Source organism: Benincasa hispida, chromosome 11 (genome assembly GCF_027475165.1).
Source record: "Benincasa hispida cultivar pf3 chromosome 11, pf3_genome.v1.1, whole genome shotgun sequence".
Lineage (NCBI taxonomy): Eukaryota > Viridiplantae > Streptophyta > Magnoliopsida > Cucurbitales > Cucurbitaceae > Benincasa > Benincasa hispida.
The window spans coordinates 35,399,007-35,470,372 of NC_143488.1; the positions used below are offsets into that span (position 1 = coordinate 35,399,007).

Below are 71,366 nucleotides of genomic sequence, written 5' to 3' on the forward strand. Positions count from 1 at the left end.
GTTTACGAACAACAAATAAATGAAAGAGTGAAACGAGCCAGAGTCAAACAATGCCAAGGCACAGTGCCCCAAGATTGGGAGCGTACCTGTCACTACTTTTCCTGAGTGCTCAGTTTCCCGACAACTGGTGGCATAGACTCAACCCTGCTGCTACTGTCGGTTTGAAATACCCTGATGCAAACTCGGGAGCTGTCCCCCAGCACTTTCAGAACCACTACTAGGGCATTGGTTCGTTGTATACCGTATCTGCTTACATCTGAAACAAGTCTCTGTGCCAATCAGACAACGTCCCCAATGACGCTTCCTATACGACTTGCACACCGATCTTTCCCTCCAAACTCCTCCTAAAGTAGTAGCTTGCCGTTGGATGTGCCCTACCGATCTACTTGTACTCTGGACCTTCTACGGAGGTCCTGGAGCTTTCTGCTCAACTTTTCTCTTCTAGCTGGGGGCCGGTTCCTACGTCAAGGACTTCAGAAACTTTATCCCTGAAGGACAGCCCAATCGTGCTACCGCTTGGAAAGCTGCGGCATAGGTAGGAGGTTCCAAAGCTTGCACAATACCTTGCACCCCGTCTCGGAGTCGTTGCATAAATCTTTCAGCCATCTTTGCTTCAGTAGACACCAGATCAGGGGCGAAGCAAGACAACTTGTCGAACTCCTACTCATACTTCAATACTCTCATGGTCCCTTGCTTCAGATTAATGAACTCAGCCTGCTTATTGTACCTCATGTGAGCAAAGAAGTACTTCTCCTAAAACCGCTCCTTAAATTGGTCCCACGTGGCTTGGCCTCCACTAGATTCTATCATTCTCTCAGCCGAACGCCACCAATGGTTGGCATTATTGATGAGAACGAAAGCAGCACACTGCAGCTTTTGCTTCTCTAGACACCTCATGTACTGAAAAATCCCCTCAACAGTGGACAACCACAATTCTGCATTTGTGGGGTCTTTCAGGGACCCGTTAAATGTCGAGAGATCATACTTCTTGAAATCTTGTAGATAACCGGCCTCCAAGGAAGGGCCCGCCACGAACCGATTCGCGACCCTATCCTGATTCTGAACTGATGGTAACGGGATTGACGAGGACAGTGCCTGCTGTGACTGAGCGTGTTAAGCTATCTACTCAGCCACCATACCCCTTAGCTATCCTACTATGGCTTAATGACGACATTCCCAATGGCTGTAGCCATAGCCATATATTCTACTGGAATTTCTGAGGATGACGGTCCTGGTGGGGGCACAGTCGAAGCTTAAGGCCCGCTTCTTGGTCTAACCTTCTGCCAAGTTGACCCAGAAGGGTCACGAGGTGGTGGGTCTCGTACCTCTTGGCTCTGCACCTCGGGTTCTTGCAGGTCAGGGTCCCACTCCCCAACTACTTTTTTACCTTGACTGCCCCTTCCTCTAGTTCGTGGCGCCATACTTGGTGACCACACACAATACTTTAATATACGCTAGTAGGGTAAACCATCAAACGACTGCACAACAGGTAAGATTTCATATATATTTCCCTAAAGGACTTTAAACAACATACTTGGCGATGAAGAAAGATCCATTTGTGGCCATAAGGAACAGATTGGACTCACGATGTAAGTCAGTCTACAGAACCTAAAACTTAGGCTCTAATACCAACTGTAATGACCCTACTTTCCTACCTATTTCTAGGACACTACTTCATGCATGCATAGGCTTGATGTACATTTCTTTTTTTTTTTTTCTAATCAAATAAATAAAAGAGCTGAAATTTTATTTAATAATGCTCAAATGAGCAAAGGTAAGAAAACATAAATAAATAATAATAGATAAACTAAAACAAAAATAAAATTTATTGTCGGGGTACTCCTAACCCAACTTTAAAATGGAAAACAATTAAATAGTCAAATAATAAAATTAATGAATATTGCATGAGAGTTTAAAACGCCTAACTCCTAAACTAGACTCCAAAACATGACACTAAGTGCAGAAGTAGTAAGTCGTCCTAATGGCCAAGTCATGGATCTATCTTGTCATGCGCCGATCTATCATTACTCTTACCTGAAAAATAGGGAAAAAAAAAGGTGAGTATAAAAGTATACTCAGTAAGCGGCCCATTATTGGGCCCACTCAGTGATCTGTTAGTCTTTCCATTGGACCAAAGTGCACAAGGACATCATAGGCGTAGGCATAGGCATAGGCATAAGGGGCGAACCCGAAGGCACGCTTTCATAAGTAGTGACAGTAAAGGTCACAGGCATAAACATAAGTGTTGATCCCAAAAGGACACCGTACATAAGCATAGGGTGTGGGCCCGAAGGCTCACAACATGCGATGTGCATAACCCAATGACAACACTAACAACCACTAAAATCTCAAATAGACATAAGCATACAATCAAGGCCATGAATCCTGGCACTAACAGTCATTAAAATCTCAGACAGACATAAGCATGCAATCAACGCCATGAATCAGCATCAAATTTATCACAGTTACCCAAACATCAAACTTCAGCATAGTTACCCATACATCAAACTTTATCACAGTTACCTATACATCAAACTTTAGCACATTTTACTCATACATACAGTGACATAAGAATTTTCCTTCTGACTAGCAGGCTTATCAAGATCTTAGGGCAATACCGGCAGTAAACCACTTACCTTGGGATAACGAACTATCCCAAAACAAACCCTTACTCCGTCAAAAACTTCCTTCACTGCCACACGTTCCTGAAATCAACCACAAATTCCATGGTTGAAGATTAGCTTAGGCCCAAGAATTCCAAATGATGATGGGCTGCCAAAAGGGGAAATCAAAACTTACACCAACAGACAGATCGAACGGAACCACCACGATCCGTGGTAACCAGAACCGACCACGCCAAGACTGACGAACGACACTTGGGTTTAGACCGGCGGCTGGCGGACGGGGAAGACGATGCATCAGAGAGAGAGAGAGAGATGCGGCTCTGAGTCGCGACTTCGACTGTTCGATCGTCGTTTCGGGTCGACGGACTGGTGAGAGCACAGCTAGATCGCTACTTCAGCGGCTTCGACGGGCGTGGGCTTGGTCGATGACGAAGATGAGCACGACTCCTCGCGCGGCTGGAAGCAAGAGGTCGGCCGGAAAAGAAGAGAAAAGAAAACCCTGAAGGGCGCGACTGATGAGGAAGAGGAGGCAGCGGCAGAAAAGCACTGTGAAGGGGATCGTGAGGGTTAGAAGGAAGAAGAAGAAAAGGAAAAAGAAAAAAAATCTTTCTTGCATGCAAACCGAGGTTCCCTAAGCTCTAATTTATAATCCTACTTCTCCTTCTCTTTTCCTTAATTTAACTATTAACCCTCTCTTTTTTTTTCTTTTTTTTTTTAATAAACATATTTGTGAATAAATCTTTGGGGCATCACATATACAGTATGTTTCATTCTTGCTCCAATATAATATTCCATGTTTATTTTGAGCTTATATAAATTATATATTGGTAACAAGCATATCATAATATATATTGACTTTAATATGTAGCACAAATGCTTTAATATATGTTTTATGCTATTTAGGTATCTCTTGCGTGCCAATTTTCATATATTAAATTAGAGCTATTATATTTGAAGAATCTAAATTGGTTAGCCATAAGTACTTTTAGGACTATTTATTAAAAAAAAATTCTATATTTTCGAAGGTTAATCAATGTTGGAAAGAAATTTTGCTCAAACATATTAAATTAGAGTTTTTCTAATATATTACATTAGAGTTATTATATTTGAAGAATCCGAATTGGTTAGTCGGAAGTACTTTTGGGGCTATTTATTAGATTTTTTCTATATTTTCGAAGGTTAATAAAAGTTGGAAAGAGATTTTGCTCAAATATATTAAATGGGAGCCATTATATTGGTTAGCAGTAGTGTCATTTATTATAGATTCTAAACTGTTTTAAGATTGCAACCATTTCACAATCAATGGTTCGGTATTCTTTATTCCATCTTCATGGTTGCTGCACTTCACATCCTCCATTTATATATTTCGTGTTACATGAACCATCATTATCGTTAAGTTATATTTTAAAGTATACTAATAAAAATGTCTGTTCATTAGATGATTATTTTTTAATATACTTTGGAACATTGTGTTAGGTGTACGAAATGTTCTCACTAATATATAAAATATACTAAGATTTGTTATATAATGAAATATAAAACATCATATTATGATGTCTTTTTGGCACTAAAATAGTTTCATTTGAAAGTATATTTGAAATATACTAAGATGAATGGTTGTCTCATTCGAAAGTTTTGTTAAATGGTTGTTTTTTGGCACTATGTTGTCATTAAGTTATTCTTTAAAGTTTATAGTACTTATCATCGTTGTCATTAAGTTATATTTTAATGTGAACTTGACATGTACCACATCAATCAGTATTAAATTAAGCAAAAATAATCATTATACTTGAAGATTAATAATCTATTGAAATACATTACGAAACATTATAATATATAGTATGTTTTTAAAGAACTTATATCTAGGAATTGAAATTTAAGAGTTTAAACTTCCTCTTTTCATATTGTTTCTTGGAGTCCTACTTACTTGAAGAACCAAAAATAATTTCATTTCGTCTCTGTTCTGCTTTTTCACCCGAAATTTTTACACGAACCGTTTTTCTATAACATGCTACAATATTGCAATATTTGAATATTATTTTAGATAACCCACACTATATGATATATTACTGTTGACATTATTTTTTATGTTTCAATTTTAAGCACACGCACTACGATATATGTTGCGATGATATGCGATACTACTTTTAGATGTATGCGTTATTAATGGAATGTTTGTAGTATGCTATGTGTTGTCACAAGTTTCCTTGTGTTGAAACCAAGTATAATTTCACCGCAAGTTTCTCGGAGTGATCTGAGGTCGCACACAAGGATTGCATAGTTAATGTGTTACATTTGTGATATATGCGACCGGAGGTTTTTCAATTAATAAAAGTTGTGTTTATACAGGTATTAAAAATTGCGGTAAAGTAAAATATGTGGTAAAGCAAAGTGTGGAGTAAAATAAAGTGCGATAAAAGTAAACCTAAGCTATTATGATACAAGATACAAGATACTGATACATGATACCGAGATTGAGACTGACTGTGAAGATTATACAAAGGGTCGTGTTATGCAATGACAAGTCTTTATGTATGAAACAAAAATAGAAAGGGTAATTGTTATAAACATCGCAAGTTCATTAATTGTGTTAAAGATTTAACTATGGTTTCGCTTTCTTTTGGCGTACACCTCTCAGTGATCGGCCACGTTCCCACATCTCTGTGGTGAGACAACGATGAACATAATGAACGCAAGGTTGCTTCCATCTCTGGAAGTACTTCTCGCTTTAGTTAACACATTCTTCTAACATTCTCTCGACAGACAGAATGGCATCTTCACTTCTGCTCTCACAGGTGAAGATGTCGTCTACCATGCTTTAACTAAACATATTTATTTCTTTAGCAAGATTAATTTACTTGTTTAATTCATTCTAATTACCAAGGGATTAAGAAAACATCATGGAGAAAGCGATTAATGGAGGAACGGAAATAGACAGAAAGATGGATATGAAAGTGATCATGACATTCAATACTATTATTTAGCGTCTGATACATGGTGTGAATGATTTAGACTAAGAAGATGAGATACAATTGATGATAGAGATAGAAACAAATATAGAAGACTGCCAATGTCTTGACACAAATCTGGATGGAGAAATCCCTTGCCGGTGTATTGAGTGAATGGAAGGATGAGCGTCCCTCTCAGGCTTGCTCAACCGGTAGAGTTGATATAGGTACAGAGCTTCACGGCGGGGATTTGGAATGATTCGCCCTGAGACTCACCTCTCAGCCTTGCCTCTTTTCTTCTCAGATCTTCTCCGATCAGCACTCAGATCAGCCTCTCTCTCAATATACAAATATCAAAATAGCCTCGTATCAAGTATATTTTTCAGTGAATTCTCTGAGGGTATTTATAGATGAATGCTCTGACTCTCTGTCATGTGGTCCCCACTTTATTGTTATGGAAATTTCGAAAATGGTGGAATAAATATTTCTTCTGTTATGTAATCAATCCGTCGAAAATGCACAACGGTTAGTTGTACACGTGTCAAAATCCTCTACGATTGCATTGCTCATTTGCATCTTTCGATCGTGTGCTCACATGCGGTGTTTTTTTTTATTACCGCATGTGATTGAAGTTGCGTTGATCGTAAATCTCTTGATCGATTGTCGCATCCGCCGTCATTGTGTTGATCGTCTATTCATTCCTGAATGATGGGCGCAATGCGACGTAGATGCGTTGATCTTTTTCTCTTGAGCCATGAATGCATACGGTGACTTGATTTCCTGCAAAACAGATTTGAAATATTCTTTTCTACCATTGCAATAGTATTAGGGGGTGTATTGACGAAAATTTATAATTCTTGTATTTCTTAGCTAATTTCTCTACAATGACGCAACTTTCCTCTCTTTTAAATGCAATATCTAAATAAAGCAGTATAAATAACTTGTATTTCTACAAGTTATCACACCCCCAAATTTAGATATATGCTTGTCCTCAAGCATATCTTCTACTAAGGTAATAATGCTCAATTCCTATCCTAAATTTTGCGTCGATTGGTTGTTTCGAATGCTCCACTTAGGCACATTACTTGATAACGCAATTTCCTTCTATCCTTGCTAATTCATATCAAAGCCCTACTTTATTCTTCTATACTACAAAATTCTGCTAAAAAATGATTTTCTAGTTTTAAAAAGAATGTTTACCTCTTCTTGTAAAACAACTTGATGAGTCTGGATGCGGTGGTCAAACTTTGCGTCATTTATAAGAGACTGTTGATCATGGTTACACCCTTCGTTTTGGCTTGTTCCCACGGGTGTCATGTGAACATCCAACTACGGTTGTGTGCCAATCTCAACTTTAACTCATGAATTTCAGAGAGTTGTCTCTTGTTTTCTTTTCTTTTTCTTTCTCATTTTTTCTTTTCATGTTGCATTGTTCTTAGAAACCCATCTTCGTTTTGGATTGCTCCCACGGGTGTCATGCGAACATCCAACTACGAGCAGGCTCTATTCACACTTAACTCTTATCAGGTTGGGATTGTTTTTGAGGTTTCCCTTCCGCTGACATTGGAATTTATATGAAAAATATATATATATATTTTTAAAGTGAGCGCATTTTTCTTAATGACCGCATACTCTTGATCTCATATGCTCAGACCTTCCCCACCTACAAATTTAGAGATGTGCAAGGTCCTCATTGCGTTGTTTGGACAAAATAGACAAACACTTAGACAAAATTTCAAAAAGAATGTTTGCGCAGAATTTTGAAGGATAAAAGGTAAAGTACTGTTGAGCTACGAATTAACTAAATGTTAGTCAGAAAATACAGAGTGTGGAAAATGTTTCTAAGTGTATGCATATTATACATCATGGCAACGCAATGAATAATGCAAAAAGAAAGATTAAGAATATCGCATAGTTGACAAAGGATGATAAAGAAGAGGCACAGGCATATGGATAGAATTGCTACTCAGTTGTATTGAAAATTAACTAAGTATACAAGTAATTACAAATTATGCAATACAAAAATTCGTTGCCTGTACAAAGAATCAAAGAATTTAATTAAATACAAAAATAATGAATTGAAATTATCTTTGAATTTGATTCAGATGGGTGCACGATTAAAAATTAACACCGTGCTTTCATTAACGCAAATGCATTTTTGTTGAGGACGGGCAACAACGCATGCATCCCCGCAACACACCCCTTAATTCAACGCATTTCTGGAGGATCGGGTGCACGATATTTCTACTAGCACAACACTACCTCAACATACTGCAATTTCACTAAGGACGGGCAAAGGACACATACCCGCACAACACACCCCTCAACGCAGAGTGTAATGGATGCAAGGTGTCTCTTGTTATCCCACAATGCACCCATCATTGCATTACATACCAATTTTTATTTTTCTTTTTAATTCATCAATAACAAGTCAAAAAGACTTTGCGATGTTCAATGTTTCATCTAGTCATTCACAAAAGTTAAGAACAACGCTACTAATGCATACAAATTAAAGAAATTAAACATGACATGGAAATAATCAACTGAATTAAATTGAAGGTAAATACAGAAAGCATTAAAAGCTAATTCTAATAAGTAGTAAATAACGTAATTTAGAAAGAAGTAAAGGAAAGTTGTAAAGAAAGCAAGTAAACATAGATAGGGATGTTGAATGAAAGAAGTTCTCAGAATTACCGCAATCACATCCCCTGCAAGCGGTTAATCCTGCTTGCCTAAGTCAATGGTATCTATGCGTCGATCTATGTCGCCTCCATAGTAAAGCTTAATACGTTGACCATTGACTTTAAATGCGTTGTTCCCGTCTAAAGTTGTTAGTTCCACTGCGCCGTGAGGAAAGATAGTCTTGATTCGGAACGACCCAGACCAGCAAGACTTCAACTTTCCTGGGAACAATCACAAACGTGCATTAAATAATAATACCTATTGACCTTCGACAAATGTCCGATCATTTATGCAGTTGTCATGCCACTTCTTGGTTTTCTCCTTATAGATCTTGGTATTTTCATAGGCTTCCCTTCGCCATTCGACCAACTGGTTCAATTGCAGCTTCCGGACTTTCCCCGCACTTGCTAAATCAAACTTCAGCTTCTTGCATGCCCACATCGCCTTATGTTCCAACTCGAGCGGCAGATGACAAGCTTTTCCAAAGACCAGGGCATACGGGGACATGCCAATTGGTGTTTTATAGGCAGTCTTGTATGCTCATAGTGCTTCATCAAGCTTAGGCGACCAATCCTTCCTAGAGGTATTGACATTCAATACTATTATTTAGCGTCTGATACATGGTGTGAATGATTTAGACTAAGAAGATGAGATACAATTGATGATAGAGATAGAAACAAATATAAAAGACTGCCAATGTCTTGACACAAATCTGGATGGAGAAATCCCTTACCGGCGTATGGAGTGAATGGAAGGATGAGCGTCCCTCTCAGGCTTACTCAACCGGTAGAGTTGATATAGGTACAGAGCTTCACGGCGGGAATTTGGAATGATTCGCCCTGAGACTCACCTCTCGGCCTTGCCTCTTTTCTTCTCAGATCTTCTCCGATCAACACTCAGATCAGCCTCTCTCTCAATATACAAATATCAAAATAGCCTCGTATCAAGTATATTTTTCAGTGAATTCTCTGAAGGTATTTATAGATGAATGCTCTGACTCTCTGTCATGTGGTCCCCACTTTATTGTTATGGAAATTCCGAAAATGGTGGAATAAATATTCCTTCTGTTATGCAATCAATCCGTCGAAAATGCACAACAGTTAGTTGTACACGTGTCAAAATCCTCCGAGATTGCATTGATCATTTGCATCTTTCTATCGTGTGCTCGCATGCGGTGTTGTTTTTTATTACCACATGCGGTTGAAGTTGCGTTGATCGCAAAGCTCTTGATCGATTATCGCATGCACCGTCATTGCATTGATCGTCTATTCATTCCTGAATGATGGGCGCAATGCGACGTACATGTGTTGATCTTTTTCTCTTGAGCCATGAACACATATGGTGACTTGATTTCCTGCAAAACAGATTTGAAATATTCTTTTCTACCATTGCAATGGTGTTAGTGGGTGTATTGACGACAATTTATAATTCTTGCATTTCTTAGCTAATTTCTCTACAACTGATGCAACTTTCCTCTCTTTTAATCGCAATATCTAAATAAAGCAGTATAACTTGTATTTCTACAAGTTATCAATTACATAATTCACATTACATGTAATATAGATGTCCTCCAGTATATAACAATATAATATATAAATTAAGAGTATATATTATTTAACCAAATTTCTTTATCAGTCATACTATAATATATAAATCGCAGATTGACTTAATGTTCAACATAAAACATATATGTCAAAGTTTAACAAATACACTTTATTCAATATAAAACATAATTGCAAAGTATATATGCATAAATCCCACATTCACAACCCATATTTTTCAGATTAAACCACAATATAGATTATAAACCTAAATTAAATTATGTCATAAATATTGATACTTTCAAAAACAATTGAGTACATATCACCAAAAGCTATTAGTTTATACTAATAAGTATGGAAATAGGATTTAAAAAAAAAAATTGAACGATTTACATACTATATATGGAATAGATGAAGACTACGCAGTTAAAAAGTTACCAGATTTTAACCTTCAATCAACCAGAAATGGTTTGAGTGTCAGCTACTCTAAGGTTTCAGAAGTTTCACTTTGCTATTATAAAATAGAGAAGAAATATGGAGATCTTTCAATCCACAATTTGTTATTTACAAAATACGAAAGCGATAAACAAGGGTTGATAAAAGAGAAACCTATTGGAAGTTTTATTAAATCGGTAAAAGATAATATCACAATCGATAGTCTAAATATATCTTCATTGATGAGGAGACTTTTCAATTTCCTTTTTTGAAAATTGTGATAGATGGTTTAGGGACTAAAATGTAATTAGGCCCTAATATTTATGAAATTAAGAAATTCACTTAGACATTATTTTAAATAATAGAAATTTGGACACCAATGAAATATAGACACTTTATTTGGGTCTTCTGTGTTGATATATATATATTGGTCCAACTGAATTTTTATTATATATTTTTTTTTTTCAAAACCCCCTTAACATAAGGGGAACTATGCTGACAAATGAAATATTGGGTATCCTTGGAGAACATATTTGTGGGAGGTCCAACCTAAGAAACCAATGGTCATATTTCGGTTATGAGATTATTACGGATTCAATCCCTTTTCAAAACTTATTTTTCATAAATGTCCAAATTTTTTTATATCTTTGTATATAAGATTGAATGAATTTTTCTTGGACTAAAATACGCTTGAGTGTGTTAAGCGACTGGAGAGAAAATGTGACATAGGGAAAAAAAATCCATATTTACGGAACATCCTTAATGTAGGAGAGAGAAAATGTATTTATTTATTAAGATTTTATTCCTTTTGTTTAATTAGAGAGGGAAAATACATTTATCTGTTGAGATTTTGTTCATTTTGTTTAATTGGAGAGAAAAGATATATTTAATCAAATTTTATTTTCTATTTACGTTGGTTTCATGTATCAACTTATTGGTTTATCTGGCGGATTTATGGATACTTTAAATATACATTATAACATTTTGTTAGGTATTTGAAAATATCCTAACGAATATATGAAATATACCACAGTATATAAGAGTTTGACTCAATGCTTGACATAAATCACACTATAAACCAATATATGAAATTTATCACGGTATATAAACCATATATTGGTTTAATATTTGACATAAATCACAGTATATGTCATAAATTTCATTTATTTCATAGTATATATATCATAAATACCATTTAGATAGTAAAAAATCTCAACAAATCAAAATGTGTATATATATATATATATATATATATATATATATATATATATATATATATCATAATACATAAATTCTAAATAATAATAGTAATAATAAATAAACTCTCATTCATATCAAATAAACGAATACATATATCACAATATATATTTCCTATAAATGCTAAAAAAAATTAGAAAAACAGTGCATATATCACAATATATATCAAATATGTATATCACAGTGTATATATATATATGAGGGTTTAAGAGAGAAGTTGAAGAATATGGGAAGTTGTGTGTAACACTCCATATATTTTTTAGTAATAATGTAATTTCAGTAATTTTTTATTATTTGGAATTTCAGTAATTTTTATTAGTTGGAGGGCATTTTCTTGGGATTATGGACTTCAAGTGTAAGTTCGGGAATTTAATTGTTGGCGTGAAATATTCAATTTGGAAATTGATGACAGGAATTAATTTCTTTTTTGAGAAGGAAAGAAATTTAATAGTATAAAGTGGAATAAGGAAAAGAATAAAATATAATTTATATTTACTTCCTTTTTAGTTTATTATTATTATTATTATTTTATAAACCTCCCCTCCAAATCCCTTTCTCCCTCATGCGCGCGACCAAGCCTTTCCCCCTCCCTTTTTTAATCTTTCGCCAGCCGTCGTCCTTCTCGTCGCCGACCTCAACCAGCAGTTTTGATCTCCCTGCCGCTTGCCGCTGACCTTGACCGCCAGCCCAGATCCGAGCCGCAAACAACCCAGATTCGACTTCGGCCTCTTCGCACCTCAACCTTTTGCACCGCCCAGATCCGACTTCAGTCTCCCACGCTGAAGCCACCCGTATTCGAGTCGCTTCGTCCGAACCGACCAGCGCCGCTCCAGACGCATCTACATCAGAGCCGCCGCCAGTGCCGCTCCTCTTTTTCAATCGATCGGATCTGCGTCGGATTCCTCTTGTCGCCACCGTCGTTGCTTGTGCCGTCATCAGATTTATCAACTTGGGTAAGATTTCTACTGTTTGGGGTTGTTTTTAATTGATTCTTGACTACCCATTTACTTTTGGCACCAATCGATTGAGGCCTTTATGTGTCAACTTTGGATTCATGTTCTTGAAGGAATTAAGGTGTTGTTTGGTGAAATTGGAATTATTTTAGCAGATTTGGTGTGCCTCATATCACACCTTGGGTGAGTTTACCCAGATTTTTGGCAGTACTTGAAATATGTGTGATTAGGCCTTGGTTTTAATTTTAAAACTTGGTTGCGTTCTTATGTCAGGGTTTTACTTGGAGTTGCTGGTTTCGTTGGCTGTCTGAGATTGTCTGCGGATTTTCGATTTAGGTAAAGTTAAATTGAAGATCTTTAAATAATTTAGTTAATTGGATTTAGACCCCAAAGATGAGTTTAGAACTTTGGATTTGTTATTTTCTGACCATGGGTGCTAAATTAATATTTGTAATGTATGTTATATGGTGGATTCAAAGCCTTCCAAGAGTTGTAAGAGGGTTAATTACTTGGATTAAATTGCGACCAAATTTAAGGTAAGTAATCTTACTACTAGAACTGCCCAGGGGCCAGTCACTGGATGTATGACAACATGATGAACTGATAGTTTAGTATATGTTACGGTAGAATGACAGCATGATGAACTGATAGTTTAGTATAACCGTTGTACGTTTTTGCTTGAGGATATGAAAGATGTATTTGTGCACATGGATACTTGAATGCTAGCATGAGATAATATTTGATTCCATGAGGTTGTATGTGATCTATAAATATTGAGGCATGTGTGTTTGTTGTAGAGCCATGATGTTGAAGCATATATGTATGTCATAGAGTTATTGTGATAAATATGGTGTCGAGCGTATGCTAGTGATTTTATTGATTAGTTAGAATGCCCACTAGGTTTGTGTTTCCTTTGAGATTCACCAGTTTGTGTTTCTTTCGGGATTCACCAGGTTTGTGTCTCCTTCGAGATTCACCAGTTTGTGTTTCCTTCGGGATTCACCAGATTGGTTTTCTTCAGGATTCACCAAAGATAGCGGGCATATTTAGCTACAGTAGGATAGAACTCAATTTTTCACGTATGTATGTGTCCCTTGAGGACTCGAACAATTTATATGTTCTACCAGAGATAGGCATCTAGGGGACATAGATGTCTAACCTGACCCTAGTAGTGGGGTTACTTACTGAGTATTTTGTACTCATTCTTTCTCATGTTGTTGTTTCAGGTAATGGTAGAGATGCATCGGCGATGGACAAACGAAATTCGTGATCGAGCCACTGGGACTAGTTTTTACGCTTCTGCTCATGAGATTTAGAGTTCTTTTCATGTTTCTCTTCTCTTTTGTTTTGATGTTTAAAACTTACTATTAAGAATCGTTTTTCAGACTTATTTATTATCCTTTATGATTTATGGGTACCCTACTGTTGTTTTAATATTTGAATTTAATGAAAGTCTTTTGAACTTGCCTTATTTAATTAGCATTTATTTCGCCATAACAGAGTGTCGTTTTGAGTTACATGCATGCATATATTTAGTAACGGCCTAACTTAAGTCCTAGAGGGTCAGGTTGTTACAGTTGGTATCAGAGCCCATGTTTTGGATTTGTAGACTGACTTACTACGTAAGTCTAAATAGTCCCTATGGCCCAATAACGGATCCTTCGTCATCACCAGGTATGTCCTACTAATGAAAGTTTCAATGCATGTATGAGATTAGTGATGTAGTATTTTAAAAACATGATTTCTGAGAAAGACCCAAAGATAGATAGTTAATTTATGAGTTCATGACAGAACATGGCACCTAAACCTAGAACAAGAAAGACAGTTAAAGAAGGAGCGCAAGCAGAGGGAGCTGAGAGTAGCCAGACTGCCTCGGTAGCTCCAAATCCGCCTATGACCCGAATTGATGAAAAGGCAATGGAAGCCAGAATTAGTGAAGTTGTTGCATCCTCCCTAATGGGAAAGCTGTAGGAGCTTATTCGTAGCACAATGGCAAGACAGATTGCCCAGACCCAGGCTCAAGAGAAACCGGTGCTACCCGAGCAGTTACAACAGACTCGACCGCAGGATAGAGACATGCAGGTCCTGTCTTTTGAGGCTAAACATCTGAGAGATTTCAGGAAGTATGACCCTCGCTCCTTTGATGGATTGTTAGGGGACCCCACCAAAGCAGAGATGTGGTTGTCATCTATTGAGACGATATTCCGTTTTATGAGATGTCCAGAAGAGTACAGGCTTCAATGCGCAGTCTTCATATTGACTAGTAACGTGAAAATCTGGTGGCATTCAGCAGAGAAGATGATTGATATTGGTGGTGAACTTACAACCTGGGAACAGTTCAAGGAGCGCTTTTATGAGAAGTACTTTTCGGCCAACACCCGATACAACAAACAGACAGAATTCTTAACCTTGAGGCAGAGAGTTATGTCGGTAGAGAAGTATGAGCAGAAATTTGATAAGTTGTCTCGCTTTGCTCTTGAACTAGTAGCCACCGAGGCAGCGAGGATAGAGAGATTCATCCAGGGCCTGAGGAGTGGACTGCAAGGTATGGTGCATACCTTGGACTTCAAGACGTATGTTGCGGCACTACAGCTCACCATAAGGATTGATCCTGACTCTCAGGTGGGAGAGGAATACAGGAGGTCGCTCGGGATATGGACCTCCGCAGGTCAAAAAAGGAAGGCTGAGCCCAGGGCTCCTGAGCATCAACAGAGGAACCAGAACATAGTGAATGCCCCACGTCAGTGGGGATAGTAGGGTTCCCAAGTTGTGACTGGCAGGGAGGATAGGCCGATATGTACTACTTGTGGTAAGCGACACTGGGGATGTTGTCTAGCTGGCTCTGAGGTCTGTTTTCGATGTGCCTAGAAGGGGCATATGTCAGAGAAATGTCCAAGGAGGAACACGCCTGAACATGGGGCCAGCCCATAAGCTCGTTTCAGAGGGGCCCGAGTCATCAGCAACAGCAGGGTAGGGTGTTCTCTACCACTCGACGTAAGGCCGAAAAGTCAGGCACCATGGTGACTGGTACGCTTCCCATTTTGGGGCACCATGCTTTAGTTTTTTTTTACTCTGGCTCTTCGCATTCGTTTATATCTATTGTATTTGTGAGGCATGCCATGTTAGACTCAGAACCTTTGCCATTTGCATTGTCTATTTCCATTCCATCAGAAGAGATCATGTTAGCTATAGAAAAGATAAAAGCATATCAGGTAGAGGTAGAAAATCGCACATTAGATGTAACCTTGATAATTTTAGATATGCGTGATTTTGATGTGATATTGGCATGGATTGGTTAGCTGCTAATCATGCCAGCATAGATTGCTCCCATAAGGAGGTCATCTTTAACCATCCTACAGGAGCCAGTTTTAAGTTTAAAGGGGTTGGGACCGTAGTCCTACCCAAAGTGAATTCAGCATTGAAGGCTAGACTATTTGACCAAGGAGCTTGGGGCTTTATGGCCAGTGTGGTGGACACTAAAGAGACTGAAGTTACCTTGACTTTGGAGCCAGTAGTGAGGGATTTTCCAGACGTTTTTCCAGAGGATCTTCCCGGACTGCCCCCCCAGCGGTAGATAGATTTTGCTATTGAGTTGGAGCCAGACACAACCTCTATTTCGAAGGCTCCATACAGGATGGCCCCGACAGAGTTGAAGAAATTGAAGGTCCAATTGCAAGAGTTGTTGAACAAGGGTTTCATACGCCCTAGCGTGTCACCATGGGGTGCACCTGTTTTGTTTATGAAAAAGAAGGATGGATCGTTACGTCTATGCATTGATTATAGAGAGATGAACAAGGTGACCGTCAAGAATAAGTATCCCCTCCCCAGGATTGATGATTTTTTCGACCAGTTGCAGGGAGCTACAGTATTCTCAAAGATTGATCTCCGATCAGGATACCATCAGTTGAGAATAAAAGATAGTGACATAACCAAGACAGCTTTTCGTTTGAGGTATGGACATTATGAGTTCATAGTAATGTCGTTCGGTCTAACGAATGCACCAGCAGTGTTCATGGATTTGATGAATAGGGTGTTCAAGGAATTCCTCAACACCTTTGTGATTGTTTTTATTGATGATATCTTGGTATATTCCAAGACAGAGACCAAACATGAGGAGCATTTGTGGAAAGTTTTGGAAATGTTGAGGGCCAATAAGCTATATGCTAAGTTTTCTAAATGTGCATTTTGGTTGAGGCAGGTGTCCTTTCTAGGGCATGTAATATCGAAGGAAGGTGTCTCTGTGGACCCTGCAAAAATTAAGGCAGTTTCCTAGGGTTAGCAGGCTGCTATAGACGATTTGTAAAGGATTTCTCTCGCATAGCCGCCCCATTGACCTAGTTGACCCGGAAGGGAGCGGCTTTTGTTTGGAATGAGGCTTGTAAAAACAGTTTCCAAGACCTCAAGCAGAGGTTGGTTTCAGCCCCAGTCCTTATAGTATCAGATGAATCAGGTGGTTTTGTCATTTATAGTGACGTGTCCAAGAAGGGGTTGGGATGCGTATTGATGCAACAGGGCAGAGTAGTTGCTTACGCTTCACGTCAGTTAAAGAAGCTGAACAGAATTATCCCACTCACGACTTGAAATTAGCAGCAGTGGTTTTTGCTCTCAAGATCTGGAGGCATTACTTGTATAGAAAGAAGTTACAGATCTTTACCGACCATAAGAGTTTAAAGTACTTTTTCACTCATAAAGAGTTGAACATGAGGCAAAGAAGGTGGTTGGAGCTGGTGAAGGATTATGACTGTGAAATTTTGTACCACCCAAGAAAGGCAAATGTAGTGGCAGATGCTCTAAGCAGAAGGGTGGCTCATTCAGTAGCCCTTATTACTAGACATACTCATTTGTGCAGGGAGCTAGAGAGGGCAGAGATTGCAGTGGCAGTGGGAAAGGTCATGACACAGTTAGCACTGTTGTCAGTGCGATCGAGTCTAAGGCAGAAGATTATTGATGCGCAGCAAGGTGACCCTCATCTGGAGGAGAGACTTCATAGGGTGGAGTCAAGCCAGGATGGTGAATTCTCAGTATCAGTGGAAGGTGGCCTCCTTTATCAGGGACATTTGTACGTGCCAGCAGTTAGTGATATTAAAAATAAGTTGTTGTTAGAGGCTTATAGTTCCTTATTTTCGATTCACCCCGACAGCACCAAGATGTATGAGGACTTGAAACGTTACTACTGGTGGATGATATGAAAAGAGAGATTGCAAAGTTCGTTAGTAAGTACTTGGTGTGCCAGCAGGTGAAAACCCTGAGGCAGAAACCAGCAGGCTTGTTATAGCCATTGGGTGTACCAGAATGGAAGTGGGAGCATGTGTCTATGGACTTCATCGTGGGGTTGCCACAGACAGTCAAAGGTTTCAATGTGGTATGGGTGGTGGTGGACAGACTTACAAAGTTTGCACATTTCATACCTGGGAAGTCCACTTTTTCAATAAATAATTGGGCACAGATATACATGAAGGAGGTGGTGAGATTGCACGGAGTGCCTGTGTCCATCGTGTAGGACAGAGATCCTCGTTTCACGTCTAACTTCTAGAAAAGTCTTCAGACAGCTTTGGGGACCCGGTTAGATTTAAGTACAGCTTTCCACCCACAGACTGATGGGTAGACAGAGCGATTGAATCAGATATTGGAAGACATGTTGCGTGCCTATACCTTAGAGTTTTCAGGAAGCTGGGATGCTCACTTGCATTTAATGGAGTTTGCTTATAATAAAAACTACTAATCCACTATTGGGATGTCACCATTTGAGGCCCTATATGGGAAGAGTTGCAGGTCCCCTGTGTGTTGGGATGAGGTAGGAAAGAGGAAATTGTTAGGACTTGAATTAGTTCAAGCCACGAATGAGGCAATACAGAATATCAGGGCTCGTATGCAAACAACTCAGAGAAAACAGAAGAGTTATGCCGATGTAAGACGTAAGGACCTGGAATTTGAGATTGGTGTGAAAGTGTTCTTATAAGTGGCACCCATGAAAGATATTCTGAGGTTTGGTAGGAAAGGGAAGTTGAGTCCGAGATTCATTGGACATTTCGAGGTCTTGGAGCGAGTTGGCCCTATAGCTTACCGATTGGCATTTCCCCCAGCATTGTCTTCCGTTCATAATGTCTTCCATGTTTGATGCTAAAGAAGTTTGTGACAGACCCATCCCATATAGTTGACTTCGAGCCCTTGCAGTTGAATGACAACTTGAGCTATGAAGAGAAGCCTATAGAGATCCTCGTCATAGAGGTGAAGACATTGCACTGCAGGAAAATTGCTTTTGTGAAAGTCCTGTGGCAGAATCACTAGTTCAAGGAGGCTACCTGGGAGTGAGAGGATGAGATGAAGGCCCAGTACCCGGAGCTTTTTCAAGAATGAACTTTCGAGGACGAAAGTTCTTTGAGGAAGGAAGTATGTAATACCCCGTATATTTTTTAGTAATCATGTAATTTCAATAATTTTTTATTATTTGAAATTTTAATAATATTTATTAGTTGGAGGCCATTTTCTTGGGATTTTGGACTTCAAGTGTAAGTTCGGAAATTTAATTGTTGGCGTGAAATTATTCAATTTGGGAATTAATGATAGGAATTAATTTCTTTTTTGAGAAGGAAAGGAATTTAATAGTATAAAATGGAATAAGGAAAAGAATAAAATATATATTATATTTATTTCCTTTTTAGTTTATTATTACCATTATTATTATTATTATTTTATAACCCCCCCCCCCCCAAATCCCTTTCTCCCTCATGCAACCAAGCCTTTCCCCCTCCATTTTTTTCTTTTGCCAGCCGTTGTCCTTCTCGCCACCGACCTCGACCAACAGTTCTAATCTCCCCGTCGCTCATCGCTGACCTTGACCGCCAGCCCAGATCTGAGCCGCGAACAACCCAGATTCGACTTTGGCCTCTTCGCGCCTCAACCGTTCACTCCGCCCAGATCCGACTTCGGTCTCCCACGCCGAAGCCGCCCGCATTCGAGCCGCTTCGTCCGAACCGACCAGCGTCGCTCCAGACGCGTCTGCACCAGAGCCGCCATTGCCAGCGCCGCTTCTCTTTTTCAATCAACCAGATCTGTGCCAGATTCCTCATGTCGCCGTCGTCGTTGCTTGTGCCGTCATCAGATTTATCAACAATTGATTCTTGACTACCCATTTACTTTTGGCATCAATCGATTGAGGCCTTTATGTGTCAACTTTGGATTCATGTTCTTGAAGTTATTACGGTGTTGTTTGGTGAATTTGGAATTGTTTTAGTAGATTTAGGCGCCTTATATCACACCTTGGGTGAGTTTACCCAGATTTTTGGCAGTACTTAGAGTATGTGTGATTAGGCCTTGGTTTTAATTTTAAAACTTGGTTGCATTCTTATGTCATGGTTTTACTTGGAGTTGCTGGTTTCGTTGGTTGTCTGAGATTGTCTGCGGATTTTCGATTTAGGTAAAGTTAAATTGAAGATCTTTAAATTATTTAGCTAATTGGATTTAGACCCCAAAGATGAGTTTAGAACTTTGGATTTGTTATTTTTTGACCATAGGTGCTAAATTAATATTTGTAATGTATATTATAGGGTGGATTCAAAGCCTTCCAAGAGTTGTAAGAAGGTTAATTACTTGGATTAAATTGTGACCAAATTTAAGGTAAGTAATCTTACTACTAGAACTGCCCACAGGCCAGTCACTGAATGTATGACAACATGATGAACTGATAGTTTAGTATATGTTACGGTAGAATGACAACATGATGAACTGATAGTTTAGTATAACCGTTGTACGTTTTTGCTTGAGGATATGAAAGATATATTTGTGCACATGGATACTTGAATTCTAGCATGAGATGATATTTGATTCCATGAGGTTGTATATGATCTATGAACATTTATTATCTAACAATCGTTCAACGCAAGAAGAAAGGTGGAAGGGTTTAATGGAAAAAGATCTTCACTTCAAGAGAAGAAATACCTTCTCGAAAGCTTCAAGCGCTTGACCTTCGACATTAAAGCTCCTTCAAGACAGCTTCAAACGGCAGCTTTAAAGGACTTTTGCACACTATCGTCTCCACGGTATTGAATCTAAATACTTGCTTCTAACCCTTTTAAGCGCCTACTTTAAGTTCTTCACTAATTGCAAACTGCTTAAATTTTCTTGAATGCAATCTGCTTAGGTTTAGAATCTGCTTAAATTTTATAATTTCGAAAAACATTGTGATTCCCAAATTTCTTTTAATCCATGCATTGCAATCTAGTCTACCTCTTGTTTGCACATTGAATAAATAATAACAATGCTAACCAAAACTGTTTATATGTAATATATAAATATTCCATTATTTTTTCAAAAATAAACAAAGATTTAATATTGGTTTTACTGTTAAATATATAGATTCAAATCTTTTGGGATATAAAATAACGCCCTTTTTTTAGGAGTTGAAAACAGAAATGATTAAATAAAATGATATAAAATCTCGCACTTTGGTTGTTTGTATAAAACTGATAAGTCTACGATTAATCAAACATTACAAGCTATGAAAAAAGAGAAAGCCGAAGGAAGAAGCAGAGCCAACGAAAGATTAAGAGCAGCTGGAATAACTGATGGAAAAAAACAAACAAGCAAAGGGCCAATAGTTCTCAACAGTGACGACGAGGTATGTTTTTATTTTTATTTTAATGTATTTGAAAACATCAAACTGTTCATGTCTGTAAAACAGGGAAAAATGAAGATAATGGCAGGTGGATCAGACATAAAACTTGCAACTCCAATAATTAGCAACAAACGAAAGCGCGATGCTTCTACACTAGAGGTCAAAGTTCAAGCAAACAAACCAATGATAAAGAGCAAGGTCAAGATTATTTGAAAAAAGAAAAAGAAAAGCAAGGTCAACAAGAAATGTTAAGGGTTGAAAATCTTATAGATCCAAATTGCGATGCAGGCTGTGAAAAAAAACATAAAACCAAACAAGAAAGGGAGAAAGGACGTAGTAGAAGAAGAAGAGCAACATGAACTACATGAGGGAAAGGTATGATAATGTAGATTTTATGAAATAATCTATTAATTCCAGTGTATTTATTAAATTATATACATAATATAATTACTAAATAATGAAACAGGATGAACAAAATAGTAATGAGTATAAAAAGGAAGAAGAGAAGCTTGAAGGGACATGTGAAAACGTGCATGATGAAAGCAAAGACAATGAAGAAAAAAAGTCACAAAGTCGAGGGGAAACAACACTATCAAAAAAAAGATTATCTAGCGGACAGTCAGACAAGAGGATGGAAACAAAGAAAGGAAAAAGGTAATCATCTATGGACTGGATATATGTGAGGTATTCTTACTTAAATATTTACTGATAGTTGTAAATATTAGGTAATAACTAGGTCAAATAAAGGAAAAGGCAAAGTAACAACATGCCAAAAGGGAAAAACAATCGAAATGATTGAACCACGTGAGGTATTTTTACTTAAATACTTTGTACTTGTATTTCCTATAACATATTATTAAGCTTGTGTTTTTGGTTTATTTCAAATGTGTTAGGACTCTTTATATCTGATGGATAGTGCAAGGAGAAATGAACCACTGAAAATAAACTTCCAAACAAAGACTTCTATAATTGATAAAATCAAGGAGAATTTAAATGAGGAGTTACAACAGAGATTTAGAGAAACTATTTTTGGACATTTTCTTGATTTTTCCATTACAAATCAATCTTCCCAGTTGTTGTTACACCTAATACAAAGACAGTGTAAACCAAAGTCATCATCCCAGTTGAATTTCTTCATAGCGGGTCGAGTACTGAAATTTGGTTTGAGAGAGTTTGCATTGATAACTGGTCTAAAGTGTGGTGAATTACCAATCATTGATAAAAGTGGGATAAGGGGAGGAGGTAATATAAGAAAAATGTACTTCGAGAATATGAAAGTTGTGACTATGTATTTTCTTAACATAGCTTTTAATGTTAGCAAGGCAGGATGTGAAAGTGACAGGATAAAAATGGCGAAGTTGTATTTCTTGGAAAGTTTTCTTCTCCTAAAACAAGATTCAGTGAATGTGAATATAGACCACATCCTGATGGTCGATGACAATGACGTCTTTGATAACTACCCATAGGGAAGGGTTGCTTTTAATTTACTCATTGATGTTATGCATAGAGAAATACACAGCAAAGGTAAATCAGGAATATCAATGGGGGGATTCATATTCCCAATCTTAGCATGGGCATACGAGGTCATACCCACCTTGAGCTCGTCATAAAGTTTCTTTGTGATGAAGGTTTCTAACAATGTTCAAAGGATAGTAAATTGGGTTGCAGACAATCAACCCAAATGGAAGGATCTCAAGCGAAAAGTATTTAATTCAAAAGAGGTATAAATATCTATACAAACGAAATAGACGTAGAGTTTTAAATTCTAAACTATAAACTAACATCTTATTTCCTTATTTACTTGATAGCTTGAAATTTGTCCATTACTTGCAACCCCACAGAAAATGACTATGCCATATTTTGCTCCATTCATTGAGGAGGAAAAAGGGTGTTGCAAGAGGTAAAAGAAGAAATAAGCAGATATAGGCCGAGAGAGAGTGGTTGAACTATCCTTGAATAGAAGACTTGGTTTATCAGGTTTATCATATGAAAAAGATGAAATGGAACAAAGGTTTGAAGGAATAGAGAAAATACAATAATCAATGAACACAATGATGAATGAAAACTTTGTTGCCATGAAGAATAGTCAGCAAATCTTAAAGAAGAAAATAGATGACTTGGTGGAGTCGTTAAACAAACCGATTGACTACATAAAGACTACACAAGCTGTTCAATCACACGCATCAACAAGCAATATGTTTATGGTATGTAAACTAACTACACTATATTTCTTATTTTCATAGTACAAACCTATTATGAATTATATGGAAGCAGCCTGCATCCCAGTGCGAAAAGGAACTAGATGGTATTGAGAAAGAACAAGAAGAAAAAGAAGAAAAGAATGAGTTGGTTGATGCTTCTGATGCTCCCACAATATTTCAAAGAAAAGATGGCGACGAGGACGAAGAAGGTCAATGAAACAAAGATCATGGATTGAAAAAACCATCAGTAGTACACAAAGAAGCATGCCATGGAGATAAAAACAAGGAGTCTGAAGAAAAAGGAAGTAAAGAACCAGAGGTCAAGGTGAGTTGATATAAGCATGTTGCATATGATACCTTTTAACAATACATGGAAATTGACTAGCAAAATTGATTGAGATAGGACAATCAAGAAGCTAATGAAGAAATCAACGAAGTGATTCGATCAATTGATGAACGAGAGATTTACAAGAAGCTGGAGATGTCAAACAAGCAAAAGACAACAATATTAGTATATTTCTTTAAAACTGTAGAATCCTGGTAATTATTAATTTTAACTCCATATTAAATAAATTGTTTGAACTTTTTAACTTGTTAACAGAATCACACTCCAAAAACTTCAACAACTAAGATCCTTCAAAAGGTACAACCATTGTGGTGCACGGGTCAACCCCAACAACCAAAAAAGTAAGAGGTATAATACTACAACTAATGTAGATCTTAAACATATAATGTGTATTTCTATATATCTATAACAAATTTGGTCTCTTTAATAACTAATAAAAGGTCAAAAGGAAGTTGAAAATGACTGATAAGTTGTACAACATTGATGAAAATAACCCTGCTACAAGGATCATACTCAAACATATAAGAACAATTGATCTTGTAAGTTTGATCACTATTATAATTCGTTGAGTCCTAGCAACTAATTAGTCATTAAATATTGTTAGTAAACGTAACCAAGCAAGAATTGATCATGATGGCTAACCAAGAGAAGGAGAGAAGATCAAGGCAATAGGAACTAAAAATGAAACTGCCAAAAATGAATGATGCGAGTCCACTAATGACAGACATATGGATAGATGCAGCAAGAGGGATAATATGAAAACCTCAAACCATGGATGAAAATACACCCCTGGATGGCCCATCATTCGACTTGCACCTAAGCCAAGCCTGATCTTGCAATGAATGAACCAAGTGATTTTAGCCTTTTATGTCATTCTTGTTTTGGATTTTGAAAGTAGAATACATTCAGATTTTGTGTCAGATATATGGGCAAATTCTATAATCTTGTTTTGGTATATGTTTTAAACTTTAGAACTTTTTAGTATTCTTGGTTCCTGCATTGAATGAAGGGAATGATTTGGATATGTTGATATAGTTTCTGTTTTGGTATACAATTTAACTATTTTGGATTTTGAAAATATAATAGCTTTAGATTTGGTGCAGCTGTTTTATTCAAGTTTGTCTGGCCAGCCCTATACTAAATAACCTCGATAAAATGGGCTTTTTAAAGTCTCAACCATCCAAAGAGCATATACATAAATTATTTGTTAGTGAATTGAACTTTTCACATTGCACATACATAAAGTTTAATAATAATAAACACACTGTAATTATAAAGCATGCAACTCAATTTCCAACCCTCAATAACATAAATGAACAATGAATATATCAAGTGATTTGGAATAGTTATCATTACTATTTTGGTATATCAATAAATAGTTTGGATTGATTTCACAAGCACACTGTAATTCTAAAACGTTTAGCTCAATTTCCAATTATGAAAAATACACATGACTGAACAACCAACATAAATTAGTAATATTTAACTTTCAATCCCATACCATATAATCTGAATATTTTGAATTGATTTCACAAACACACTGTAATTCTAGAACGTTTAGCCCAATTTCCCATTATGAATAATACAAATGACTGAACAACCAACATAAATTAGTAATATTTAACTTTCAGTTCCATGTACAATCATTATTATATCATTACTATTTTGGTATGCAATTTAAATATTTTGGATTTATTTCACAAACACACTATAATTCTAAAACATTTAGTTCAATTATGCCCATTCTGAATAATACAATGGTTGAATTATCAACATAAATTACGATTAAGTATTACACAAATGACTAAACTACCTACATAAAAGTAAGATAACAAACCGCAATATTAATGCAAATAACAATTCCTTTCATAAACGACATTAAGTTTGAACATTAAAGAACTGTTTGAAGAGGGAAACAAACTGCAGAGTAAAGAAAAACAATATTAAAAGATATAACAATGTAGGTGCAGACAATGTCGTATGGGATCCTTGAAAGACCTACAATTATGACCCTTCTTACCGCACTGACTACAACGAACTATAACTTTGTTTTCTAAACAAGACATGATTTTTTTTTTCTTAGGCCTCCCAACCGGATGTTTGACATTAAGAGAAAGAACTAGATCATTGCCGACTGCATGACTTGCAGTGAATTATTGAATATTGCGAACAGGTCGTGTTTCCTTTATGTATAACAAACGTAGATTGGAAATACGATAGAAATCATGTGCATATGACTGTAGTTGAAGGTTCCTATGAGACAATGCAATGCATGCATGAGAGCACGGAATCATGTCTAGGTCCCAACGCCGACATGAGCAAGTACGATTCAAAATGTTAACAACAATTGGTTAGAGCGATCATGCACTTCAATTTCATACTGGTTAATGGGGTACAACTCCGAAAAAAAAGGAACAATAAACTTACAATTTTACTATTAATAATAGGCTCAATCAAATACAATTACTATATAATTAAAAAAACACTTACATCCATTGACCTGCTGTCCCTTAAGGCTGATCGAATAATGTTCTCTGCATGCGATGACAATTCAGAATGCTAGAAACTCCAATGACTACGACGTTTGTAAAACCATTTTTGAACCAAACTATGGATAGATTCAAGGAGACCAATAACGGGTAATTCGAGTGCTTCCTTTAAAGCTGAATTCATGCATTCAGATATATTGGTTGTCATTAAGGAATATCTTTTCCTCCGACAAAATGCCCTAGCCCATTTGGATTTGCCAACTTCCTCTAATTCAAGCCTAATGGACGGAGCAACCTCATCCATATGCCTTATGTAATACTCAAATTCACCAATTGTATATGCTCTTACACACATATGGAAAGTATCTTCAATTGAACGTGACTTATGGATCTTAACAAGGTTTTTATACAAATGAAATGCACACAACTCGTGTTCAGCAAAATCATAAACAGAACTAACACTCTTGGCTATACTTTTATGATCATCAGACACAACAACATGGTCGTTAGAATCCCCAAAAACAACTTTAAGATTACGAAAAAACCAAGACCATGATGCATCATTCTCATAATCGACAATGACAAATACAAGAGGTACAATATGTGAATTGCCATCAAATGTGCAAGCAGACAATAATATCCCAAAAACTTTATTCTTAGACTAGCATCATCAACTGACATAATAGGAAAACAAAATTTCCATGCTTCTATGGAAGCAGCAAGGGCCATAAAGTAATACTTAATCCTACCTTCATCATCAGATTCTTGTGTTGTACACGTTACTGTAAGGAATAAACATTTAGATTGATTATACAAGACAAAATAGACTGTATATAATTGTTTAAACTAAATATAGACGAGAAACATACCAGGATTATTTTCAATCAACGCAGCTAAAAATGGTGACAAACCGGCGTATGAGGACTCAAGAGTCCCCCTGAGGGAATTGAGGGCAATCTCACAACCTTTCCAAGCTTTATCATAACTTATATTTACACCATATAGCTTACAACATCACACGGTCAACATAGGACTTTGTCATTCATTTTAAAAAATGACCTTATACACTCAGCAACAATCCAAGATGTTGCTTGTCGATGACCATCTTTAACAATGTCAATGGAGCATTTTATGGATATTGATGTATTTCCAAACCATCTACACACCACCCTCTCTATATACAGATGCACATAGATACCACCCACAAGACATCCTTGCAACAAATTTCAAATGAAGTTTTGTTTGACCTAGTAGTAGTAAGTTTGAAACTGTTTTTAAGAGCAAGAAAATAAACTGCTTTCTTCAATACAGACTTGCTACTAAAATGTAAACCTACTCTAATGGGAATACCAGATTGAAAGACATCGAAATCTTGGAAATCAACTATTTCAATGTTGCCCACGGGATGTCGAAAATATTGATCAATGTTTGTTGATTCGTTATTCAAATACAACATATTTTGAGTGTTTAGGGCAACAGATGAGACATGGTCAACTATTACACATAAATCAATTTGAGGGGGAATCTGATAATACTGACATCAACCACAAAATATCTTTATCTTCGACAATACAAACAAGATTCGAATTGGCATAACCAATCTGGTACATTGTCAAACGAGATATAGTTAACTCACTGAAGGGAAAAAGTTTACCTTGGATATATTCCACAAATTGTTGGAATGATTAATCTGATGGAATATGCACCTCACAATCTCGAAAATCATGATACTGAGAATTCTCATCCCATCGACCATCAAATATGAGTCTGGCCCGTTGTAAAGTCATAGCAAAAATATTAGCAAAAGTTAATGAATTAACAAGAAAACCTAAATCAATGAAACCTTTTGTGTACGTAACAAAAGTTATGGCAATGGATGGAGCAACAATCCAGTTGATTCTTGTGCAATCAACACATGGTCATTTTTTTAGGAACTGATATTTCTTTTCCCAAAATATTAAAATAATATAAAAAATAGCATATACACCTAATTTATTAAAAATGTGAGAAAAACAATATAGAGATTTGAAAAAAAATATATGGATAAAAAAAGGTCTAATAATATATAGATGTTTCAAATATAGGTTTGGTTTCAAATTATGGATATTTTATTAAGGTGAGAAAAATTCGAAAAATTGTTAAACATAATCTAACATAATAATAAAATATAGAGATTGTGTTATCTATATGAGAAAAATTAGGAAAGAAGTTTTAATAATATATGGATATTTCAAATATAAATTTGGTTTTAAAATCTGGATATTTTATTAAGGTGAGATAAATTCGAAAGGTAGTTAACAAGAATCTAAAATAATAATAAAATATAGAGATTATGTTAACTGAGCAAAATTAGGAAGGCTGTTGTCCTATCAACAATTACCTTGCACATATATCTCAACCATATATATCTCGACCATGTTTTCTCTTTTGAAATTATCCGGTATTTGTAGTTTCGTCAACAATAATATCTACGAACAAGTCAAAGACAAATCAGGAATTTTGAAATTTGCTATGTCACATGAGTTGCCATAATTCTTATTCTTGGACGATTTTGCCATTTTTCATAATGAAGCCTAAAAAACCGCCCTACACTCCAATTCCCCTTGCAATTTCTCAAAAAAGTATGGCCCAATCAATGGTTCCAATGTTCGGCAGTATTGGGCCTGGGCCTTAAATCGCCTCATCAGAGATCTGCTCTCATCTTCCTCCCCAGTCGGTCCGAAGGTCTCCACTGTAGCTCGCTTCAGTTGAGATCATCTTCAAGCTCACCTACTAGGTAAGTTCCATCGCTTGCTCGATTCTGTTTGGTCGCCATGTAAAGGAATTAGAAGAACTAATGGAAATGGCTGCTTTCTTATTTTTCATTGTTTGCTTTTCTGAATCGGCGTCTCTTCATTTTCGGCCGTATGTATTAGATTTTCTTTAATTAGCAGCTTCGCAATAAGAAGTTGGATGTTTAGCTGTATACTGTACGATGATGGTGATGCTATGAATCCGTGAAACCAACTCTCTCTGATTATGGTATCGTCGGTAAAATTTGTGAAGTCAAGTAGCTTTTGTAAAAGTATACGAACACATACCCATCCTGTTGGATGATACAGTTCGAGTTTGAACAGTATTTGTTGTGGGCTTATTTTGTTAGTCAAGTGAAGTAGGTTTTCAAGTAGCTGGTGTCTATTTAATTTCGTTTTTGTTTGTATATTTGTATTTGGATTTAGTCACTTGTATTGAAGTGATGATATTATGGACCAAGTTACATTTAAAGATTTGATGATCTGAGTTCTTCGATAATCTAATTTTAGAGGTCTGAATTACAAAATTAGCCTGCCATCCATTTCGTTTTTTGTAGAACAGATTAATATTTTATTTATTTATTTATTTGTATTGAGTGCAACCATCGGTCTTACTTCTAAAGATAGGATGATACCTGTGTTTGAGGCTAGAAACTGATTTCCATGGATTAACATTGTTACGAAAGTCGGGAGTTGATAAGATATGCACATACTCAACAAAAGGAGCTCCACTTGGCATTTGTAAATAATTACAAGGAGCCCTTAAATGGTGGTGCTCATTTAGTGAATTGAAAGATTGTGGCTCTTTCTTGATTCTTCGGTTGGTAATCTATTTGCCAAACTGGAAAGACAAATGAGATTTGTTATCAAAAGGGCTGCTACATTTCCCAAATCTATTTGTGTTTCCTTCTTCTTTGCTTTCATAGACAATCCTTTATTCTTGATATAGATAATTGGTATCCTCGGGATTGATTGTAATTATGTTTCTTTTGTTTTGGTGGCCTTCTTCTTATTTAGTCTTTTTCAGTTTTGTTTGGGTCTCCCCTTTGCAGCGTTCTTTACCCTCTCTGAACTTCCATATTTCTGGAAGTTGTGTTACTATAATTATGACTTTTTTTAAAGGCTAAAATACCATTTGGTCCCTATATTTTGAAGTTTGTTCAATTTTAGTCCTTGTACTTTCATTTGTCTAATTTTAGATTCTATACTTTCAATAGATCTTAAATTTAGTCCCCACTTCTAGCTGTTTGATTTTTTTTTTAAAAAAAAACTTTTTGTTATCGATTGACATTTTTACTATAAATTTTGAAAATATATTCACATATTGTATTTCCTTGCATGAAAATTATTATTATTATTTAACCAATTTCAGTAAAATTTAACTTTGATGGATTAAATGTAAGATTCATTTAAGTACAAGGACTAAAATTGGACAATTAAAAATATTGGAACTGAAAAAAGAAGCTTTGGCAGAGTTGTCATTTGGTCCTCTTAACGTAATTGGTGCCCCCTGGGTCATGTGTTCAAAGAAAAGTACTGGAACTAAAATTGAACAAACTTCAAAATATGGGGATCAAAATGGTATTTTAACCCCTTTTTCAGCATGCCTTTAGTAGTGCCGATGGAACTGCAATATTTATATCACTATTTACATCTTAAGTAGGTGGAAAGTAGAGATCTCTAGATGGAGGTGCCACCAAATGAAGATTCAGAGCTCCCAGCTTCTGTCGAACAGGATAATGTGCTCCCTGCCCCTGATACCATAGATGACGGGTATACAAGAACATCATTTATTTACTGTAGTATTTAATTTTGGGTCATGATGTTTGGTTGTGATCTTGTTGTCTTATAATTAGGTTGTAGGCTGTAGCTTCTCCCACATTGTGTAGAATACTTGTTACACTGTTAGTGAATTTACAACTTATATAAGGTTTCAAATTGCATGCTTTTACTTGGCTTATGTTTGTATTTTGGTTGTTATGGGAGAAATTATGGGTTAGATTGTAATGGCTAAAATTCCATTGCATTTTCTGAGGACACCTTTAGGAACTTAAAATTGACCACTTTCTGCCTTTCGAGTTTTTGTTCTTTGATTACCTTTTTCTAGAGAGGATGGTTTCAGGAGTGTCCAGCTGTTCTGATTTGTATATCCAGTGTTATATTTATCTTTTTGTAAGAGTATTGAACTTGTAATTTCCAGAGCCATGGAGCAGAAGCAAGAATTCACTGAGGAAGAAGTAAGAGGTACATTAGAAGCGATTGCATCCACAGGAAAATTCTGGTATCTTTCTTCTCCACCTAATTTCTATTGACTTAGTTTGAATATGAAGATGCTACATCAAAAATTTGATCGCAGTTCATACATAGGAAGTGTATGAATTTATGCCTCAGATTCTAATGCACTTTGATATGTTGAATGCTTATAGCTTCCCAGTGTAATTTAAATAGGGAAGCCAAGGGGTTCTTTGGTTGAATTCGGCAAGACAAAGTTTATGGGAGGTTTTGCTTTAAAGAAATAGGAGAATTGTTATTCATGAAAAAGCTTAAAAAATTGGAAGAATAGTTCTATTGTAGCTTTGTGTCCCGTTTCAAAGAACAGTGTAATTCCTCCCCTTATGGTTACTTTCATTGGAATTTCCTTTTTAGTACTCTTTGGAACGTAGGTCTACCCATGGAAATTTCATTTGTAAATGAAATTGTGTTTTCTAAAATTTTCCTTTTTTGATATGTTACTAGAGGCCTTGTCTTAATGGAATTCCTGTATTCATCATTTTCTGTGCCATAGAGGATAGCTCATGTGCATGATTTAGACATTATTCTGCAGTCGTATTTTCTTTTATTGGAAGCTTCATTTTTTTCTTCTTTCTCAAACAAGGGAAAAAAATAATATAAAGGTGGAAATTTGGGTTAGTAGCTGCCTGCTGTATCAATCCCTGACGTGATTATGTTTTTTTGTGCCAGTGACTCAGTGCCAAGTGTGTCGAGTTAATAATAATTTCACCATGCAAAAGAATCAGATCAACCATATATTTTCATTGTTTTTAGATTGGGGAACCAAAACTTTTCATCTATAAAATTAAAAGAACAGAAAAAGCCCCTTGAAGGATCTCACAAGGAAGCCACTGAATAATAGCAAAAGGGGTACAATATGTAAAGAGTTAGATTGAGCACACCCTGAGGAAGTTGTGACATTAGAGTTGTCTATGAAAATTCTCAATAAACCCTTATCCTTTAAAATTAATTGGTTGCCTGCCGTCCTAATCTATGGCCACACTGCTTTATTTGTATGTCTCCGCAAAATCTTATTCTCCGTCTTGGAAGTTATGCATATGCCACATAAGATTTGTATTAAGCACACAATCAGCTACATTACTGTGTGAATCAGTTTAATGTTTTTCTTTATTGTTATGGACGTACAATATATATATGTGTATACTTATTTTATGTTCTCAGGCATGATTGGGAGAAATTGAAGAGCATGCTATCTTATCAACTGAAGCAGGTATGGGGAGGTACGCATGAATGCATTTCTTTTTTTTTTTAACAGTGGATGTTTTAAGGTTCTTGCATAGCGGGCATGCATATCATATTTGTTGTATCCAGTTTTTCTAAATGAAGAATTTGTCACTTCCTTATTTTCCTTTCTTTACTATCTTTGAAGGTGCTGTCAGAGTATCCTGAAGCAAAAGCATCCGGTGAACAACAAAGTACTTTAGGAGAAACCTTCCCGGAGCTGGTAAAGCGGTTGGATGAAGGTTTGTGAGCTTCTCCACTTCCTATTGTGTTTAATCTGTACTGTAAATTTATTTGAAAAACCAAGTCTGGGTGGTAAATTACACTTCGAATCATTCAATTGGTCATGCATTTTTGGAGTCCCCTATCTGTGTATAAAATATACTCATGGGTCCTTTTACTAGGAAATCTAGTCAAATAGCTGTCCTAGTAAACTAAGGGCATTTGGATTGACTAGATACAAAAATGTTTTCGAAAAAAGTTATTTTATTTAAACTGTTTTGACAAAAAAACTGTTTGAAATACACTCTAAAAGTGTTTTAAAAGCTATTTTGAGTGGTTGTCAAACAGTTCGATTTTGTTCAAAATGACTTATAATCAAAATTAAACACTTGAAAAGTTAAACCAAACAATGCCTAATTCAATGAATATAGTGAGATTAGGGAATTTTATGTTATAAAAAACCTAATTTGAAAATTTTTTATTATTTAAAATCTATTTATTGGAAACCCCGGTTTATTGTGGAAACAAAGATATACAAAAATTAGAGTAGTGAGAAGAGGGAGTTAAAGAGTTCCACAACCTGCAACTTGAAGATTATTGAGAGGCACCCTGGTCGCATGATAGATGGAGATTATTATTATTTTTAGGGAAAATTGTACAAACCTCTCTTGAATTGTGGGGTTTGTTACAATTACATTCATGAACTTTTAATTTGATCAATCACCCCTTAAATTTTATGGTTTGTTACACTTACACCCCTAAATTTTTAATTTGATCAACTGTAGTTTGTTATTTGTCACAACCCCCTTTAGTATGTTAAAAGTATTACCCTTGTTTGTGAGATATATATATTTTTTACCTTTTTTTTAATTTTATTTTTTTTATTGAAGGAACATCCATTGAAATATTTAGAAACCAATACTAACGTAGGGGTTTGATTGCCAAAATTAACAAAACCAAATGGGCTAATTGATCAAATTCAAAGTTTAAGGGTGTAATTGTTAATAGACCACATAGTTTAGGGGTGATTGATCAAACTAAAAGTTTAGGGATGTAATTGTAACATAACTCCATAGTTCAAAGGTGTTTGTGCAAATGAGTTACAAAATCTTCATCCTTAGGTACAAATAGAAGTTGTGCTCCTCATAAGGATTTCCTACAAGACCAAAGCCCACTGAGATTACAAAAAGCTCTCGGACTGATCTCAATGAAAGAGCAAGCAGTTAACTTCCAAATTATGAACGAGACTTATTTTTGTATTTTTGTTTTACTTTGCAGCACTTCTTATCTTTATTGAAGGTCCTCCGTTTACCCTTCAAAGGATTTGTGAGGTGATTATCCATGTTCACTACAATGCAATTTCTTTATTTAAATTTTCATTTTAACTTTTCGTTCATTAATGATCAGTGAGACTGCAAATAATTACTTTAAAGAATGCGCTTGTTGCTAACCCCAGGCCTTTTGGACACCTTATTAGTTAGCTCATGTTATCCAAAAAAAAAAAGAAATTTTTTGGCCCAATATCAAAATTCGAAGCAACCATATCTTGATTTCTCTCTTTTGCCTTTCCTTTTATGTTATAATACGTTCTAAGATAGAAAAAGTTATAGTAAGTTTTTTATTTTGTTTATTTATTTATTATTTTTTTAAATAGCTGCTTTCTTTGTTGGTCTTTTGGGACTTGTAAGCATGAAGTATTTGTATTAAATTGATTTTGCGTAATTATGATTATTATCATTGTTTAACTATTTTCTCCAAAATTGGATGTCCAAACAGATCCTATTGGATGCACGGAGCATCTATCCCAATCTCTCAAAGCTTGCGCTAGCGCTGGAAAAGGTAAGCATGAAGTATCTGTATTAAATTGCGCTAGCCCTTCATTGAACTGTTTATGTAGTGTTTTATCTTCAAATATGATACTTATTCATGGGTTCAAATTAATGTAAACTAAATTACCATTTTTATGAAGGCTGAAATATTATGGAAAACCTTTTTTTGGGAGCTTTGTTTGGGTTGGTTATCTTTTAAATTTAGACATTTTTCTTCCTCGTGTATCTAGCATGTACTTCATTTCATCCAGTTTTCTGTCCTTGTAGTTGGAAAAGTCTTAAAAGAAGTATTGTAATGTTTTTAATCTTTAATTTAACTGTTGGTTGCACTTATATTGAATCATGACTATTGATATCTTGCTGGGTGATGCTCAATGTCATGTCTACGTTTATAGAATCTTCTGGTGACATCCACACTTGCCGTCAGTCCTGACCCGCATCTACCATCCTCCGAACCAAAGCCAAACAAGTCAGAGGAGTCAGAAAAAGCTGTTGAAGATCAAAAGCTATCCAATGCAGTTGAAAACGGAATCGAACCTATAGCTGGAGACAGGGATGAAGTAATGGTAGAGGTTGAAGAGGCCGATATGAATGATGATATGACGATGGACATGGAAACTTTTGAAGAAATAGTTGGATCATCTGAGACAAATAATGCTGCAAACAGTAAATCTTAGTTTTCTTGGTCCACCTTAAGCGAGCTGCTGTAGTTCTGCTAATCTCTTCATGTTGAGGGAGAGGCATGGCTGGTAATCCATAGTTCTTCAATATGTCAATTTGTTCAAGCCAATATAAATCGGTTCGGATGTTATCTTATTACACTTGGGGAGGAATGGGTGGTTAGTTGCAACATTTATTGTGTTGGTACATGGAATTAGCCTACAATATGAGCCTTACTATTTTGGCTTGGATGTTTTCTTGATTAAATATTTGAGTGATAACCGATGTTCTTGGTTTCTGAACTTTTGATATGACACATCCCATTGGCTAATGAAAATGGTTTGGCGCTTTGCAACCGTTGATTCCTTCTAATTTATTGGCTGGAAGCAGGATGGATAGGATTTTTCTCATATGGTCTTCAGCCCAAGTGCCCTACTTATGTAGATTTGATGGGAAATTTGGTGATTTCTTGGGGGCGTTTACACATCTAGCTTAGAAGAACTTAGAATTACAATGGTTACAAGGGTTTTTTTTTTTTTTTGGTATATTCACCTCACGTTCTTGTCCATAATAGTAGATGGTAGAAATATTGAAGGGCTATTGTTAGCAAATTGATTGGTCATTTCATTGGTTTTGTTATGAGCCATTTATTGGTTTCCTAATTCAAACAAATTTACGAAAATAAAAGATGCAACTAAAATTTACCTTATCAAATTATTGTTCATAAGTATATGTATATATTTACAATTTGAAACCAGATTACTTGAATGGATATGCAGGTGAAACCTGAAACTCAATGCCAAATGTATTGTTGTTTGGAATCGATTAGAAACACATGATCGTATTATTAGGTGGTGTTATGATATCTCAAGTGATTGTACTATGTGCATTGGTGTAATTGAGTCTAGGGATCATTTATTCTTTGAGTGTCCTTTTAGTAAGGCTATTTGGGAAACATGCTTTGTGGGTAGGTGGATATGAAACTCAATTGAATTTGTCACTTAACACAGATAATTAGTTGAGGCATAAGGTCTGAAACATTGCTTGGTGTATTGTTATTTACTGTTTTTTTTATGCAAAACGCAATTTGCAATTTGCAATTTGCATGTCCAGAGCAACCTTGTATGCTTCTTGAGTGGTCAGTGGGCTATTTATTATGAGGTTTTTCTTTCGAGCTTCTATTGCAAGAACCTCACAATCCTAAAACTTTCTTGAGTTGTGTAATTTATTTTTCATGTTTGATTGATTTTGCAATTGTTTGTTTCCTTATTTTTTTTATGATGTTTTGTTTGTGCCTCAACCTCAAATTGTGAGTTCATATCTTCTTATATTTCTTAAGAATAAAAAAAAGCCAAATGTATTGAAAATAAATTAATAATACAATCATTCATATCCTATTTTAATTAAATAATTGTGAGATAAAAAGATTGAACCGTAAATCTGTACCTCGATTTGACAATCATTTGTGTGATTCATGTAATAATTGAATTACAGTGAAAGTACTGAAAACTCCGAACTTCGAAGTTCCAATAAAGCATTTGCAACAACCAAGCTCCATTCGCTTGCCTATCAAAGAGGCCATAAGCATACATTGCGGCTTCTGTTGCTTTCAAAGCTGAAAACCTTTCCTTTTCCTGGCATCTATAAATTTGTCACCCGAAGGTAGTATGATTATCAAGTAATATTCACCAATGATGAAAATTTTCCAACTATTCCCTACCCTAAATGACCACTAATATTCACATAAACCTGCAATGCACTAGACCACATCTTCATTTTCACCCCATTGATCTAACTGTACAATTGAAGAATTATTTACACTCTCACTTCAACTACATCTCCATCTTTCAATTCAGTACTGGGTAATACCGGCAAACCATTAATCAAAACCAGCCTACCCTCAGATCCAACTCTTCTAGCGGCATCTGCGGCGGTGCTACCAGATCTTAACCTCATTATCTCACCAAGGGGCCAGCAAACGATTACCACTTCCTCAAGCGCGACGGAGCTTCGACAAACATAATACTCTCCTCCCTGTTTTGCCTGTCTAAAATTACTAGCTTCACTAAGTATTTGCTCCTCCCATTGAAGCATAGTCCTTAGAAAATGTACCTGCCATTTGAAGACCACTAACCTTCAATACTCCCACATGACATCACTATCTTATGAGAATTTAGTTTTTCTTTCTGTTCATGAAGTTAAAAGATTGAGTGGATGTTGCAAAAATTAGGATTGTGGCATTAAATCGCATGATGTACTTTGTAGATCTATTAAAAAGGTTTTCCAAACCGGTAAAGTGACACTTAGACAGTAAAAACGATTTTTACTAGTCATTAGAACAAAACCTTCGTATTGATGCTAGCGTCGGTGGAGATTGATGTGACGGAGTCTGAACTTGTCCTAGATGTAGGAGTGTCTACCTGTTTGCCCTCAGAGATGGCAGACATTATGGCCCAATATTCGAATTCTTCCCGCTCTGTAAAATCAATGACCTGAATGAAGGTTGGAAGTAGCCGACCAAATTGGTCTTGCTGCATGAGAAGGCCCAATGTTATGAACTAGTAAAATATGACATGTGGCATTAGAAAACAGCAATGTCTAACTAAAACGGTATATAAAGTAACATATTAGTCATTAGACACTCGTGATCTAAGAAGCACGGACACTTTAGTTTGATTAGCGTGTTCGTATCCAACACGTGTTGGATCTTGGACACTTCGACACTTGTAGAACACGTATCAACAACAAACGTGTTAGACATGCATAGAACATTTTTTGAGTAGACTAAAAAGATGCATATATGTTGATAATAATACATTTTGAGTGTGAAATGCATCAACCCAAGTTTTTTAAGCATATAAATGCATTAAACCATTTACTTTGAATTTTCTTTTGGTATAAAAATGATATATATTTTTAAAAAGGTATATTTTAATAAATGTGTCCTTATCGTGTCTTGTCCTAGATTTTTAAATAATGTATCGCCGTATAGTGTCGTATCCGTATCAGTACTTCTGAGCTCATGATCCAATTTCTGACTTTCTGTGTTGGAATAGTTACAGCAATCAGATGAAAGCTGATATAAAAAGTATTGAGAGAACTATTTCAGCACAACATATTGCCCCTCCTGTCTTAGCTTGCCTATAAAATAACATTAATCCACCTAAATATCTAAGATCTCCATAAATAATGACTGCAAAGTTCGTGATAAATTTTTGTAGCAGAATACTTGCTGCATGCTGCTTTGACAAATCTTACGAGAAGACGGGGCATTCTTATTTGTGACAATTTCTGTAACTCCTTTGGCTCTCTTTTTATTCTTTCATTCATATCAATGACATTACATCAATATCTATGTACATATATGGATGCATGCGTTATGTGAATGGAAGAATATAATGGTGGAGACACCAAGGGAGAAAATAAAAATCAAATCAACCTAAACTAGAACAAAATCCCATAAATCTTAACGCATACCTTATGGTACATACCATCCCGACAGAACGTATACTTCTCTAGACAAGTACACCAATCCCCATGACCTGGTTCACACCACCATTCGTCAGACACCTGAAAATGAATCAGCATCAGCACTGGAACAAATCTCAATCTAAATAAAAACTTTAAGAAAAAGGATTCCACACGAGATTGAACATTTTATAGCGTGCTTTAAGTTGAGTGTGAAGTGGACCATTAGATCATCGTTGTGAAAAGAACCTGGCATGCAAGAGGTTTGTATTTTAGTTTGGTCTTACTTTCAGTTCATATTAAATTCAGACGTTTAATACTCCAACTAAATCACCAAACAAGCTCCCTGAAATATTATTTTACTAATAAAAATTTAAGTTGTGGCACACAAACTTCGCATTTAATATTTTTTGAATTATCTAGACAATCAAGCAACTAAACCTTTTTGTATAATCTAGCATAAGCCTCCCAGCGCTTTATTTGGAACGAAGATCTTCGGTCAGCCACGGCTTCAGAAGCTGCAAGTCCAAAGCTCACAGCAACAAGCAGTTCCCTTCCGTCCTCATCCACTCTGCAAATACATTATCCGTTATAAACACAACTTATTGAATTGTTTGTTGTGAGCCTTTGGCATAAATCTAGATTAGCGGGCATACCTAATAATAACAGCAGCAAGCAAGTGACTTCCTTCCACTCTAAGAACTGGATGGCCAGCTTTGAGAAAACCATACTTATGAGAATCATCTTCACTCGAATTCTGGAACTCTGAATCAGAGAAATACCGAGATACGTCTCTTTCAGATTCATTTTTGCTGCTTAACGACGGGTTTTTGTTTCCGTTTTCCTTGTAAAGCCAATGTGCAGCAAGTCCATGTTCAGCATATTCATGCATCCTCTAAAAAGAGAAATAAGAGTAAAATGATCTGCATGAAAGTCTGATATGCAGAAGCTCACAAGCTGCTAGAAGTTTGTTAGTACCTGTGTTCTTATTTGTACTTCCAAAGGTGAGTTATCCGGACCTAATACTGCAGTGTGCAGAGACTGAAATCATAAATTTGAAGTTAAGCAGAGGTCATGAATAAATCAGGACTACATGCCAAAGGAAAAAGGGTTAACTTTCATAAATAGTGGGATTTTATTACTTTTCTGAATTCATTTCGAGTAATATTTCCTTTATATATTAGTAAGGGTGTAAAAACCACAGGAACTAAACTCATTTTAGTTTATGCACCATGAGAACTTTTTGTAACTTCCTTTGATTTTTGGGTGGAGCCTTTCCTCACTACAGTCATCAATGAAATTAAGTTCTTATGGTATATTAGTATAGAATATGTTATTTATAATAATAAAAAAATAATGTCTATAAAAGACCTTTATCTTTTTTGGTGTTCTTCCTCGTCCAATTGCGTTAAGTAATTGGCCTGGTAATTGGTAAAAGGTGGCTGCGAGTAATGAAATAAAGACCTGGAGGAGAAATTTTTGTTTTGTCCAAACTCTGGATTCTTTTATTTCCTACAGGAAGTGCTGACCTTTTCCATAATATCTAAGAAAACTGCGACCTCCTCGTTCTTCAATGCTTTTTCAAAATGCATACTCCAAAAGAACTTTGTTTAATAGTATACTTTGTTGGATCTACTTTAAATACCGACTTTGTTTACAATATATTTATTTAAAAAAAAAAAGGGAAAAATTAAAAACTAAATATTGAAATTGCTAAGAATGAGATATAGGCTTTTGTTTGGTATAAACATCTTTAACCTGGTAACCACTAGGCTTTGGGTTAACAATGTAATCATCAAATTCACCATCAATGGGGGACCATAACCTGCACAGTGGAAATTAAATAATACAATGAGGAAAGAGGAATTAACAGAACCGAATCAGTGTTATGAAGAAATTGCAGAGAGTATGTATTCAACGAATTGAATAAAGTCGTACGTTCTGCAAGTGTTTGCTTTATGTATGATCTAGTTTTACAAATATGATAAATATATTTCTCACAATCACAAGTAAAATTTTTGGCAGATACTTGTCCCATAAAACTCCTATTAAGGACTGGACTAGAACATCTAATTTCTCACAAACAATAGCTCTACGTATGATTTGGAGATCTCTTAAAGAGCATTTGGATTAGGAAATTAATTACTGATACAAATCTCTGTAATAAACAGATCAAATTTGATTATTGATATATTATATTCTATTAACCACGGTATAAATTATGTTTGTGGCTGTTCTATTTTCAATCTGCAATATTCCTTCGAGATTTTATTAAGACGAATATTAAGATGAGATAAATAACTACACAGATACAATTATAACATTATGGAATTTAATCCCAGATTAAATAAAATGAGAGGGGTGGACACGACATCCTTACAGGGACAAATAATTACAAAAGAACAAGCAAACCACTATAAGAATCCTTGATCTATTTTTTCATTTTCTTTGTATCGCTATAGTTATGCATATATTGTAGCTCAAAGCCATTGCAATAAGTAAATCAATTAAAAGTTTCTAATGAAAAAGTAACCACAGATAATAAAAACATTACTACCTTGTTGTAAGTTTAATCATGACACCATAAGCCACACACAAGCACAATAACTATTGCATCGATATGGTTTCGCTTAAGAAACCATTTTTTTATAACCTTTAATTGAGAAAAAAAAAATGAAAGAATACAAGGGTATTGAGGAAACAAAGTTAAAAAAGAAGGATCCAAACTATATAAAAGGGATCCAATCAAGCACAATGAGATCTAATGGGTGGGTAATTACAAAAATAAACTCTATCAGAGAAAGATAGAACCTCATGAGGGACCAAACATCACTCAAAATCCCTATCAAGCCAGGCAGTAAAAAAACATGTGTAAGCATGCATTACACTACTTTATGTGTTAATATTAGCATGATAAACCCCCTACTCCTTAAAAAAATATGTTTCTGTTGGGTTTTTTCTGGAAACAAGAACCAATGTTACTGCTAAATAGTGTCCAAACATCTTAATGCAGCTATCACCCTTAACAATTATCCTTAACAGAGAATAGCTGCCAATGCGAATTTTTCTCATGGGAAAGTTGTTCATCCAGACGATATAAAGCTTTAAAAAGGATAGAGGAAGCTCCGTGTGGTAAATAAAAAGTGATAAGTTAAGTTCGATTCAATTTACTTGTGTACAGTATTGAGAAGACTGTAACAACACTGAACAGCAGGTCCATGTAGAGTTCCATTCTTGTCCCCGACAACTACCCTTAATGCTCGGGCATCATATACCTTATCGATACTGATATCTTTTCGTTCCATCTGAAGAGTGGAGACAAAAAGGATTCAATGGTTAAAAAAGTATAACTACTCGCCTGAAAAGGATATATTACATTTGATTTATTAATACTGTTTGGATTGTTAGTTAGCCACTAAGTTGCCAGACCAGTGCTCGGTGACAGAAAAATATAGCCGACTATAGAGTCCAGGTTAAAGTCATGCAAAGTTCTACATGCACCCACAGCACATATACCAGACCTTGTTTGAGACATATATATCAGAGGAAAACAGAGAAACTAAGTCAGTGAGCATGCTCCAACTTGAAATCACTTCTTAGGATGTAAAGAAGAAATATAATGACAAACAGAGAGAAGCCAACCAACGCTGCAGTTTTAATACTTTATAGGGGTGGTCATTCAAACCGAAAAAACTGAACCGTTTCTAAAAACCAAACCGAACCGAGAACTCAATGAAACCGAAAAATTCAGTTCGGTTCGGTTTCATTTTCGAAAACCGAATTTGAAACCGAACCGAACCGTTTTTAACCAATATATATATATATAAAAGAGTAAAACCGAATTTAAAACTGAACCGCTTTTAATTTAAAGAACAAAACCGAATTTAAAACTGAACCGCTTTTAATTTAAAGAACAAAACCGAATTTAAAACCAAACCAAACCGAACCGCTTTTAATTAAAAAAAGAATATAACATGGATTTTTTAAAAATGCCAAAACTGAATTTGAAACCGAACCGAACCGCATATCCGGTTCGGTTTGAACCAATAAATTGGTTCGGTTCAGTTTGGTGGTCAAACCGAACCGAACCAAACCATTTCCACCCCTAATACTTTCAACTCAAAGATTCATTACTTAACAACCTAAGGAAATTTAAGACAACATTTCAACATCTAATAAGTTGTCATGATCTATACTGGCCTCACCACTAACAGTTGTGGAAATTAAATGCAAAATCTCTGGGATAAGAAATACAGAATAGAAGATATCCTGCCAGAAAAATTGCCCAGTTCATTATTCCAGGGAGAATTTTCAAGTACAATAACAGAGCCCAACCTAAAGTTGCACTAGGTCAATATAATTGATTATGATTTAATCATGTCAATAATGCAAAACTTGAGATAATTCCATTCTTACCTTGCTGTATATACTATATAAACTCTTCAATCTACTGGACAAAGTTACTTCCATCCCTGGAACATAACTGCAACATAGGTGGGGAATCATAATGGACAGAGATGAGCAGCACTACACATACACAAACAAAATAGAGATAAGAAAGAGAACGATGCAGACATACGAGGCTGATATAATCAATTCTTGTTCTAATGCTTCTTCACAAACCACCAGAGATGCTAAAGCATTCCTAGCATCTTGCACGACTTTTGGTTGTATAGAAGTGTCTATACTTTTCTGGAGATTATTTAGATAACTTGTCCGTTTTCTTCTGTCTGCCAAGATGTCAAATGGTACAACAGCTTCCAAAAGTTCCTGAAAGTGGGGAATGGGAGCATAGAATCTTTAACAATCTATAATTCTTCAAGAACTACTAAATATATACCCCAGGCCTCACCACAAAGACGATAAAAGCACATCATTACATTTTACACTGATGTTCCAAATTTTCTCCTTCAAATATATACATTTTTTTATACAATCAGATTTCAATAAAATAAATGAAAGTACAAAGGAAGATCATATAAAAAGTCAGACACATCCAACACAGAACTGCAAAGGAAACAAACCCAAAACAAAGCATATAAAGGAGTTTGAGCTCCCCATCTCCCCAATCCGCTGCCCCCGTGGAGATGCACGAGATACACAACAGCTATCCAGACTGACCAACATTGATAGCCCATTCAAATACCCTGTTTTATAAGTATACTTGTCCAAATACTCAATTTCGAAAAGTTAAGTTTATTAAGTCACACATGCATAAGATTCCCCAGAAAACATGATTTCTCATAATTTTCAACATTTAGTTGAATCTTGTGGATAATGATTAAAGAAACAATTTTTTTAAAAAAAGGAATCTTCAATACTTTATGAACGTGTTGAAGTCCTGTACTACAAAATGAAGAAAAAAGAAGATAGTGAGACAAATAAGCTGGGAAGAAAAAAGAGATGCCTTAGAAAAAGAAAAACAGTCATTTTAACTTAAATTTTTGGAATGAGACATTCTAACAAAATCTTCATAAAACAAGCCGTTTTCCCCAAAATCCCAAGTAGAAAGAACATGGAAGAAAATTTTATCCTCCATTCAAGGTACTTGCCTTCATGTTTGTGGCCTCATCAGTCATAGTTATTGGCATATTGTGACAACAAGTTGAACTGCCTTTATCCAACGGTGGCAGTTCAGCTCTGGTAGATATTTTCCGAAAGCTTCCAGCTCTACTACTAGGCATCCACATGGAAGCTAATTCTGAGCGCAGCTTCAGGAACATTTGGGGCTGCAAAATGACCAATGAGACATGAGTCAATTTCAGAGAATAAACACCAGGAGCTCCAAGTCTAAACAGCACGGAAAAATTAGATAGTAGTAGAAGAAATTAAAAATCAAATGTGTATTTTGTTTTTTTAGTGCAAAATCAAATGCATACTTAAATGACCAATAATATAACCAAGTCATCTCATACTAAATACAGATGTACATGTAGTTAAATGAATTATTCTATCCTAATATTCTTTTTCTAATGAGCTTTCCAGGGAGTCATGCATATTTGTGAAAATAAGTTGTGACCCAAAAAGACTAAGATCAACCTGAAGAACTGCAAAACACAAATCTTCTAGTTCGGCTTTCAGTGCCCATAAACCCAATCTAGAAGCAAGTGAGCACCAAATAACCAAGGTCTCCTGTGCAACAGCTTGAGCCTTAGGCAGTGGTAAAGCGTAACTGTCAAAAAATGATCATAATAAATTACTAGTCATAAAGCTACAATAGCTCAAATGATCTTGATAAAAATTGGGAAATATTTTTCTAATCTTGGATTGCAGCCTAGCTTTGCCCCCTTCTTTTGTAATTTCATATCATCTAAAGAAATGTTACTGTGAAATGTTATTTATTAAAGGGGGAAATAAAAAAAAAAAAAACTCATTATCTCTAGAAAACCAAAATACAGTTGAAAATTCTGAAGATAGGAATTTAGTTTCATGAATTCAAAGGGAAAAAGAGAGAACTAAGGGAGGAAACTGAATCCCACCCATTATACATAAACAGATCATCAGAACTAAGTGAAGAGTTAGTACATGGTTCTCATGTTGTGAAGACGATCTGCAAGCTTGATGAGCACAACACGTGGATCATCAACCATGCCTAAGAGCATAACTCGCAATTTATTTGCCTAAAATAAATAATTAAAGCATGAGAAAGATTGACCCAGAAGTCATAGATAGGTGGGTAGAATGAAAATCTAAAGAAAGTCGATCATATTATAACCATATGGTCAGATCATTGTAATGGACAAATATTGAACCCGCCCATCTATATTTATTTCAAATGGAAATTTATTGTCGACTGCACGTTCTTCGTCAAGGTAGTAATGTCTTATGTCGCTGTAATTTGCAGAATAGCCTAACACAGAGTGTGTGCAATTGCTGGAAAAAACTAGACATAAGTATGTTGACTAAATAATTTTTCCTTGCTCATTAGATTCACAATAAACATTTCACGAATGCAATGTATTGTACTTAGAAAAGTACATGGCAAGTAATATACAAATTTATCTGGTTAATGTCTCTGATTTATGGGAAGACATATCCTAAAAGAAATACCATGCTAAGCACTTTGCAAACGATAAGAAAACATATTTCTATATAATATTATTATATGCATTCAGTTTAGTGGGGAAATATAAAAAGTCTCCATATCAGCTTCAAATAGACACAAGAAAAAAATCTGGACTGTAAAAGATACAATATCTATCTTGGTAGAAACTTTCATACATGTCGTTCCAACATATCTTATTTGGCTAATTTAACAGTCAATACCTCTTCATGACCTAAGGAACCCTGGTTCACGTTTACTCGGCGATGTCTACGCAACAACTGCAGAAAGTACATAATATGGTTACACAGTGTTGTTTAAAACTTGAGGGGTACTCAAGTGCTAGCCCTCCAGGGCTTCAAGCACGAGTCACAAAAAAAAAGCCACAAGCTCTTAGAAGTGCACAATAGAAAAATGTAAATAACAATATTCAGGCATTTATTCCTCTGCTGCCTCTAGGATTTTTCCCTTGTATCAGACTCTGTGGTGGCTTCTATCGGATCTTCAGATCCCTGATCATGGCTAAACAGACAGGGAAGGATTTTCTGAAGGAGCCCAAGGTGTTTGTTAGCTCGAAGAAATCGGGGAAAGGAAAGAGGCCAGGAAAAGGAGGAAGTCGGTTTTAGAAGAGTATTGGTTTGGGGTTCAAAACTTCGAGGCAATTGAAGAAACTTATATTGATAAGAAGTGTTCATTCACTGGCACTGTTTCTATTAGGGGGTGGATACTTGCTGGTACCTGCCACAGAGCCAAGATGGCGAGAACCATCATTGTTAGACGTAACTATCTTTACTATGTGAAGAAATATCAAAGGTACAAGAAAAGACACTCTAACATCCCAGCACACATAGCTCCTTGCTTTAAGGTGAAAGAAGAAGACCATGTCATCATTGGCCAGTGCAGGCCATTGTCGAAGTCTGTGATGTTTAATATATTGAAAGTGATTCCTGCTGGATCATCCACAAGTGGTAATAAGAAGGCTTTCACAGGAATTTAAGTCCAGAATTTTCAGGTCCTGTATTTGTTTATGTCAAGGGAATGATATGTTAGCATGAGCTTTTCCTTCAGCTGGATGATCTTTTCACTTCATTTATTAACTGAATACTTCACTATTGTGATACTATTGCAATTTTGATTCCCTAAGTTTTGCTTTAGTCATAAGTATCAGCACCTTCTTGTTCTTGGTTTATCCAACCATATTTTCTGCTTAAGAAAATATTCATGCATTTATTCCTTAAAAAAAGAAAAGTTGAGAGAGAGAGAGAGAGAGAGAGAGAGACGCTCGAGGTGCTAAGGAGCACACCACAAGCTCTGAGGCACGTCTCAAGCAGCTTCATTAAGGGAGGTGGGGAGGTGTAGAGGCCGGTGTGCTTTTTAGAACACTGCGGTGACAATTGTATAAATTGATATTGATGACTATATTCCAAAAGGAGAATTAAGAATATGTCGCTTTAGGAGAAAAAATTGGGGCATTGCACAGATGTAACATCAAAACAATGTTATTACAGGGTAAAAGAAACCTTGAAGAACAGAAAAGGCAAGATAAGATCCAGTAACAAATGTCCAGGTTGTACTCTTATAAATTTGAAAACTTCATATGTTTTTCATTCTCTGTGGCTTCAACTTATCACACATGCAGGATATCTTAAGTTCTTAACTTCTAATATTTAAGTTCCCCACTCATGAGCAATACCACAAACAAAAAACACTATGCTCTCATTATTGGAAAACGTAACCCAACTTTAATGACGGTTTTTTTTTTTTTTTTTTTTTTTGTGGATAAGAAACTTAATAATGGGTTTTTAATCTCAATAGTTTTTTTTCATAATACCTGGTTTACGTAACTTAACCTGGAGACACCAGCCACCAACTTGGCTACTTCATCACCAAATTCTTCTTCTATGTTGTGCAAATTTTGACATGTATCATCAACTATGTCATGGAGAATCCCAGCCACGACTGTTTCAATTGCCTGTTAATGTGAACAACTTTAAATTAATAAGACGATGAGACAGAAAGATGTCCACTTACTGTCAGCAGCACAAAGATATTACATAGTAACAAAGAGAGCACAAAAAACGTGTGCAATGTGAGAGTGAGACAGAATATAAGATTGTGATAAAAACCAGATGTATTAAAATATAAAAGACAACAAAATTACAATATAACTTCCCTCAAGTAGGGGTGCACAAATTCACCGAAAATCCATCTGACCGACCGAATTTTAGTCGGTCGGTTGATGTAGGATGGTTGTCGGTCGGTTTTTGGTTAAAAAATAAACCAACCGTCAGTCAGTCAGCTGCCACACACACACAAAATGCAGTGGTCAGTTTTGATGTCGGTTTTCTCCCAAAATTGACACCGACCGACCAATGTACACCCCTACAAGTATTTGAGGTACTTGGAACCTCTCCTGAAAAGAGTATACGTTCTCAAGCGCTAATCAACTAAACAATTGTCTGCTCCCTTCCTCTCCTTATATTTATAACCAATCTCATTAGCAACTCCTTAGCTAAATACTAATGTACCCTTCATACTTAATAATAATCTCACTTCTAACCTAATTGCATTCCTATCAGATTGCCAGCTGCACATTATCATCAAGGGTTCAATAAAGCAATCCACTCAAAAAATCATAAACATAACAAGAAAATATTGCATGCATTTTTTCCATCTTTTTCCTTCTTAAAATCATAAAATCCTTTCCCATTCAAATGAATAAGTCAGATGGTTTTCATGAAGATAATATCCAAAACCACACTCATATATCTTTTTGTTACTGGTTCAGGACAGTGCTTGAATTCAAATATGCCATATCCAATATATACATGAGGGGTAACTTTCTATAGAAAAACTAGTACCTAAAATTTTAAAACCAACTTTTGCTCTAAATATTTGAATGTCTTTTTTTAGTTATCCATAAATCCAACAACATTTTTTTTTTGACAACTTTAATTCACTTATGATCCATTTGAACTTTTTTTAAAGAAGAAAAATATATAAAAAAGATGAGTTGTTGCCACTAGACACTATCCCAATGAAGCATAAAGAAATTGTTTGGAAAAGCTTTTATCCCAACAACGTTTAAGCAAAGTCTATGGTCCGCAATCTCTCGAGGGATAAATAAACATGATAAGATTAAATTGTGATATCTTTTTATTCCAGGAACGGTAATGAACATGGAGATCTCAGATCAGCCATTTTTCTGATGCACCTTTTTCATAGGAAATGTGGTAAAGATTTTTTTTTTTTTTTTTTTTTGGGGGGGGGGGGAGGGAAAGAGAGCCTAAAAATGAAATGTTTCATTCTATTCCCCAAAAGAAAACTATACTAATAAGGGATGCCTCACAGAAACTTCTAACACTTAGTTGTACGCAGAAAGATATAATTAATTACATTTTGAGATGCGTTAATGAACCACAGAAATAGAGCATAGTAAATAATGATATGTTTTACGCACCCTGTTACCGGTGGGCGGAACTAAAGCGGCTAAGATTCTTCCAGTGTGGATGCAATGAGTTAAATAAGGGTCTCCAGTTTTCCGTAACTGCCCATGATGAGCCTTTTTTGCAAACTCAATAGCCTTTTGCACCTGCCTTCATAGATGGAAAACTTGAGAACAGAATATGAGAAAGTTCAGACTAGCTTTGAGAAAAGTGAAAAACCTTGGAATCCTCAAATATAAGATATCCAGTTACGTCAACTCCATCCAATACAAGAGAACCTGTACAGATATTAAATTTTATGGCAAGAAACAATTTTAGCACATGGAGGAAAAAGGAAAATTAATTCATGATAGACAATTAAAAAGTTTGGTAACTTTTCAAATGTAATGACCATATGCATGTTATTATGTGGACAAGAAATTACAGTCCAATTAAAACATTTTACCACCACGAGTAACATTTTTTGAGGAAGTTTTGAACTCTCTAAGTATTGAGTAATGCATATTATTAAATAAGAAAACGGAAGAATTTAAGACAACAAAGTTTGCTTGCAGTCGTAAAGAAAACAAAGGACGAAGAGGGAATCACTTCATAAACAGAATTCAAGAGCGTCCTGAATATTAAACCCAAAAAAAATACATTAGTCAGTACCAACTTAAGTTCTAACACGGAGACCAAAAAAAGACACTAACAAGAGCAACAACTCGGTAATCAAATGGAGCACTGTGTGCCAAAATTGTTTTCTTCTCCAAGTTTATACCAAATACAATTCGTCAAGTAATGAAAATCTAAACTAGTTATTGAAAATGGATGATATGAACTGGCCAGCTTCAAAATGATTTCTTTTCTTCAGATTGATTAATCGAATTGCTCAATTAACCTGAGCTTTAGCATCTCTATACTTACCGCGGAGAAGAACAAGGGAGATTGAATTTCATCGAGTCACTTTGAATTTTATTTCCTTATTCCGAATTTTCCTTATCCAATAAGCAAAGAACTGCTAATGTCTACTCATAACTCAACCAAGGAATCTTTGTAAACTTGAAGCAACTTTGCTACTAATAGCGTCTGAAGCTTAATCAATAATCAACCCCACCCCAAAACCCGTTTCCTTTAAGCATATCCCAATCTTCAAACACGATAATAACAACAACAATAAACTTGGATAAGGAAAAGGAACCTGGTTTCTCCTCCACTTTGGGCCAAAGGAAATCGACTTTAGTAGAGAGACAAGCTCCAGAGGCAATAGCGACGGCCGTAACAGCAACATGCGTGATTGCAGAAGTGACAGCACCATGAACAGATCCAGAGCCGGAAGCAGCGGCTGCAGCAGCTGCAATAATATTTCCAGAAGCGATGACAGAATTGATCGATGCAGTAACAACAGGCAAAGGAGTAATTCGATCAAAAAGGCGGCGGAATTTCACGGAGCGGCGAAGTACCCTCGGCTGGAAAATCGGGGAAAAACGGAAATAGAACTTGTGAGGAAACATCACAGTAGTTGAAACAGTGGTTGCGCTTGAGCTCCGAAGATGACATGAGCGCATTCTAGCTGATGATTCTCCTGTCAGAGAATCAAAAACTCAAAAAAACTATGAACCAAAACCAAAAATTAAACAAAAGGTGGAAAAGGGATGAATCTAATTTGTGATTCTGTTGAGGAGAAATGAAGAAATCGACGAACCGTATTTGACAATTGGAGGAGTAGGAAAGTGAGTGGTTGGGAAAGTTACAGGGAATCCATGGTTGTAAATATTCTCAATGTAATCCGAAATTTCGCTGATATTTTCCCAGGAAAATTAATGGGGAAGAAGGTGACTATTAAAGAGAGGTTTGACGTTATAATGACGGTCAGCTTCCAAGATTTATGCCTCCTTCACCACTCACTTTATGACACGTGGCTTGATTTACCTGTGTTAGTATTTACGAAAGGAAAAAATGTGAAAAAAGGTGAAAGAAATTATTGCTCTCGTTGAGAGTCGAACTCAAGACCTCCCGCTTACTAAACGGGTGCTCTAACCAACTGAGCTACGAGAGCTGGTTGTGAACACTGGAAAACAATATCATTATCTATAGTTTTTCTGCGCTATTAAATTAATCTAACTAAAGAAATAGTTTTTAAATTTTTGTTTTTCTCCCTAAAATTTAGCTTATATTTAATATGTTTTTTTTAAGGATTAATGAAAAATTGCGGGGAAATAAACGTAACTAAAAAGAAAGAAAGGAAAAAAAAAACTTAAAATAATGATTATAGTTGTTTTCAAATAAGGAAAAATGAGTCAAACTTATTTATAAATACAGTAAAATGTCATTATTTATCAGTAATCTATCGCGGTCTATCAATATTTATTTGTGTCAGTGGTAGACGTCTATCGCGATCTGATAGACAATAATATTTTGCTATACTTGAAAAAATTTTCAGCAATTTTATTATTTAAATTAATTATTTTATAAAATAATGTTTTTCTTTTTTATTTATTTTTTAAAATTAAATTATATATCTTTGTTTGTTTTCTTATTTACAAATTTTACAAACCAAAGTAATTAAAAAATTGTGAATTTCTTCCCAATAAATTTCAGTTAAAATTCTCTTTTAACACAAAATCAACCATTGCCTAAGCCAAATCCCATTCAAATGCAGAGACCAAATTTTATTAAAGGTTTGAAAAACTTTTTTCATTTTAATCAAAGACAAGATAGCTCCATTAGCAGATCCCCACTTGTGTAAAAAAAATAAAAAAAAAAAAGAAAGAAAAAGAAAGAAAGACAAATGAAGATTAGAATCTATTTTAGTCTAAATTTTAAGTTTTTTCTCCGAGGTGAGTGATTCAAAATACATGTCTATTAATTACTCTCACTTACTACATGTCAGTTGAACTATACGATATCTAAGCTTTTCATTTAATCACAGGCCTATTAATTAGTTTCATGTGCTATAATTAGTTTGAATAAATTTTTAATTCAATTTGAATGTTGAAATTATAAAGTTGCGCTATAAAACCAAATTAGATAGAATTCTCTCTCTTTTTTTAATGAAAGGTAGAACTACCTAATTCATCTAACTTAATCTCGATGATATTAATATTTGTATTAAAATTGCTTGATTTTTTTAAATAATATAATTTAATTAAGGGAAAAATGTTTTTTTGGTCCCTGAATTTTGAAGAATTGGTGCATTTAGTCCCTAATGTTTCAAATTCACCGATTTAGTCCCTGACTTCTAAAGATTAGGATTAAATGGACCAAACAATGCATAATCCTGGAAAGAATAGGTCTTTTCTAGGCAACTCCCCTGGTTTCGTATCTGCTTTCAGTGCTATAACTATGTTGCCAAAGTAATTTTTTGACAATGGGTGGTTAAAATTTTGCTATGTTAGTCCCCTTAATTACAAAAAGACAGTGAAGACTATGAGCGAAACCAAAAGAGGTGGAAATGAAAGAAAATGAAGGAAGGGAAAGGCAAGACGTTGTCTGTAAGGTTTTAGAGATCCAGCGTCGAAGCACCAGACAAATTGATGGCAAATGATACCAATTTTAGCCAAAAAGAAGGCATTTTCGCATTTTGTTAGGTCCAGGTGCAAACTAAGTTCAAAGGGTTTAATTTAGTTGCTAATGTTAATAAGTAGGTAAGATTGTTTGATTTTATATAAATAGTTACGTTATAAAGTATACACGATTACTTAAAATCATGTACCATATCCACGTTTCATTCATATAATATAGACTAGTGATGTAGATCTAATATGGCAACACATGCCAACAAAAAACCATCAAATTCATCCATTGTATTGAAGAAATTGGCACAAAAGGAAGAGAGACACTCTCTTTAGAAGAAAGAGACTTTTCTTAAGAAAGTATAACGATTGATACGGTTTGAGAGAAACCTTTTTCACTCTCTCAATACACATCCACTCACTATTTTTAATTCTAAGGTTGTCTAACTTGACACACCTCTTATTTATAAGCATGAGATCCTTCGAGTCCAAGCAAAAGGATCTCTCTAGGTTCTTCTTGAATTCTACAAATATTCTAGATATTTCTATGGATTATCCTTATCTAAAGGAAGTCGAGAATTTCTTGGAGGCTAGAGAAATGCTAGAATGTTTTCAGAACATTTCTTTTGAGATTCTAACTTACATTTTTCTAGATAAATCTAGAGTTGTATAATACTTATACTAAGTTAATTGTATAGATACTTCAAGAAGTTTCTATAATAGTTATGTTGCTTATACCTCAACACATTGGTGCCACGAAGTTTGTCAAGGGATTGAATTCTAATGTGGAAGCGATTTATCGCTTTGCCCCAATTTTGTTACAGAAAAATTATAGAACATAAACATAAAGAATTAGGCTAAACATGCCTTATATATTAATTAATTAGGAAAAATGAATTATAACCTTTTTAGAACCAATTCTCAAAGATCTTTTCCCAATCTTCTAGATCCACTGCACAATCAAACGACGAGGAAGATATGACCAACGATCTTCTCTGCTATTCTTTTTAGAACAAGAAAGTTTGTGAGAGCTTTTGTATTCTTTGAGAAGGAGAAGGCAAAATGAGAACTCTTCTATGTTCTTTTTTTCTTTTTTCACATGAGAGTGAGATAGAGCTATTTTGTATCTCTTGAAGGATCTCTTAACGAAGAGCATCCATGAGCGTCGTCAGATCTCTCCAATTTCACCGTGACCGAAATACACCAAATATATTTGAACATATAGTTATACAAATATACAGTAATTAATGGCATGCTTTGAACACTAAAAAGTAAGGGAAAAAGTTCTCATACCAGTTGAAGACGCTCTTCAAACTTTAGAACTCAACGGAGTAGAAGAACTCTACCCGATCAACAAACGCCCAGTAAATGTGTTGGCTGCAGCAAATGAACGCAGCGGGGATGACACCACCAGAAAGGAGCCCTTGGTATTTTCGGCGTGAGAATCCAAAGTATGGTCTTTGGTGAGTTTGGTAGAGGTAGGAGGAAGAACTGATCATGTAGACGATAAGCAAGTGGGAGAGAATAGGAAGCTATCGCATAGCTAGATGCTTATCGTTTAAAAGAAACTACACAATCGTGTAGGTTTTACTGAACGATCGTTTAGGAAAAGGTATACAATCGTTTAGCAAATATGACACACTATACGATCGTTTAGGGAAGCTATCTGATCGTTTAGGAACTAGTGTGTGATCGTTTAGGCGTTGAGCGACTATCGTATAGGCTCTCGACTTATGCGATCGTTTACATTTCTACACTAATGCAAAACCTTTTCTGATCTTTTTCCGAACTTTGCAAAATGAAACAAAATTTCATTTTTATTCTTCAGTTACAATAACCGACGCGGTCTTCCCACTAACGCACGTCCGAGAGAGTTTTTAGGTTAATTATCATATAATTAACCGATTAAATTATTAAAAAATATAATCATATTATATTTTTACCATATAGTTTGATATCACATATCTATTATAGTAATTTCTCCTCTACTTGATATAAATCATATTTATATCTAATTTCCTCCAAAATAATGTATCTCATACATTTAGCTAATTATATCATATATAATTAACCAATCCAATTATATCATATATAATTGAACTTCCTCTTGTCAATTTGAACATTTCAAATTAACCAAATACCGATTCTCGACTTTATCCAAGCTACCCAGGGGACCTAATGGACCTGTGGCTCGAAGCTCCAACGGTCCGTGAATAGCTGACTAAACTCTTTAGCCACGAGATCCACCATCTGTTAACTATCAGGCATTCCACTAAAGACCAATAGCTGAACTCTTCTTACCACAAATATATTTCTGTGTCCATCGGATATAACCAATCATGAGTACGATGACCCTTCACAGATGCTCGTTAATATAGTTGGGCCAAATTACCGTTTTGCCCTTGTAGTTACATCTCACTTCTTAAGTACCACTGATTCCTCTAATGAACAATACAACATAGTTCAACTATGTGCGAACACCTCCCGGGCCAAGAGAAGGTGTATGGTGCCACATCATTCAAGCTCTGGAATCAGTCCTTAAGGGAGCTATCTATCTACTTACCCTTGCCTTGGGGAATGAGTGAATTCCATCATTGTAGCTGAGTTCCCAGTTCCCAAATCAGAAGAATCCCCAAAATGGTAGGTTTGAATCGGTGACCTGGTCACTCGCACCCATACAAATCAAAGGACTGTCTTTAATGGCAGGAGTTCCCAACTCATTCAGGATTGAGGTCATGTTACCTATGGTCATCCTAGTGAAGTGAAGTCTCTGTCATAAACGGTGTTATATAACGAGACGTAACACTTCGTGGTCAGGTCTTATACAAACTTTTTGTATAGGACGTCCTCGCTCACATGTCCCCTACACGAATGATCAGGATCAGATCATCTGTGACAAGTTACAACACTTGTGACCATTCTACAAAGCGGGCCGCATCCGTAACGTTACCAGGATAAGGTTTCTCTCCTATATCCATATACTACAGACCATTTTGGTTATCACTCAAGATATGATTCATTTGTATGTCACCACATACATGCTTAAGTTATATACAGATAACCAGGGATTTTAAGTTTATTGGTTTGCAGTAAAGCAACTAAAACATGCAACTGAGCAAAAAACAAGATGTGAAGTAAATATCATATATTATACAACACAAACATTCGTATAAACTGTTTACAAACTACAGGACACGAGACTATAGGGCATCAACCCCAACAATCTCCCACTTGTCCTAAAGCGAAGTGGGGTGTACAATAAGCTAGTACAAAACAATAAACTAGGGCATAAAAGCCAGTACAAGAAAATCTCCCACTTGCCCTAATCCAACCGCGGGCGATCCTGTAAACCCATGCTCCGTAGGTGACCCTCAAATACTGTAGTCGTGAGAGCCTTCGTAAACAGGTCAACAACATTGTGCTCTGAAGTGATCTTCATGACGATCACATCCTCTCGATGCACTATCTCGCAGATCAGATGATACTTCCACTCTATGTGTTTGTCGCACCTGTGACTCCTCGGCTCCTTGGAGTTCGCCACTACCCCATTATTATCACAATATAGGGTAATGGGCCTAGACATATCTGAAACAACTTCCAGTTCTATCAAGAATTTCCTGAGCCAGACGACCTCCTTAGCAGCTTCGCAAGCCGCTACGTACTCCGCCTCCATAGTAAAGTCGGCGATGCACCCCTATTTAGTGCTTCGTCATACTACAACTTCTCCATTAAGAGTAAAGACTGACCCTGATGTGGACTTACAAGAGTTCTTATCAGTCTGAAAGTCAGAATCTGTGTATCCTGTGAAGATCAAATCCCTAGAACCATACACGAGCATGTAGTCCCTCGTTCTCCGAAGATACTTGAGGATGTTCTTCACTGTGGTCCAGTGACCCTGGCCTGGGTTAGACTGATACCTACTGACTATGCTCACCGCGTAGCAGATGTTTGGACAAGTACAGAGCATCGCGTACATCAAACTGCCAACAGCAAATGCATATGGAACCTGTCTCATCTTCTCAACCTCTTGAGGCATCTTAGGACACATGTCCTTAGACAAAGTTACTCCATGCCTGAATGGCAGTAGGCCCCTCTTGGAGTCGTGCATCGAGTACTTAAGCAACATCTTGTCGATATACAATGCCTAAGATAGTGCTAGCACTTTGTTCTACGATCTCGAAAGATCTGTATACCTAGAACAAACTGAGCCTCTCCCAAATCTTTCATTTGGAATTGGATTGCTAGCCAGTTCTTAACTGCAGTCAGTAGACCTACATCATTCCCAATGACTAGGATATCGTCTATGTACAATACTAAGAAGAGTACTGAATCGTTGATGATCTTCTTGTAGACACAAGGTTCATCAACGTTTTGGTCAAAGCCATACGACTTGATCGCATTATCAAACTGTATGTTCCAAGATCGAGACGCATGTTTCAGTCCATAAATGGACTGATTCAGTTTGCAAAACTTTTGCTCTTGACCTTGGGCTATGAATCCCTCGGGTTGCACCATGTAAATGGTCTCATCAAGATTGCCATTCAGAAAGGTCGTCTTGACGTACATTTGTCAGATCTCATAATTATAATAAGCTGCAATGGACAAGAGGATGTGAATCAACATTAACATGGCAACAGGTGAAAAAGTCTCCTTATAGTCGACTCCCTCTACCTGGGTATAACCCTTTGCCACAAGTCGAGCCTTGAAGGTCTGTACCTTCCCAGCAGCACCCCGTTTGCACTTGTAGATCCATTTACAACCTATAGATCTTACCCCATTAGGCTGATTTATAAGATCCCATACTGAGTTGAAGTACATTGACTCCATCTCGAGATCCATAGCCTTGACCCATTCATCCCGGTCAACATCCTTCATTGCCTTCTGATAAGACAATGTATCCATAATGTCACCATTTACTACCATAGTAGGATTTTCATGAAACACATATAGTGAATGGGTGGGTTCGCATCCCTCCCACTACGTCAAGGTTCCCTCAACTCTTGAGGTGGAACCGACCTACTGGATGAACTCCCATCAACAACTTTTGTTGATGTATCAGGCTCTTCAACAACTCTTGTTGAAGTTTTAGTAGTTTCATTGGAAAACTCATGCAACACGACTTTGCTTCGTGGATTGTGCTCCCTTATATGATCCTCTTCCAGGAAAGTAGTGTTCATTGAAACAAACACCCTATTTTCCATCGAATCATAAAAATAACCCCCTCGTGTACCTTTGGGGTAGCCTACAAAGAGGTATAACCTCGGCCGTGGTTCCAACTTCTTGGGATTAGCATCAAACACGTGTGCAGGGCAACCGCAAATGCGGAAATGATGTAAACTAGCTTTACGCCCGTTCCACAACTCCAGATGTGTTCTCATAACACTCTTGAAGGGAACACAGTTGAGTATATATACCGCAGTCTCCACTGCAAAACCTCAAAACGAGTCTGGTAAGGAAGCGTAACTCATCATCGAGCGAACCATGTCCAACAAGGTCCTATTTCTCCTCTCTGCTACACCATTTTGCTGAGGTGTACTCAGCGCTAAGAGTTGGGAAATGATTCCATGTTCTATCAAATAGTCCTGGAATGTCGAGTCCAAAAACTCTCCACCTCGATCCGATCGAAGTTTTTTAATCCGTCTATTCAATGCGTTTTCAACTTCAGCCTTGAACTCTTTGAACTTTTCAAAGGATTCAGACTTCTGTTGCATAAGATAAACATACCCGTAACTAGAGTAATCATCAGTAAAACTGATAAAATACTCATAGCCACCTCAGGTTCGCACATTCATAGGACCACAAAGGTCATAATGTACTAACTCAAGAGGCTCTTTGGCTCTATAACCTTTTCCAATAAAAGGTCGTTTAGTCATCTTACCCTCAAGGCAAGACTCGCACACTAGTAAAGAATTTTCTTCTAACTCACTTAGAAATCCTTTCTTCATCAATCTCTCAATCCTATTGAGATTGATGTGCCCTAAACATAGATGCTAAAGTTGGGCATTTTCTTTTGGAAAAATTCGTCGAAGTTTTGATTGAGTTACAACAGTTATAAACAATTCAGTATTATAGAGGGAATTAATGGCTAACGGCCTTATCACATATAAATTCGATTCCAAATTTGCAGTACAAATAAAAATACCATCTTTATAATTAAACGCTTTATCCACATTAAAAGAGACAGTATATTTACATTACAATAAATACTTTACAGAAATGAGGTTCCTTTTTAATTCGTGAACAATATACACATCATTCAAAATAAGAAACTTATTCTGTAAAGTTAACTAGAGCTCTCCCACGGCCACAGTTGAGACGACATGCCCAGTGCCTACTGGCATCGTCATCTCACCAGCCTCTAGTTGTCGCCAAGATCTAATCCCCTGAAAAAGAAGAATAGACATGGTTAGTGGCGCCTGAATCAATTATCCAGACTGAATCATCATTCTCCACTAAACAAGTTTCAAGAACAGGTAAATCACATTTACCTTTATCGGCCTTGGCCTTAGCCTTGGCTGCTTTCTTCTCTTTCAGATACCGAGGATAGTTCCTCTTCCAGTATCCATCCTGGTTGCAGTGGAAACACTTTCCCTTTTAAATCGGTGGACGCCTTCTTGGGACGACAGACGGTGGGTTAGCAAGCACCTTCCCTTTTCCCTTACCACCCTTCTTCTTCTTCCTCTTTCCAGGGTTAGAAGTAGAAGGTGCAGACTTCGTTCCTGAGGTCCAACCTCTATGGAACGTCCTAGAGAATGAAACAACATTTACCTCACCCTTCTTCCTCTCCTTACTTTTCAATAAAGATTGGTAGGTCTGCAACTCGTTAAGGAGAGTTGTAAGGTTATATTTCACTTTGTTAAGAATCACATTGCCAACAAAGTGCAGGAAGCTCTCCGAAAATGAATGCAGGATTATGCTAACTTGGTTGCCTTCATCGATGATAGACCCATTCAACTCCGCCACATTAAAGTGGGCCATCATGTTAAGCACATGTTTACGAACAGAGGTGCCTTCTTCCATTTTGGAGTTGAATATATATTTAAGAGCCTCATGCATAAGTTATTCAGATGGTTGTCCAAACATCCCTCATAGGGATTCCATGATCTCACGCGCTGAGACCATAGGTTCATGTTTCTTGGCCAAGACTTTAGAAAGACTTGCCAAGATGTAGGCTCGAGCCTTCTCATTCGCCCTTGTCCATAACTCATATGCCTCCCAAACATTTCGAGCAACATTTGAAGCTGGAATAGGAGGACAAGCCTCCGTGAGAGCGAACATGAGATCCTCGATGATTAGGATCGTCGTGATCATGTGATTCCATGTTGCGAAATTATCACCAGTTAGTTTTTCGGCGCTCAACAAAGCCAACGTGGCTATTGCCATTTTGAAAAATAAGTTGCTGAAAATACGAACAAACCTTTATTAGATTTTGCTAAACTACTTTTAAACCAATCAGTTTTGCAGAACAGTTTCAAGTACCCTAAGTTATAGACTTCTGTTTTGCAATGATGCCCTAGTGAAGCAGGACAAACGTCATCGGTGGGGTGATCAGTTGCCTTTTTGTTGGGATGCGACATTCTCAACCATTAGGCAGAACCAACTCTTGGAACTGAACCTAACAGCCACCATTTTTCGGTCTAGAACTGTTAACCTTTAACAATTATGTGTAAGTGTGACCCCTCACTTTTGGTACCAGAGTCCCGCCCTAATCACCCCACCATAGAGAAGAAGCAGATTAGAACAAGAGACCAAGTTACCTTATCCTCTTACAAGAGATTAAATAAAGAAACGCGCAAAATTGCCATCCTTTAGGAGGACACTCCCTGGGTGCCTCGAGGCGATGCGCAGTTACTTTATCCAATCTAACGAGGGAGACCGAGGGATATGATATCGCAATTCTCGCTCCCACTTACTATGAACACTCTCTACATCCACCTTGATATTGACCTACCAAAACACCATCCGTTAGGGGGACTGATAACGGGCAGAAATGCACATTATCATAGTGCTAAGTTCTTAAATAATGTTGGCTTGTGTTGATAAAATATGTTAAATTGCGTCCAAAAAGCATCACATTCATAATATTGCGGTTGCATGCGTTCATCGCATAAGAATAGTTGATTTTCGTATTTTTATGCAGAATATGTGTTGACGTAAGGTGGAAATTGCGATCATAGGAAATCATTGGTCGAGCGCAACATTACCGCAAGGCTTTGCGGTGATTGTGCTCGCAACATTTACTCAAGAAGGATTGCCACAACCTGATCAGCGTAACTTGGTGGGCACATATAGGTGAAAGACTAATTAATCGCGATGGGACAGAAAGCTGATGACAGTCGAATTCGAATTAAGTTTACAGCTGCTAATGATAACAAGTACATTCAGTTTTTCGGTGACAAATATTCGGCGCATCAGTCAGGGAATTAAAGCCATCCCATCTATACAAACATAAGAGAGAAGCCACGATTCACCCTGGAAGTCTATAAATACCAAAGGCATCCTTCAGAAAAAGGGTTCGAAATTTCATACGTTCGGATCGCACGTCTTTGTTCATAGTTTCCTTTCGTTTCAAGGCAAAAACGAGAGAGGAAGGTTATGCCGACAGATCGTTCCAGTAAGCTTGGGAAAGCGTCGGGAGCGTTAAGGACAGAGAGAGGGCCGATGCTTGCGGAAGCAGGAATATCTTTGGAGCCGAATAGACATTTACAGTGTAAAAGCCTCGGTCAGCAAGGAATTGCTACCAAGCTCTCTATACTTTCATCTTCCATTGTTATTTTGTACTCAACTCATTTATCGAAATGGAATCTACGCCTCTATATCTGTTCACTCTCTGTTATTTACACATGAGTAGCTAAATCAGTTGAATGGGTTGAGAAGCATTTAGCTAGCACAACTAGGGAATCTTCATTCTATGTGATTATTTTGTAGTATGTATGCTTCGTTCGTCCATTAGAGATACTCGGGAGGGTAGTCTAAGGACAGGATCTAGGCTTGGGAAGGTCAGGTTAGAATCTAGGCTCGGGAGCGTCAGATTAGAACGCATAATCAAGAGATAGGATCTTAGGAATAAGCACTATTTGTTATTAATGCATCGCATGCATCCTAGAAATAGGATATGATTGTCTGCGGTCACCTTGCTTTTATGCATTTTGCATCATCGCATAGGGAAAGAGTAGAGACTTAGGGATAAGCTCTATGGACACTTTTGCATTCAACACATGCGTCCTAGACTCAGGAGTATCGCATTTGCATTGGAAAATGACTTGCTGTGCATGGTTGTAGCATGATCGTATAGTTTGACGCATTCCCAAGTAACGCTAGCTAAAGATCTTCTCAACCCATTCATCCGCATACTTAGTGCATCTATCACACAACTGACTTTTCTCAAATTTGCCGCATTTGTTTATTTTTCATTAACGCAATCAAGAACAAACCAACAATTTGAGTTATCGGTTACCGCAAGGTTTTCATAAAAATTACCATCGCAATCTGTTTTCCCAAGTCCCTGAGTTCGACCCTGGACTTACCAGGAAACTCAGTGGAGTTTACACTTGGATTCTGCTGAGGAAACTTATGCTCAATGAAATTTTACCTTCGCATATCATCCACAAATTCACTTCATAAAATCAAGCATCAAGTTTTTGGCGACCAGGGCTTCGACAAAATAGTGTGCTAACGATAATTTTTTCGATTTCTTTGTACACTCTCAATCTCTAGCGAATTATGACCCAGAGATTGAGAGGACGTTTAGACGAAAATCGAGAGACTACCAACAGCAACCACAATTAGATAAAGAAGAGATGGCGGAGCAGCCTGAAAATGGAGCACCAAACTAAAACAACGTCATGGCGAATCCAATCCTACTGGCAAACGATTGCAATAGACCCATTAGGGACTATGCATCCCCAAACCTCTATGATTTCTCCCCAGGAATCATGAGGCCTACCCTTGAAGGAAGAAGATTTGAAATGAAACTGGGGATGTTACAGATGATCTAAACTGCAGGACAATTCGGAGGACGGTGTGGCGAAGACCCGCACGCTCACATCTGAAGCTTTATTGAAATCTACAATACTTTTGTGTTTCCGAACATCTCAACCGAAGAAGTTCGACTAACTTTGTTTCCATTTTCTCTCTGTGATCAGGCAAGGAAATGGGCGTATTCTCTCGAACCGAGAGAGATGACTTCTTGGGAACAGGTCATGGAAAAGTTTATGAAGAAATATTTTCCACCTACTGAGAATGCTAGTCGAAGGAAACTAATTACAAATTTTGAACAAGACATGGACGAATCGCTCAGCAATGCATGGGCGAGGTTTAAGAGGTTGGACAGGAATTGTCCACACAATGGTTTGCCAGACTACCTTCAGATGGAAATTTTTTATCATGGTTTGAATCCTACTTCGCAGACCGCTGCCAATGCGGTAGCCACTGGTGGTCTGCTTGATAAAACGTATGACGAGGTGAAGAATATCTTGGATCACATCTTAAAGAACCATGAAGATTGGAGAGAGAGTGACCAAAGATTGAGAATCAAAGCCAATGATGCAAGTAATGGTGCTATTGCTTCACTACAAAATCAGATGACCGCCATGATGAACTTGATCCAGGGAATTGCGATCAGTAGTCCAACACCACAAAATGGGCAAATCAACGCAATTAGTCAAAACACCACAAGGTGTGCGACTTGCGGTGATGGGCACGCGATGGAAGAATGCCCGCAAAATCCACAGTCTGTTTACTTTGTAAAGAATAACCCCTTTTAGAATACCTACAACTTCGGATGGAGAAACCACCCCAATTTTGCATGGAAGAATCAGCAATAGAACTTCCAATCTGTGGCACAGAAAGAAGGGCCACCAGGATTCTTCCCACGCAACAACGATCAAACGAGCAATCAAGCCAGTAGCTCACAACCACCGCAATCCTCTTCCTTGAAAAGCCTATTGAAGCAATATATAGAGAAAAATGAAATTGTGCTTCAAAGTCAAGCTACGTCCATCCACAATCTAGAATTACAGATGAGCCAGATTGCAAGTGAGCTAAAGAGTACAATGCAAGGGGCTCTACCGAGTTCAACAGAACTCCCACGCAACCTGGGGGGATCAAGTAAAGAGCAATGTCAGGTTGTGACATTGCGAAGTGGGAAGACTGTGGAAGGAGAAAAGAAGGAGCCTACTCGAATTGCTCCTATTGCGGTAGAACCTGAAATTGCAGTGACGCAAGAAGAAGAAAGAGAAAAAGAAGCAATAGAACCGGAGGTTGCGTCGACCTCAAAGCCAACTGAGATGGGGACCGTGAAAGTGCAGTTACCCCATTTCCCATAGACACTTAGAAAGAAAATGAATGAAGAGGTACAGTACCAACGCTTCCTATCTATGTTAAAGCAATTACATATTAATATTCCTTTCAGTGAAGTGATTGAGGAGATGCCTGCCTACGCAAAGTTTCTGAACGATATGGTAACCAAGAAGAGAGGCACTGGTAAGTTTGCCACGGTGGCGTTAACACAAAGTTCAAAATCAATAATTCCACCGAAGATGAGCGATCCTGGGAGCTTTACTATACCATGCTCCATAGGAGGACTGTACATCGGGCAAGCATTGTGTGACCTAGAAGCCAGCATCAACTTGATGCCTCTGTCGATTTTTAAGCAGCTGAACGTGGGGCAACTTGTCCCCATGACCGTGACTCTCCAACTGGCCGATAGATCTCTGGTACATCCAAAGGGAAAGGTGAAGGATGTGCTAATCACCATTGACAAATTTATCCTACCAGCTGACTTCATCATCTTGGATTACGAGGCCGAAAAGGATGTGCCCATCATACTGGGGCGACTATTTTCATCAATAGGTCGCGTCCAGATTGATGTATATAAAGGGGAGATCATTTTGAGCATCAACGGACAGAAGCTCAAGTTCAACATAATTCGTGCCATGAAGTTTTCGGATGAAGAAGACCTGCATAACTCTAATGACAACCAGAATTTTATTGAAGAAGAAAAGTTTGATGAAGAAAATGAAGAAGAGGATGTCAGCGCATCCGTTGCTGCCTGTAATTCAATCATAACAAAAACAAGCAAGGAAGAAGAGATGATCGTAGACCAAGAAGAAGAGCCAACAGAAAAAGAAGAAAGAAAAACAACACAACCATCCTTAGTCGAACCACCAACACTGGAATTAAAGACCCTACCGACCCATCTAAAGTACGCATTTTTGGGGTAGAATGAGAAGCTGCCTGTTATTATTTCCTCTGAGCTTAATGAAGTCCAGGAGAATGCGTTGATGAGCATTCTGAGGAAGCATGTACGAGCAATTTGCTGGACGCTCGCTGACATTAGAGTAATTAGCTCAGCGTACTGTATGTATCGCATTCGTCTTGAAGAGAACCATAAAGCAACGATCGAACATCAATGCAAACTCAACCCTGCGATAAAAGAGGTCGTCAAGAAGGAGATCATTAAACGGTTAGATGCAGGCATCATTTATCCTATAGCAAATAGCACGTGGGTCAGCCCCGTGTAGTGTGTGCCGAAAAAGGGTTGCATGACGGTAGTCTCAAACGAAAATAACAAATTAATACCGCAAAAAACCGTCACTGAGTGGCACATTTGCATGGACTACCGCAAGCTAAATGCAGCCACAAAGAAAGATCATTTCCCCCTACCGTTCATTGATCAAATGCTAGATCGTCTAGCTGGAAATGACTTTTACTACTTTCTGGATGGTTATGCCGGGTACCAGATTATGATAGCTCCAGAAGACCAAGACAAGACCACATTCACCTGCCCATATGAGACCTTTGCTTTCCGCCACATGCCATTCGGCCTCTGCAATGCGCCAAGCACGTTCCAAAGATGCATGATGGCCATCTTTTTAGACTATCTTGAGAACTCTGTCGAAATATTTATGCACGACTTCTCGATTTATTTGAACACTTACGAAGTCTGTTTAGCCAACTTGGAAAAGATACTGAAGAGATGCGAATAGACGAATTTGGTGCTTAACTGGGAAAAATGCCATTTCATGGTAAAGGAGGGTATAGTGTTGGGGCACAAGGTTTCCCGGGATGGGTTGGAGGTGGACAAAGCAAAAATAAAAGCAATTGAAAAACTTCCACCTCCAACAAGCGTGAAGGCTGTACGAAGCTTCTTGAGGCACGCTGGATTCTACAGGCGCTTTGTCAAAGACTTTTCCAAAATAGCACGACCACTGGGTGCGATGTTAGAGGCTGATAAAAGATTTGATTTTGATGACAACTGCCTCGACGCATTCAGAGTTTTGAAGAATGCGCTGATTACCGCACCCGTGTTGATTGCACCAGACTGGACACTTCCTTTTGAAATAATATGCGATGCAAGTGGGTATGCGATGGGAGCAGCTTTGGCACAAAAGAGAGAAACAATCTTGCATCCCATCGCATATGCGAGTAAAACATTAAATCCTGCTCAGAGAAAGAGCTTCTGGCGGTAATTTTTGCGTTGGAAAAATTTCGAGCATATCTATTGGGAACAAAGGTACTCATCCATACTGATCATTCGACAATAAAGTACTTAATGACAAAGAAGGATGCAAAGCCGAGGTTGATCATATCGGTTCTCCTTCTTCAAGAATTTGACAAATAAATAATTGACCGGAAGGGGACAGAAAACCAAGTTGCGGATCACTTGTCTAGATTGGAAAACCCTAAAGTTGACCACAATGAATCAAAGATGAGTGCAGTGTTCCCAGATGAGCAACTATTTCATGTTGAAAAATTGCCTTGGTATGCTGACATAGTCAACTATTTGGTTTGCGGACAATTTCCAGAAGATTATACCTACCACCAATAGAAGAAGCTCAAACATGAATGTCGATATTATTATTGGGATGAGCCGAATCTGTACAAAAGGGGGGCAGACCAAATCCTGCGATTATGCATACCAAATGATGCTCAACAACGCATATTATCGCAATGTCACGACTCATCATATGAGGGGCACTTTGGAGGGCAGCGCACCACAGCTAAGGTTTTACAGAGTGGATTCTTTTGGCCTACATTGTTTAAGGATGCAGCTGACTATGCCATGAAATGTGACCGGTGCCAGCACACAAGTAACATTTCATGGAAACATGCAATGCCAATGAACACCATCTTAGAGGTTGAATTGTTCGACGTATGGGGTACCAATTTCATGGGACCATTCTCTCCCTCGAATGGTAAACATTACATTTTATTAATCGTCGATTAGGTATCCAAGTGGGTAGAGGCAATGGCATGCGCCGCAAGCGATGCGGCGGTAGTCTCTCAACTCCTCAAGAAACATATTTTCACTCGTTTTGGCACTCCCCGTGCCATCATAATTAATGAAGGGTCCCACTTTGTCAATCATACTGTTAAGGAGCTGCTGCGCAAATACAACATTCTCCACAAGGTGGCCACCGCATACCATCCGCAGATGAATGGTTAGGCCGAGGTATCCAATCGAGAAATTAAGTTGATACTTGAGAAGGTAGTAAGGCCTTTGCGAAAAGATTGGGCAACAAAGCTTGACGACGCGTTATGGGCATACCAGGCTGCATTTAAAACACCAATAGGTATGTCCCCATATACGTTGGTATTTGGGAAGGCGTGTCACTTACCTTTGGAGCTGGAGTATAAGGCATTGTAGGCGGTAAAGAAGTTGAACTTTGATTTGAAGAAAGCAGGAGAAGCGCGAAAAATGCAACTGGTTGAGCTAGAAGAATAGAGGATTAATGCATATGAGAACGCGAAGATTTACAAAGAGCACACCAAGCGCTGGAACGACAAACACATATGCGGTAAAAACCTTCAACTCGAGTAGAAGGTCTTGCTCTTTAATTCAAGACTACAACACTTTCCTGGCAAGTTAAAATCACGCTGGTCTGGACCATTCATCATTAAATAAGTATTCCAACATGGTGCGGTAGAGCTGATTACCGAAGATGGGAGTCATATATTTAAAGTTAACGGGCAACGAGTAAAAGCGTATCATGGAAAAGGCTGGCATCGCCAAGTCGAGTCTGTGGAACTAAAAAACCTTGAATGAAGAAGGAAGTAGGTGGTCCCTGCGCTATCAGACGATCGAAATTCATCAGGGACGCAAGTTTTGGGAACCATGGAATCTTCAACTTTTCAACTTTTCTCTACTACTTTGAATTTTCATTACACCATATTATTTCAACTTTATCTACTTCTTAAAACAAAAATTTGTTGTTTTGTTTAAAATCATTTGACCCTCTCACTGTTTTTTTTACAACGATTGAGGCACAGGATTGCGGAGGTGTTACATGAAGAAGCATTTTATCTTACTCCGTCACCGCAATCCAAAGAAGATAGATCGCCGCAAAGAAGGATGCATCAACACATAATGCAGGCGACATCACAAATTTGGGGGTGTATTCTTCCTTATCTCCATTTCAAATTTTACACTATCGCATCGCATTTTAGTTTTGAAAAAGTTTTATCACCGCATCCTCTTTGATACCGCAATCATTTGACATGGATAAATTTAGTAGGGTACCGCATGATGTTTCTTTGTCGAGTATGATTTCAACGATGAAAACCATGCTTTTATTTCTTTCGTATATACTAGAGTCAACTTAACTTTAAGATAGTCACCTCATGAAATATTTCTAGATACCGCAATCATTTGACATGGATAAATTTAGTAGGAGTCTGCTAGTTTTCTTTCAAACTCTCTTTACAAAGCTTTCTAATCGCATGACTTCTTTCAATATTTTAGCAATGAGGACATTGCCGCATTTTAAATTTGGAGATGAGGTATTTATTTTCGACCTTGCTATTCTAAAAAAAATTAGAATAACAACTCCACTGTCAACGCAATGGGAAACCCATGTTGATAAGAGTTAAGTTGTGAAAGGCACTTCCCTGTAGTTGGATGTCTGCATGACACATGTGGGGGCAAGCCAAAACGAAAGTAAGTCACCAGGATTAACGCATAAATAAGTGATCGCAACTCTGCTGCCAAGTAGGTATGAGTTTAGTCTGAAAATGAGTGCATTGCCCGTAGTTGGATGCCCGCATGACACATGTGGGGGCAAGCCAAAACGAAGGCAAGGCACTTGGATCAACGCAAGGTCAGAAAAAAATAACAATGTCAAGAAATATGCAAGGATAAAATCATTTGACACCCCAGTGAAAAAATTTTCTCTTTGAAATACAGCATGCGATGTTCCGGAAGTTAGTAAAGTCTTTTTGAAGGTTAAGCTTGCGGTCCCTAGGTCTTAGAAATATTTTAAGAGGAGACTTGACCAAGACTTAAGGAACTTTGGTATATAGGATTTGAACGAAGTATCTTTGAGAAATCTAGGAAAAGAACATTGCGGTTGACTTGCTAAAGGAAATATTTAGCTTATGCTTCAGGACAAGCATTGTTTAAATTTGAGGGTGTGATAACGGGCAGAAATGCACGTTATCATAGTGCTAAGTTCTTAAACAATGTTGGCTTGCGTTGATAAAATATGTTAAATTACGTCCAAAAAGCATCACATTCATAATATTGTAGTCGTATGCGTTCATCGCAAAGGAATAATTGATTTTTGTATTTTTATGCAGAATATGCATTGACGCAAGGCAGAAATTGCGATCATGAGAAATCATTGGTAGAGCGCAGCATTACCGCAAGGTTTTGCGGTGATTGTGCTCGCAACATTTGCTCAAGAAGGATTGTCGCAACCTAATAAGTGCAACTTAGTATGCACATCTGGGTGAAAGGCTAATTAATCGTGATGGGACAGAAAGCTGATGGCAGTCGAATCCGAATTAAGTTGACAGCCGCTAATGATAACAAGTACATTCAATTTTTCGGTGACAAATATCTGGCACATTAGTCAGGGAATTAAAGTCATCCCATCTATGCAAACATGAGAGAGAAGTCACTGTTCATCCTAGAAGTCTATAAATACCAAAGGCATCCTTCAGAAAAGGGGTTCGAAATTTCATACGTTCGGATCGCACATCTTTGTTCATAGTTTCCTTTCGTGACAAGGCAAACACGAGAGAGGAAGGTTATGCCGACAGATCATTCCGGTAAGCTTGGGAAAGTGCCGGGAGCTTTAAGGACAGAGAGAGGGCCGATGCTTGCGGAAGCAGGAATATCTTTGGAGCCGAATAGAGATTTACAGTGTAAAAGCCTCGGTCATCAAGGAATTGCTACCAAGCTCTCTATACTTTCATCTTCCATTGTTATTTTGTACTCAACTCATTTATCGAAATAGAATCTACATCTCTATATCTGTTCACTCTCTGTTATTTACACATGAGTAGCTAAATCAGTTGAATGGGTTAAGAAGCATTTAGCTAGCACAACTAGGGAATCTTCATTCTATGTGATTATCTTGTATTATGTATGCTTCGTTCGTCCATTAGAGATACTTGGGAGGGTAGTCTAAGGACAAGATCTAGGCTTGGGAAGGTCAGGTTAGAATCTAGGCTTGGGAGAGTCAGATTAGAATGCATAATCAAGAGATAGAAGCTTAGGAATGAGCACTATTTTCTATTAACGCATCACATGCATCATAGAAATAGGATATGATTGTCTGCGGTCACATTGCCTTTATGCATTTTGCATCATCGCATAGGAAAAGAGTAGAGACTTAGGGATAAGCTCTATGGACACTTTTGCATTCAACTCATGCATCCTAGACTCAGGAGCATCGCATTTGCATTGGAAATGACTTGATGTGCATGGTTGTAGCATGATCGCATAGTCTGACGCATTCCCAAGTAACGCTAGCTAAAGATCTTCTCAGCCTGTTCATCCGCATACTTAGTGCATCTATCACACAACTGACTTTTCTCAAATCCGCCGCATTTTTTTATTTTTCATTAACGCAATCAACAACAAACCAACAATTTGAGTTACCGGTTACCGCAAGGTTTTCATAAAAATTACCATCGTAACCTGTTTTCCCAAGTCCTTGAGTTCGACCCTGGACTTACTAGGAAACTCAGTGGAGTTTACACTTGGATTCCGCTGAGGAAACTTGAGTGCTCAACGTAATTTCACCCTCGCATATCATCCATAAATTCACTTCATAAAATCAAGCATCAGGGACACGCCAAAGGTGCCTCAAGGCAAGGGTAGATCTCACAGTGTGGACTATTTAGGAGAAACGTGAAGGATTTAAGTGAAGCATCTTATGCTCTAAGTACCTCCCACTGAATGTTCTATCTAGGATTCATTAACCTAAACAATCCGGCTATTGATTTTAATCTAAGTCGTCTTTTTAAAATCTGCTTATAAACAACGTTTGTCTATGAAATATGAACAAGTTCAAGTAGTCACAATTAAACACTTTAATGGACTATCCTTAACTTGCATGCATGCATCAAATCTATCTAATTCACCTTTCCAGGTAAGTTCCCAGGTAGGGGTATTACGTTTCCGTCAACTTAAATACCCCAGCCTAGACAGAACTCGCCTTAGACAAAAGGTCCCTTATAGATAGATTTGCTACACTTTAACATTTTATTAGCCAATTTAATCCTATTAAACCGATTAAAAGATTAAAGCCTTAGGGTTGCTAATCATATTAGAACCGTGCTCTTAGGTCTATATGATCCAAGTTTTATACACTTTAAAACCATGAATTATACCTAAGTGAACATGCATGTATTTCTTATTTCTTTTAGTTCTAATTTCTCTTTAACTTTTTTTTTAAAAAAAAACAACTAAAAAAATATTGCGCACAACATAGTGTTTATAACAATTATAAAGAAACCTATGTGTCATGCTTTCATACAATGTCTGGTCATTACTATATATAACTTTTATACAATGCGTAA

At 37.0% G+C, this 71,366-nt stretch overlaps 5 protein-coding genes, 1 non-coding gene and 2 pseudogenes across 21 annotated transcripts; 5 read left to right on the forward strand and 3 right to left on the reverse strand.

The window, feature by feature from the left end:
* The first annotated feature begins 12,034 nt into the window (after positions 1-12,034).
* Positions 12,035-19,029, forward strand: LOC150032594 (uncharacterized). Of its 4 annotated transcripts, XM_090306722.1 has the most exons (5): positions 12,035-12,440; positions 12,554-12,623; positions 12,714-12,776; positions 12,920-12,976; positions 13,667-19,029. In XM_090306722.1, exon 5 carries the CDS (start codon positions 14,430-14,432, stop codon positions 15,192-15,194), a length of 765 nt encoding a protein of 254 aa, XP_090162848.1. In that variant the 5' UTR covers positions 12,035-12,440; positions 12,554-12,623; positions 12,714-12,776; positions 12,920-12,976; positions 13,667-14,429; the 3' UTR covers positions 15,195-19,029. The 4 variants fall into 4 exon arrangements, with proteins under 4 accessions (XP_090162848.1, XP_090162846.1, XP_090162849.1 ...); XM_090306720.1 differs by lacking the exon at positions 12,920-12,976; XM_090306723.1 differs by lacking the exon at positions 12,554-12,623.
* Positions 16,934-17,629, forward strand: LOC120090653 (uncharacterized). The gene has a single exon (XM_039048370.1). It carries the CDS (start codon positions 16,934-16,936, stop codon positions 17,627-17,629), a length of 696 nt encoding a protein of 231 aa, XP_038904298.1.
* A 131-nt stretch (positions 19,030-19,160) lies between the features above and the next one.
* LOC150032595 (uncharacterized) lies at positions 19,161-24,550 on the forward strand. 3 transcript variants are annotated; one of them, XM_090307386.1, is made up of 10 exons: positions 19,161-20,479; positions 20,936-21,057; positions 21,121-21,252; positions 21,343-21,429; positions 21,521-21,708; positions 21,780-21,863; positions 23,298-23,580; positions 23,659-23,766; positions 23,857-23,949; positions 24,206-24,550. In XM_090307386.1, exons 2-6 carry the CDS (start codon positions 20,938-20,940, stop codon positions 21,781-21,783), a joined length of 531 nt encoding a protein of 176 aa, XP_090163512.1. In that variant the 5' UTR covers positions 19,161-20,479; positions 20,936-20,937; the 3' UTR covers positions 21,784-21,863; positions 23,298-23,580; positions 23,659-23,766; positions 23,857-23,949; positions 24,206-24,550. The 3 variants fall into 3 exon arrangements, with proteins under 3 accessions (XP_090163512.1, XP_090163513.1, XP_090163511.1); XM_090307387.1 differs by having other exon boundaries at positions 21,133-21,252; XM_090307385.1 differs by having other exon boundaries at positions 20,936-21,252.
* A 942-nt stretch (positions 24,551-25,492) lies between these two features.
* On the reverse strand, positions 25,493-28,774 carry LOC120090654 (uncharacterized; annotated as a pseudogene).
* Positions 28,729-35,461, forward strand: LOC120091137 (serine/threonine-protein phosphatase 4 regulatory subunit-like protein). 8 transcript variants are annotated; one of them, XM_039049003.2, is made up of 8 exons: positions 28,729-28,866; positions 30,546-30,655; positions 31,083-31,163; positions 32,336-32,384; positions 32,544-32,637; positions 33,896-33,948; positions 34,394-34,456; positions 34,842-35,461. In XM_039049003.2, exons 2-8 carry the CDS (start codon positions 30,567-30,569, stop codon positions 35,121-35,123), a joined length of 711 nt encoding a protein of 236 aa, XP_038904931.1. In that variant the 5' UTR covers positions 28,729-28,866; positions 30,546-30,566; the 3' UTR covers positions 35,124-35,461. The 8 variants fall into 8 exon arrangements, with proteins under 8 accessions (XP_038904931.1, XP_038904932.1, XP_090162712.1 ...); XM_039049004.2 differs by having other exon boundaries at positions 28,733-28,866; positions 30,543-30,655; XM_090306586.1 differs by lacking the exon at positions 28,729-28,866 and adding an exon at positions 28,878-28,994 and having other exon boundaries at positions 30,543-30,655.
* Positions 35,462-36,533: 1,072 nt separating this feature from the next.
* On the reverse strand, positions 36,534-50,891 carry LOC120091209 (uncharacterized). Of its 4 annotated transcripts, none has more exons than XR_005485675.2 (19): positions 50,747-50,883; positions 50,243-50,626; positions 49,282-49,340; positions 49,077-49,208; positions 47,448-47,588; positions 45,841-45,897; positions 45,100-45,194; positions 44,614-44,746; positions 44,127-44,303; positions 43,154-43,344; positions 42,991-43,057; positions 41,746-41,879; positions 40,333-40,399; positions 39,553-39,615; positions 39,231-39,469; positions 39,016-39,145; positions 38,598-38,676; positions 37,527-37,637; positions 36,534-37,218 (listed from the first exon to the last, which is right to left on the reverse strand). XR_005485675.2 is itself a non-coding variant. In XM_039049127.2 (19 exons), the coding sequence occupies exons 2-19, from the start codon at positions 50,607-50,609 to the stop codon at positions 36,922-36,924; spliced, it is 2,628 nt and encodes an 875-aa protein (XP_038905055.1). In that variant the 5' UTR covers positions 50,610-50,626; positions 50,747-50,891; the 3' UTR covers positions 36,534-36,921. The 4 variants fall into 4 exon arrangements, 2 of the variants coding, with proteins under 2 accessions (XP_038905055.1, XP_038905056.1); XR_016524301.1 differs by having other exon boundaries at positions 37,452-37,637; XM_039049127.2 differs by having other exon boundaries at positions 37,452-37,637; positions 38,584-38,676; positions 50,747-50,891.
* LOC120091210 (small ribosomal subunit protein uS17z pseudogene) lies at positions 46,135-46,613 on the forward strand (annotated as a pseudogene).
* A 135-nt stretch (positions 50,892-51,026) lies between the features above and the next one.
* Positions 51,027-51,100, reverse strand: TRNAT-AGU (transfer RNA threonine (anticodon AGU)). The gene has a single exon. It is a non-coding gene; the product is annotated as a tRNA-Thr (tRNA).
* Between the last annotated feature and the right edge of the window lie 20,266 nt (positions 51,101-71,366).

Bases quoted from the DNA above. Each gene is read 5' to 3' on its own strand.
- LOC150032594 (XM_090306722.1), top strand. From the start codon at position 14,430: ATGGCAAGACAGATTGCCCAGACCCAGGCTCAAGAGAAACCGGTGCTA.
- LOC120090653 (XM_039048370.1), top strand. From the start codon at position 16,934: ATGCGTATTGATGCAACAGGGCAGAGTAGTTGCTTACGCTTCACGTCA.
- LOC150032595 (XM_090307385.1), top strand. From the start codon at position 20,938: ATGAAAAAAGAGAAAGCCGAAGGAAGAAGCAGAGCCAACGAAAGATTA. The intron at 21,253-21,342 runs GTCAAGATTATT...ATTGCGATGCAG, and splicing joins AACCAATGATAAAGAGCAAG to GCTGTGAAAAAAAACATAAA. The intron at 21,430-21,520 runs GTATGATAATGT...ATAATGAAACAG, and splicing joins ATGAACTACATGAGGGAAAG to GATGAACAAAATAGTAATGA.
- LOC120091137 (XM_039049003.2), top strand. From the start codon at position 30,567: ATGGAGGTGCCACCAAATGAAGATTCAGAGCTCCCAGCTTCTGTCGAA. The intron at 32,638-33,895 runs GTTTGTGAGCTT...TTTACTTTGCAG, and splicing joins GGTAAAGCGGTTGGATGAAG to CACTTCTTATCTTTATTGAA. The intron at 34,457-34,841 runs GTAAGCATGAAG...CTACGTTTATAG, and splicing joins TTGCGCTAGCGCTGGAAAAG to AATCTTCTGGTGACATCCAC.
- LOC120091209 (XM_039049127.2), bottom strand. From the start codon at position 50,609: ATGCGCTCATGTCATCTTCGGAGCTCAAGCGCAACCACTGTTTCAACT. The intron at 44,304-44,613 runs GTTGATCTTAGT...GTCATTTTGCAG, and splicing joins TGTGTTTTGCAGTTCTTCAG to CCCCAAATGTTCCTGAAGCT. The intron at 39,616-40,332 runs GTTAAAGATGTT...TTATGATTTCAG, and splicing joins CAAAGCCTAGTGGTTACCAG to TCTCTGCACACTGCAGTATT.